The sequence below is a fragment of the Saccoglossus kowalevskii genome, chromosome 16 (assembly GCF_978046115.1).
Source record: "Saccoglossus kowalevskii chromosome 16, keSacKowa6.1, whole genome shotgun sequence".
NCBI lineage: Eukaryota > Metazoa > Hemichordata > Enteropneusta > Harrimaniidae > Saccoglossus > Saccoglossus kowalevskii.
In genome coordinates this window covers 17461461-17533549 of record NC_140656.1, presented here as the reverse complement: position 1 = coordinate 17533549, position 72089 = coordinate 17461461, and the positions used below count along the sequence as shown (strand labels likewise).

Here is a 72089-nt window from a genome sequence, read left to right as displayed (position 1 = left end):
AGGTACCGGTATCCCAAATTCAACAAATTACGTAGACTACAGCAGTTGAGCCTCAGTGTGCAAAATAATGCACGGACAGATAGCATGTCCCGATCAGTAACAGGTGGTACCATCGTGTCACTGATATTTAATCCTACCCGTGTAATGAAAACAATCCCCTTATCTTTTCTCAACAATAAGGTTAGTTAAATTAATTTTTTGGGCAAGAATAAAAAAAAAAAACGCGTGATATAATTTTTGTTGATGATCATCCAGAGTTCATTTTAGGGATCAATAATAAAGGTAAGAATGTATAAAATTATGGCCGAGAGATTTAAAATAAGTTGTGTATTTCATTATCAACACACCGACTTTTTTTTACCAATAAACCATTGCAGGTTTCAACGGCACGTGATATAGGTGCATTGGCGGATTTAGATGGGGGCCGAGGGGGCCGCGGCCCCCCATATTTTTAACAACCAACAGGGCTTCGCGCCATCGGCACTCGCGAACTTGGCCTTAGGCCATCTTATCGGCTCCCCTATTCTAGAATCCTAGATCCGCCCCTGAGGTGTCTGACTACGTCATCAGGTCCGCCATGTTGTTCACTCTAGTTTGTCTACTCGTTCGTTAGTTGTGTTATATAATGCGTACTAATCCAGTCGCACCACGACAGGCATAGCAGGTGAAAATGAAGTACGCCAAACATACAGAGTCAGTGACCAGACGCGTCGTGGCAACTTCCAATGTGCCTGTAAGCGGCAGCTGACGTAATCGAACAGCCTTTTTCTCCCCACCACGAAAGCGTTGTTTGGCCATTATTAAAGTCTTCACCTACGCATGCGTCAGATGGCCATAGCGTAGCGTGTCATTGTTTACAAACAAGCGTCTACCCATGAGCCTTTGCGTTTTAGTGTGTGTTGTTATCGTCGCTTGGGCCCCAATTCCCGCGCGTGCGCAGGTGACAACCCTCCCGCTTTAATACCAACAGTTTCCGAGAACAGGGTTGATGTTTTGAGTTTGAGGATTCTATACGTATGTGCGGCGTGTGTGATTTTTTCGCGGCGCGTGTCGTGGTGATATTACTAAATATATTACAAAATGATATAATATGCACAGATTTGATCACAGAATAGATGTGATCACTTCATCTCACTCGCGGAAATAGTCGGTCAAATTAAATAAGATCGGTCAAACTAATTATTGCAAAACACAGACCAGAAAGTTGGCAATTCTAACAGAAGTCCAATTTAATTTTAGCCTTACTAATTAATGTAGTTAGACTGAGTCGCCAATTTCAGGGAAATTCAGGAGAGCAGACAGCACACCATCAGCCTATTAATTATATATCAAGATGTTGTTGGAAACTCTAAATGAGAACTGTGAATTGAAATTGTAATAAATTGAGCATACAGTAATATGTGTTTCCGCCTACCAGAACAAGTTTATTTGACGTCATTGTTGTAAAATCACCACACCCATCGACAAATGTAAAATTCATTCTGAGATGATACTCTTTCGACAAAAGTCAACAGATTGTTGTTGTCGGCGGCGTTCAGCTAATTTGATATTTTGGACATTTGTTTAATATATAAAGAGGAAAGTGGCTTGACATATTACGCCCTCACCGGAAACGTTCGTGATTGTATAACCGAAGAGGGCGCGATTCACGCGACTAGTACATTACAAATCAGAAGATTGTTGTTGCTTCAAATTTAGTAAATTACACTGCCATCAATTTATTTTCGAATTAAGAGCCGCACAATATGTTCACCTAGCACAACAAAATGCAATAAGTACTCACGCAATGATGATCAACAGCTTGAGATCAAAACGTCTAGGGGCACTCGAATTGATGTATGGGTACCCATGCTCAAACATTGCTTTTAAAAAAACGCCCCTAATTGTGTACATACTGAATGTCTGAACGTCTTGTATGACGGAATACAGATTCACCCTGGAGATAACATGGAGATTGAAAAAAACAATGTTTGTTTGCGCTTATCATTTTGAGAACAATCTACCCTTTTTTATTGCGATATTAATAACTCCAATCACGCAGCGAAACAATATGTGAAAAAGCAGTGTTTGGACACTCGGAATGTACTCTTGGCTGATAAAATCTAGAAATAGTCGTCGAATATTTGGTTTGCGCTTTGCAGGGACACTACATATAGATAACAGCTTGCTTGTTGATTACCCTGTCTAGATTTCCGACTCAACTGGGAAATTGTCATGCTGCTAGACGCCCCTGCTAGACGTTGGACTGTCACATTCTGTACGCCACTTTTAAAGTACGCATTGTGCATAATACGTGGGCCAAAACATCAATAGCGGTAAACGTAAAATATATGTTCATTTCTCGTTCTATTTCGTTTCACTCGAAAGAACTTCACTTCTCTGGCGAACACGCAATTTTCAACGAACTTTTCTACTTACGGAGTATACGAAAATAAAACATTTTATTAACAGGCGCAAATGTAAACTGCCTGTAGCAAAAAAAACAAAAAAAACAAAAAAAAAACAAAAACAAAAACAAACAGCACAATGGACAGTTCGACGCCCAACACAGAGCATATCGCAAAGATGCATAACTGACGGTCGTTCAACTATTTTATTCGGTTTACACTGTATTTTGCTGATCGAACCCGGGGTATTATATAGAGGGGTTAGTTTTTCAGTTTTTGACCGCTGACTGACGTGCAAAATAAGCGAACAGAATAATATATACCTTCTGCATCCGCCCCTGGTGTCATTACATATTCATTTTTTTTCAGAAATGATTTCCACGTCCACAGACAGCCTTCATATTTAAAGCGGGAGGGTCGTCACCTCGAATTGAGTTCCAAGCGACGATAACAACACACGCTAAAACGCAAAGGCTCATGGGTAGACGCTTGTTTGTAAACAATATCACGCTATGGCCATCTTACGCATGCACAGGTGACGACTTCCCCGCTTTAAATTACTCTCGATAGTGCTTTGTTATCTTTATTTAAATTTCCACCATCACGTGACAGATTCCATTTTTTTCAGCCAATTAGAAAGTCCAATATACTACAAAAATCAACCTTCCAATGAATTGGTCGCGGAGCTTAGAAACCGAAAAAAAAGACAAGAGTGTATTGAACGATCTCTTACGTCATGTAAGAACCCAACTCATGACGTCATAGAATTGTGTGTACACACGTCGTATACATCACAGCTTATTTGCATCACGACTTGCTACGACGACAGGGTAGCGTTACAATTGATTGATTAGTTCACGTCTACTTTTCTAGTATATACTAGTATGTGATTGGCATTACAAATACACCCTCAAACAGTATAAACATGAAAACACAAACACAAATACAATACAACATGCTACTGAGGGCGCACTTGGAAGCATTGTAACATATCCTACTAACTTAGTAACCCTGTCGCAACAAATGGTACATTTCATTTTGTAATCCATCTGCCGAAGTACAGCCTGCCAGTGGCAGTAGGGAGAATCAGTAACAGCTGTGCCGTCAACGACACATGAACGTTTATCATTTTAACTAAAGCCTGTTTAACAGTAATGATAATTCAGAGATTTTCAAATTTGTATATCATTCGACAGGGAAAGCCAATTTAAATATAACAAACATAAATAAAACGCAATGTATAACCTTATTCATACTAAAAATCTGTTTGATGAAACGGTATTGCTGAAATACACGGATTATACGGGATTTAAAAGTAGTGTGATTTGGTAAATTTAAATTGTAAACTGTATCGACCTACATGTGAGAATGCATTTCAACGGGACAGACATTTTAATACCCTTTTTTTTTCTAAAACACTGTAATAAATGAAAATTTAATTAAAAACGTGTGGCATAATAACAATGCCGTATTTAGGCTATTTACAAAAAAAATTTGAACACGCCTCATTGCAGCATATTTCAAATAATCATTAACATTTCTCGTTCCCAAAAGACACTAAATCAAATTGTAATTATATATTTAAATAGCTTTGTTATATTATTATAGTCTCGTGTTGTTTATAGTGTCGTAATACCATTTTTCTAACTAAATGTGTTTGTACAAGAGAACGCCATTAACTCACTCAACCTATCGTCTTTACTGATCAAACTCCCGTCAATGCTGAATTTCTTAGTTTGTTATTTAATCCTTCATGTGTCTGGTGCTACAATGAATTAGATTTTTTCTGTGAGATGTTTGCATATATAACACACAGCAATAACAATAATGTGTTTTATTGTACGGTCGCCCGTAGTATACGTCAGCCGGGAGGCGATCCTGGCATCGGATCAATAAATGTTAAGTTTTTATTCTCGAACTCAATTTTGCTTCTCACTTTTCGCCATCCGAAAATCTTGTAAATATGATCAGAACATAAGTCCTGAATTATTTTCACCTCTTCGTACTTGAGATTTTTCCGCCACTTAGATATTGAATCAATGTGCCCGGCATCTGCTTCAGTGTGTGCGTTGCCGTTTAATCCTACGAAGTTGAAAAGATTGGGTATAACTTTATGCGGATACATCGTCATGTCTTCATAGCGTACCAAAATGGAATTTTTCTGTAGCCAGGTGGGACCTGTTGTTATCGCATTGTAGTTAGTCTCTAACCAAACGCAATGTTCTTTTACATACTCTGCTAGTATGGGGTGTAATTGAACAGTTCCGTTTGGAGATATTTCCCGACGCGGAAATGATGCTTTACGCCTCGAGCTCGTCATGCCGCGAGGATCACGAGCTAGGACCACCACTTTAACCTCATCGTTTTTTAACATATCCGCGAACGTGAATATGTCGTTGATCCGGACTACTTTCGAAATTACATGCTGTCGTGATTTACAAATGGTTGTTAATGTTTCTTCACTGATCGGCAGGGGGAGACTCTGTATGCCGTGTGTATTCGGTGGAGTGCGACTGGAGCGTTCATCCCTTGCATAAAATACGGATGGTCTGTAAAATTACAATGATAGATACCGTGGAGGAAATCTCGGAGCATTAATTGAATTCTCTCGAGATTAACGCGTCTGTCATCTTTAGCTTGTCCTCTAGCAACGTGGAATGCATACGTTAACAGCATATGCCCTGGTTCGTACGCATAAAAGAAGTCTGGACGGGTACTAAAATATTTAGCAATAGCTCTTGATCCTGTCTGCATCCTTGCGACTATCAATATACGAATGTGTTCAGTCTCATTTCGAGTCACGTTTTCTTTTTTACTCGGATTCTCGGAATCATGAAGCTTTAAAGGCGACCTACTATGTGTCTCAATCCGAGACGGACGCGCGGTTGCCATGCTTACGGCGGCACGGTCTGAATTCATCTCCAGTTGGTCTGACCTAACATTGTCGTGCACCACGATTTCGTCCTCAATTGGCACATTCTCCAAATCATTATTAGACTTGTAGTCTGTCGCAAAGTTCACGAGACCACAGGAAATCATTGTTGTGAAGGCCAGCATACTGAAAACAATGGTTCGCCTAAAAGCGGTATCTGTCCTCATTTTATTGCAGTGTGAGATGCGAGTACTTGTCAGCTACATGTACATCGTCACGACCATGGTACCAAGAGAGATAAAATGAAAAAAACAAACAAACAATAAATAAAAACAATTGAGTTAAGGAGAACAAAAAATTCAACAAATCAGTCAATCAATCGACCAGTCAAACAGTCAATCGCGGGAAATAAAATGCCGTTATGTAGCATGAACTGGATAATATGGTTACGTAGTCGTTCCTCCATTGTAACTAATAATTTGTACTATGCATAACATAACCTCAAATTTAAATCGGCGGTCACAGTTCTAATTCCTGATAAAATAATAATTGAAACTTTTGATTCTATAGTAAATATTTCTGCCACAAGACTTTCAAGTCATTGAGAGTGTAGCCCTATTCAAAGTAAATGCAACTTACCCCAATACAATAATATCGCACATCAGAAATGGGTGGCACCTACCCTCAACACCACAAGGCCTATAGTGTCAAGCTGCTACATACGAATGGTGTTGTTAGAGTAATTAAAATGACGAACCGCCAATGTAAAAAAGATCATTGTACCTGCAGCTGACTATCGTGTGATAATAGGCGTTTTTTGTCCGTATAACATTTGAGATGTTGCAAGAATGCAAGTGAGCATTTAAGGTGGCAACACTTATAATATGAAAATATCGTTACATGGTAACAGCCGTGTTATTTGTTTTATCATTGGATAGTTGATGCTACATAATTCCTTGACTGGTTACCATGGCCAGTAGTGTAGGAATGTTATGCTGCACTGGGGAATAGAAATAACCAAATAAACAATTTATTTCACTCATATTAAAAAAAAATATTTTGGGGTTATGTTTCTCTTTTGCCATACTGCAATTTGTACGATTGCGTGAAAATAACTTGAGAAAAGAGATGACATCGACTATTGATATACAATTCGTCTCTCAGTTATGGTTGGACGTTTCTTGTTGATTATGGTTTGAACCTGTCACCAATTTCGCTTGCAATACTGATGTCTCGGTGTCCGAAACATTATGGCGGTGACAGTAACAAACAGTGTCATTTGATCGGAGAGAATTAAACGTGTCAAATGTACCACATCTGGCTTGAACCTAAAACATTAATCCCTTTTAATTTAATTCTCAAAACACGTAAAGCGGAAGCAGACAGGTGAACAAACACTAAAATCGTCGCCATTGCTCAATTCAGTGTATCGACACTAACCGGGACGTAAAATACATAGAAAGCATGAGTACGAGTCTAAACGTATATATATTGCGTGTGATGACACAAGAACTATCACACCAACCTACTGAAAACATACGTACCTGATACTAAGGCATCGGTAAATCCAACGTACGAACCAAAATACACCTACGTACCTGGCACCAAGAGAGTTGTATATCCAACGTATGAACCTACCAGGCCCGTAGCCAGCACTTTTGAATAGGGGGTTCGAAAACAACACTAATATATTTGACGTAAAACGTGTGAATTTTATAATATTCAAAAAGTGTCTTTGAGCTCTGTTACAGACATTTTTATATTCTCGGTTTTAAATTCAATTGGTTTACTTTGTGTTACGTTGGTAAGTTATTTCACATAACATCTTTGTACTATTTTTGGGCCATTCCCCACCCACAGACAAACACACCCACACCCTAGATCCACTACGGCAAAATGTTGTACACAAAAAAGACAAGACTGTACATATCTTAGCATTATTGTCTAATCATTTTAAGATAGAATGGCACTCACTAGTTTTTTCGCTCTTTGCAGATGTTAGCGCACATAAGAATGATACGATTTTATGTCGAAATCTGTCTACAGTTATTCATTTTAGTATTAGTCAATTTAGTATTATGTAATTTTATTTCTGTACAGAACCTCAGCCCATCGTAGAAAATGTAATGCGTAGAAAAGTGCATAGCACGTTTTAAATACAACATCCATGTAAACATATGGTACTATTAAAGTTAAGGTAGCGAGACTATTATTTGTGTTGAAAATTATGATTTTCATATTTATTTATTAATTGATGAAATGCACTATAAACTTTCATGTGATAAAGTCAACATAACATAGAATGTCATGTAAGTTGGTTAAAATGTAGATTTTCTGAAGGGAAGCAAGGCAGCCTCAGTAGTGTTTTCCAAAATCAACAACACAGGTTTAATCTGTGTGCCTATAAGTTTCAAAGATAAACTCAAGACAAAGCAATGTTAGGATGTGTTATCAGTAGCTATCTGACACACAAATAGTGTTTCCAAACATTTGAGTGGTTTGTCTCCGCCCCTATTTGTTTCACAGATTAGTCATTTGCATATGAATGTGTCAGACACAAGGTCACACAGCCACTGAAAAAAATCATTGATTTTAGTGTTTTCATCTGCCGATTTTATCCAATTATAGCTATCCCATTCCTTTATTTTTTTGGTTTCCAATAGCCTTACACATTTGGATGTCCCTACACATGTTAAAACAAACTTCGATGGGAAAACAAATTGATTGTGCCGATAAACAAGCTTGAAAATCTTTGCTGTTACTTCATGGACGTTTTCTAGGAGTTTATATTTTTCAAAATACAAGGTCTTTAACAAAAAATAACGTATACTTATTATCGTCGGATTAACACAAAATTTTCACAGCTTTAAGTTGACAGTGAGAGGAACTTGAATGTGTCCAGACAAACTATTTCATGGATTATTTACCAATGTGTTGTGGTTTGAGTTGGAGGCAATGCGACTAAAACAGTAATTGAAATTCAACACACTATTTTTTAAAACGCGTCGCTTAAATAAAACTGACCAGACACATTCAATTTACCAGACTATTGAACAACTAGGAAAAATGAAAAAAATACTTCTTATCGCCAGCATAAATGCGTAATTATTTTTTTTACAGAAAAAGTCATTTTTCACCTTTGATTGAGTAACGCGTCGTAGAATGCAGATACGGGCATGCAAAATACACTTGTAAAAAGTTTGAAGTCTGGCGATTCTAAAAATATATACTTTCCCGGGTCTATTTGTAGTAATTTAGTCACAATTAGAAGATGAAAACAAGTATGCAAATAATAGTCCCGCTACTTTAAGCTGGATTCATATTCATCTCGTCACTTGAAAACTGTTAAAAGATACAGAGCTAGTTGATATATGGCTTGACAGTTTGTGTTGCGACGAAGTAAGCCCAGACTGTTAGTATTTGCATAATTGCATAGGGTTATTGACAAAAGATTAGCCCTTAGATCATTGAAAATGGACATATAAAAACAAAGTGAGTTTAATTTTCTACCATGCTAAATTCAAACGTATCACTGCAAAAACTAAAAATTTATTATTCTAACTGTATTGTGTGTCTGCCTAATTCAACATTATGTTACGCTATGGTGTAATGAAGATCGCGTTCAAGCAGCTGATGTTAAATATTAAAACAACACTGAAACAATAATGTTATGGTAGTCTTGTGCTAGTGTTCGCTCAGTTAGTAAAGTGTGGGGATCGAACGGGATTGACACAACACGACACTGTACTGTACTTTCCTAGTTTGGTTCATTAGTTTTGTATTCTTCAAGTTAATGATGGCATATATACTGTTTTGTTCCAAGTGTATCAGCCAAATGTAGTCAACTTATTGTAGTAGTACGTGTAGCCTGTGTTATTGGACAATAGTGTATAGCTACGGATTCAACAGATCATTAAAAAAATGCCGAAGATTTATCATCACGAGTTGTATAGGTCGAAGAGATCTTTGCAGCCAACAATTTACCCCCACAGTGTTGCTTCAGCACTGAAACTATGCGACGAATTTACTATATTTTAGTGGGTTCATAAAAAGGAGATGTAGTTATTGAAGTCTAAACTTACACTATATGTATATTATTTTACCGCCCTCTAAAAACAGATTTACAATGAACCAAAACATTTACATACTGTAAGAAACTTGGTGGTATGCCATTGGTTAGTGCATTTAATTTGTTTGATGCAATCATTGTGCCAGCTATTTCTTATGGTAGCGATATGGGGGTACAAAAATTCGAAAATCGAGAGGGTACAGACAACATTTTGCAGATATCTACTTAGCGTTAATAGTTGTACTAACAATGTAGCGATGTTGGATGAATGTGGAAGGCTGCCATTATGATGTGGTTATTTTAAGCGTTGTATCTCATATTGGTTAAAATTAGTTGAAGTAAAAAATAGCTGGAACCCCAAAACATGTTATATCATGCTTGAACGATTAGACAAAACCGGCAGACTTACTTGGGATACCCACATAAAAATCGCCTGTTCAAATATGGTTTCGGCATTGTCTGGTTTGAAAAATACTGCAAATATTTACTCAAAGATATTTACTCAAAGAATAAAAACAATTTGTCAGCAAGAATGGCATGCCTCAAATTCACAATCGTCCAGGCTGTGTACTTTAGGAAAAATCAAGGTAGTATTATAACCTGGAAGATTTATTGGCAAGCAATTATAGACTAAAATATATACTGACGGGTTTTCGCTGTTTTGGCCATAAACATAATGTTGAATTAGGTAGACGCACAAAAATATAGTTAGATCAATAAATTTTTAGTTTTTGCAGTGATATGCTTGAATTTAGCATGGTAGAAAATCAAATTCACTTTGTTTTTATATGTCCATTTAAAATTATCTAAGGGTTGATCTTTTGTCAAATAATGCAATATGCATTTTTGCAAATACTGATAATCTGGGCTTACTTCGTCGCTACACAAACTGCCACACCATTTATCAACTAGTTCTGTATCTTTTAAAAGTTTTCAAGCGACGAGATGAATATTAATCCAACTTAACTTAGTACCATATGTTTACATGGATGTTGTATTGTTTTTAAAACGTGCTATGCACTTTTCTACTCATTACATTTTCTACGATGGGCTGAGGCCCTGTACAGAAATAAAATTACATAATACAAAATTGACTAATACTGAAATGAATAATTGTAGACAGATTTCGACATGAAATCGTGTCACTTTTATGTGCGCTAACATCTGCGAAGAGCAAAAAAACTCGTGCGTAGCATTCTACCTTAAAATGTTTGGACAATAATGCTAAGAAACGTATAGTCTTGTCTTTTTTGTGTACAACCTTTTTCCGTAGTGGATCTAGGGTGTGGGTGCGTTTGTCTGTGGGTGGGGAATGGCTCAGGACCCCTTCTCTAAAATCATATGGTAAAATAGTTTAAAGACATTATGTGAAATAACTTACCAACGTAACACAAAGTAAACCAATTTAAAAACGAGAATATAAAAATGTCTGTAACAGAGCTCAAAGACACTTTTTTAATATTATAAATTTCACACGTTTCACGTCAAATATATTATTTTTGTTTTCGAACCCCCTATTCACAAGTGCTGGCTACGGGCCTGCACATGGATGTATAAACTCAGACAGATTGATCAAACAAGATGTATTTTTCTAGGAACACCAACTGGGAATTGCGCTACTAATGTATGTGCTACTGTCTCTCAGGTAATGGTTTATTATGTCAGGAGAAATTCTCTCCATTGCTTCATACCTCATATTGTTGCAATGGTGTTGTATGCTTTTGGGGCATGATACTATGTTTTGCACACACGGTACACTGTTGATAACTGCACATTGGTCGCCAACACATGCCAATAATTCATCTGCTTTACTCACTCCACAGTCTTTGTAATACCCAAGTGTCCTGAGTCATCATCATGCAAAGCCTGCAAAACAATCTTTCTCTACTTCTGGTGCTGCGCGAATGCCATTAACTTCCAGCTACGTGGACAACTAATAACGAAGGCAGCTTTCCTTTGTGCATCATCATTTAATCCAATTGCTAAATCTAACGTTGAAAACTAGCATGCATAGACTAGCTATATGGGAAATCATCTTTGGGAGGTACACATCTTTAATAGTTACACCATCACAATCATTCATTCAGCAACCACACTAGCACCACTCTGTCACATTCTATAACCATCCCTTTAGGCAAAACTATCCTCTTTTCTGCAATCAGGTTGATTTATGCAGTTCCACTGGCTTGCCGAACCTTAGTTGTAATCGCCTCTAATGCTGGTCGTTGCTCTATACGTATACTTTCATACTGCTTTCTGGAACGTAAGGTCAAAGATACAATGCTATCTGTTAAGAAATATCCGTTTACCCTACCTATTTTACCAGTTTCAAATATATTAGTGCAATGACGTTGGGTGTGTTTAGGGGGTACTTTTTCTTTCCCTGGAGGTACACTATCAGACTCCCTTGCGTACATTGCTCCTGTTTCTCCCACTGCGTCTACAAATATGTCTTGTCTTCTCTCTGCTCAGCTCCTGCTTCTGAGTCTGGATTTTTCTGCTGGAGTATGCCATGCCAATTCTGGATCTGCATCTGTCACTATCTGTTATTATCACCCCTCTGCACCAGTTGTATCACAGTGCTGTCACCAATGTGGCGTAAATATGATATGGGACGGGCCTTGTGTGGGGCCACTCCGTATTTGTGAGCTGAGAGCTTATCTTCAGTACAGGTCTGGTATTGTGTTTATCTTATAAGTCATCACTTTTCTCAGATCTGCGCTATAGGGAGCTAGTCACTTAGACTAGGTGGCATAGGGGCATATACAGTTAAATAAATGTAATCAAACTGATTGATCGATGCTGCTACCGTGTCAGACGCCAGACCAACTGGAGTATTTTGAACAGTGAGCTTTAAGAATTTAAGAAGTCACTGGTGTCAGAAGTCAGCATTCCGGTTATTAAAGCTTCGAGTCAGGACGAACTCATGAAGATTTTTAACACTGTAATAACTACAATTGGACATTTAGCACGTAAATTAAAAAAAGTGTCTTATTAAATGATTAAAATTTGTTCTTATTTTGAGTATAGCGGATGTGAATTTTGGTTGTGGAATAAACAACTTTTTATCCAATCTATTCCAATTTAAAATAGGAAGGGGACACGATGTTTAGTTCTCAAATTATGCTGACACAACCACAGTGGCTAGACTGTACTTTCTAATGATTAATGTGTGTAGTGGGATTGCCCACAGTATTAAATATGTGTTCATTGTCATCAACATACTAGTGACCCTGTTTTATAAGTATTGTCTACTACACATATAATTTCACGCCGCAGTTTGCACTTAAACACTTCTTACGTACATGACAACAAGGCAGTGGTAAATCCAACGTGTGAACCTACACACACGTACGTTTTCGACACCATGACAACGATAGTATCCTGTCCTGTCCTTGATTATAGTACAGATGAGTGAATCATGCACAGCTTGCTGGGATTTGAAAAAAACAACAATCGTGATCACCGACCTACGGAGAGTATGTATCAAACGGATACTTGGTTTATACAAACACACGGTTCAGCGCAATCTACCGTGTATTTACCGGTGCCGAGTCTTAACTGCCTTTTAATAATTACGCAATATGTTCACAGCTATATCTGGTATTTTGAACCTGTTACCACCTTCTGCGACATGTTTTGAGTAATTGTTCTATATCACTAAGGACATTACAAAGAAGGCCAAAATAAAAATAAAGACAACAATTTATTAGAAATAAGTTTGCAAGGTTTGCTCGGGGTAAGGAGTAAAAGAAAAATAAATAAAATAACTTAATAAGAAAAATAATTTTCAATTTTAAAAATGAAAAACATAGCCAAACTTGTACAAATTTATCGAGAGCGATGATTTGCAAACAAAAAATCGACTGAAGAGAGATATTGGAACAAGGGTGAATACCATTCATATGTGCAGTCAAATCTGATGGCAGAACAATATATTTGCGTCGTGTTGTAATGCCCATTCTTATAAAGAAAATACAAGCGATGTGATAAACCCGTCGACCGTCGAATGTAAAAATCAAATGACGGTAGACCATGTAATCTTGCCCAACTCTACGTCGGTTAAAATACATGTATTCAGTCCTCCGCTAATCAACACAAATGTTATACTTTCATTCAATTTTCGATGCGTGGATTACTCACATCTATTTGCGTGCAATTAGGCTTGATTTCACAGTCAGCTGGTGCACAAGTGATGATAAAATAAATGCCATGTTTACTATATGGGGGCCGCCATCTTGAATATGACATGAAACTGAATAATGAGACAAGCTGTGAAACGCGTTTTTCAGATTCCTACAAATCAAAAACAAATACCAATCTTTTACAGCATGACGATCTATTGGGATAATATAAAGCCAACCGCTAACAAAATTCGGCCGAATTCGTCGTTATTGTGTGGAAAAATCCCTTGCATACGAACACCTAATTACACGAAGAATATAGAACATGGGGTATTTGAAACCAAAATTGTCATCTTACTGTAGCTGTCGCTGATTGGCTGCAGATTTGGAATGACAATATTTGGTTTCAAATAGCCCAGGGAAGGGTTCTATATTGTGTCATTTCTATAAATTAGTAAACGTTGCGTCATTTATAGTTTTCTCTAGTGGTGGTATTTTGTTTACATCGGTTGCTTGCACACCCAACATTTTTTGCAAATAATTTTTATCAAGAATTGTCTAAAACGATCTCCTGATACGTAACAAGTCTACAACTGCGTTAAAAACGTGATTTAACGAAGATTATTCTGATTGTGTCTCGTCGGTTAATAAACGAATAGCAATAGAATAATAGGTCACGCCTTGTGGGGGATTTATATTGGCTCAATGGGAGAATATACACGTCTTTTCTACATTTTTGAATGGCTTGCGCGTTATGAGCGTATGAGCGAAGTTAACCGAAGTCGGTGCCCACTGTTTCTGCCAATCATGTTGGCTGCAGCAAACGATTTACCGCAAATGAGTGAAAATTCTAGTAATTGACAAAGAGAAACGTACAGTGGTTGTGAGATTTGGAAAGTCGCTGTGATGATATAAAATGAGACATGTATTCGGCGGTTTAAACAATAGCATCACCGTGGATCACGCTTGAGGGCGAATGGCAAGCAGAAATATAGAAAAGAAAAAGACAGCATCAATGCTGAAAGTTGGCCTTGCAATTAGGCCTTTGACACAGGAACGGGCACATTTGATCTTGGTAGAGACTATGGTTGCCATTGGAACAACGGTTTCGGGATTGTTTTTTTTTCTATTCTTTTATTACAGAACATTTTTGTATGAGGTTATTACGAGGATACTGCAAAGTATGCACTCAGACAGTATGCGGTCGCATCGACCTCCGCGCAAACCTTAATAGTATACATCTTTTCCTCCTAAGAATACATCATGGAAATGCCGAAATCCAAAACGTTTAGAACAGATTTAACGAACTTCTTTGCGTGGAGTCCGGTCAACCCCGGGGGGGGGGGGAGCAGCCATGTTTGTATTTTATTATTGGAGCACGCTTACGCGCGTAATCGTTCCATATTTGGAATTCGCGTTTTCTAATATGATAGGATGAAAATACCCAGTGCAATACCGCAAAATTACGACACGCTGTAACTTGTGGCGTTACAGCGACAGATGTATATAATAATATGTATTTATATCCCAACAATTCTCTCGGTATTTTGCATTCCTCCAACTGAAGACCAGCTTCACGCAAAGCTTTCATCTGATTTTTTACTTCAATAATTTCCCTATAGACATGATACTCCCCTCAGAGGTAGTCTCTAAAACAACTTAAACTCAGCAGCTTCTTTTAGGCGAGCCTTACTATTTTTATGCAAAGTCAGAGTTGATCTTGTCCGACAAATTTGGGGTTCATATTGCTACATCCGAACAGAAGTATAACGAACAAGACTTAAGGCCATATAATCAACTTGCAGTGACTATATGCCATATTTAGATATCCTGTCCACTACATCTTTATCCAGCACCCTCTGATACTCACTCGCCATACTGAAAACTGAATACTGTCTGAGTTCAGTCCTGATAAGATTGCTACACAAACGCAACTGGATTAAAACCTGAAAGATAAACAAAGACTCACTTGAAACTGAAACAACTGAAACATAACATGAAGACACAAAACTGTACACCACTGTTATTTAAGTTCATGTATGGTCGTTAGACGTTGTGTATATATCAGCATTAAAGGGCGGTAGTGGTCGCGCTGCGCATGTGCGACATTTGTGTTGATAAACATTGATTTTTCCACAATCCAATGCGCTCTTCTAATGGAAATCACAAGTATGAGGTTTGACCTGGACCCGACTTACATCCGGTGACTTTCTAATCACCTAAATATACCTAATTACAGCTTAGTAACGCCTCAGTTTGTACTCGTTGATTTGCGCAACAGCCAAAGTCGCCATCTTTGTTTATACGAGTCCTATACATCTCGCGCATGCGTGGTGCGACGACTGCGGCCCTTTAACACAAACAGTTTGTAATAACACAAGCACATGTTACAAAAATATATGTCACTTCAATGTGCAACCCAACATATATTATCAAGTTTGACTGAACTTAGCAGGGTCATAGCAGTAACAACAGACACATTCAACTATTAGATGAACGTTGAATTTGAATGCAAACAGCCTAGTCAAACATAACAAAGTCCCTGTTTTTGGACTTCATCCAAACAATCTTTGGCAGTGTAACTGCTGATGACCAACACTCAGGATTAAGTGAAGTATTGTTAATATATAATATTTCCTTCAAAATGAAGATTTTTTCCAGTCTATAGTTTAGCTACACTAAAACAGTAAAGTCATGATTAGCAGAAAGCATTGTCATGCACTCACCTGACATAATATATTTTTTGAATTTTAAACTTACCAAAACCCAAAACCTTAACCTCATTTTGGTTATGTAATTATCATTCAAATTAAATATAGAATTCATGTGATGTGATTATCACCCTCCCCCCATTTCACACATGATTGATATATCCATTAATCATATTATTATCTTCTCTCAAGCCGAATATCAATTTACACGAGGATTACAGCCCCTTTCTTCTACTACAAGGGCACCTTCCATTAAAGTTCAATGCGAGGTGGCCTGGTTAATTATTTGTATTGTGCAAGTGTATCCAGTTTGTGTAACTTGACTTTAACATACTGTAAAGTACTTTATTTTCGCTTGGAATTAATTTTCGCTGAAAGGATGATTCAGTGAAAATAAAACACAGTAAATATACTTTTTGGCCTATATTTTGAATTCAACTCGCCAAAAATCAGTGAAAATAAATTCCATACAACAAAACACCCAAAAAGTATTTTCAGCAAAAATTAATTCCAGCTAAAATAAAGTATTTTACAGTAGATAAAATCTCTACACCTATACAACTTAGTATCTGGACTGTAGCATATATTCATAGATGTAATATTCATTGTTAATTATATAAATTTGTTACATGTAAGGACTAATGTAAAAAGATTTGTTTGCAAATGAATTCACTATTCTGAGCAATTCCATTTGGTTTCAATGTTCAGTAATTAAGTTTTATTGTTAATATACATGTTCAAGTGAGTTCAATGTAGCAAAATTACAATTTAATGAACTATAATTGACAGTATTAGATCAGAACTTGACAGGGGTTGTTTACAACAAGGAAGGCGGACTGAGTTCCGTTGTTTTGGGTAATTGTAAAGTCCACATTACCAAGTGAAACAAATGAATTTGTAACATTACTATTTTAAACCTTCCACACTAAAACTGAGTGAATTGGGTTTGAGATAATACCGATACCAGCATAAACTACATTGAAACTGCTTTCTCACATGGTTTCTTATTATTGACATCTTCCCCACCAAAAAACAAACAAACACAATTGTAGTTTGTTTCATAAAGACACTCTCAACTCTGTCTTATTGTTATCTAAATCACGTTTTAGTTACTGGAAGTAATCAGTATTCATATTGGAGGACGTACATTTAAACTCATTGCATTGTATTGCACACAGACTACGACAGAACGGAAACTTCTAAAACTGTGGCTTGGTAGCTGTACTTATGGAATTCTCATTGGTTATACATAGTTGGGAAAACAGAACTTTTGGGCGAATATAAAACTTAAAAACTAATATCAAAACCACACACTGGGCTGAGAAAAAACTTGAGAAACGGCACAATGACTCGCTCACATAAACAGGAAACGAAATACAGTAGTATCCCATAATATGAATCAGGTGACACAGTCTTTAGCGTATTCAGACACAAGTGGTCATTTGCAAAGATGTGTACAGTGTGGTTCAATGATGATCGTCGCTGATGATTGGTTCACGCAATGCAAGTAGAGTATTTGGGGTCATTTTTTGGGTCACGTTATTTGAAAGTATATGTACTGATTCAATAGCATCAGCTCAGATGGAATTCTGGGTAATACTGAAATCATCTTAACAGGTCTAATAGATGGCTAAATAATTTCAATAATAGAATATTCAATTGCGCTCCAGCTGATGACTGGAAAACATTTCCAAAATTGGAAATTTGAAGGTCAACCATATTGACTAATTAGCTTATTTTAATTTCTCTTGTATTTATTAGTGGTTTGACCAGCCACCTGTTTCAGATGGCCAGCAACAAGTAATGATAGCACCTCCAATTATAATACAAAATACTTTCACTTAGTCTGTTTAGCTAGAAGAAAAACACTCAATTGGTACGGCTAGAAGACAACATTAGACAGTGTTCTCTTTACATGTTCCTCCATGGCTGTCCAAATACTGTCTGCCAGTCAGTATGAAGCTTAGTACACAACTGATTAGTTTCACTATGTCCACATGTACGCCTGGTCTTCATGGACACGCATATAGTATCTAATAGTCGAACAATAGGCTTTGCATATATTAATGACAATATTCAGTCGATCACTCCCCTAATCCATGCGCATTACATAGGGTTCCTCAACTTGCTGATTATAAATAAAGAGTACATAATCGTAAGAACATCATAATGTCATTAGAAATCGATTGTGCATTGTGAGTGATATTTCAACTGTTCTAATCTTGCAAAAATCTCAATTTGATATAATTATTTCTTATTTTAGGAATGAATGAAATACCGAAATTATAGGTGAAATTAACTCGACAAGGTTGGCTCTCTACACGCTCATGAAAAGTGAACGATGGTGGCGCAGTATCTCTGTCATAATATAATTCAACGAGGTCTGGTAGATTAGCATGACACATTACCACGAGTTTAATACACTTATGATTTCAATTATTTTACCGTCACTTTCCATGATTCCTTGCTGCAAATTGCTGACCAAAAAGCGTCAATGTTCACGTTGAGAGGGGTGAGTTATTTAAGGCAGTGAAGCCGTGAAACAGTTGTGGTAATGAGGAAATTATGTTAACCCTCTTTTTTTTCACAAAACCACGCTATAGCATTCTAAGTGACTAATCTTCAGCTTTTTCGGAGACATCCGGAGAATTGTCCGTGTATATAACGCTCACGAAAAGCTAAATGTTATTTAATAATCTTTATTGATATATGAAAAACTGCGCTTGGTGCTTCATCACTACTGACAACATTGTTTCCATCATCTTAAATAAAGAAATACATAGCTTTAACAATCACAACTTATCGACAAATCAGTTCATTAATAACACACAGTAATGATCTTAAAGATGTTTGAATCAAATTGAAGAATGTAGCTCATGTTCATTAAACTTTCAATATTATGGTTTCATGCCATCCGAATACCGAAAACGAAAACAAATGTAACTACCAGACTATATTTCGAGATACAAGCCTAAACAATGACACACGAATTGGTTGACATTTGCAGTTTACATCGGTTCCTATGATTATGAGATAATTCCTCTATAAATCTTAGAATTTGGTTGTGAATATACTGATTTCACCGACGTTTTTGATACTGTTACACATTGTTTTGTTACGAACTGCGCCTGCGTTCAACTTATTTGTAAGTAAATATCAAAATGTTATTATTCATGGATTTTATCTATAAGCACCATTTATCTTATGTGATTCCACGTGGTTTGATTTTTGGCCCCTTTATATTTTGTCATTCATTCATACTAATGACATTACAGATGTTTTGCGTGAAATTGTTTGGGTCTGACCTTCGTATTTGGATTTTATTCCAGGAAATTATTATACCCGATATATCTTTTTGCTCAAATCGCTATCCTATACACCTGTTAGACGGTTGAGGGCGTCACTGCTATTTTTGAAACCACGTACAAGATTGAGTATCAGTTTTATACAATGATATTTCTGCTTATATATTTATGTAAAAGATGCTATAGTATTTTTTGGTTTATAGATATGTATCCTTTTATTCATATGCTTGTTACGGTGTGTGATAGTTACTGTATTTATTTTATTGCAGTATGTTATTGGGCCTTTAGCCTATCGACTCGTGAACTAAATAAACACACAAATAAATATGAATATATACAACTGACAGTCGGTTTCCAGCTTGATTACAATTTACCGTTATATATAATGCGTTGCATATATGCGCAGTAACATGCTCAGTAGAGCAAAATTTGAAATCGGCTTTAACTGTCTTAGGTTAGATGATATTTTTCATTGGATGTCAGTAATACTTTATTTTAATAAACACAGAAACTACAGTTTATAAATCACGTGACACAATATACTACGAATTGTTACCACAACTTCGTATATAATGTCTGACTAAATCGTCATGCCTGAATTTTATTTGTAATTGGTCAAACAAAAATCACGTTACTAACGATGTCATTCCAATTTCCTTCCAATCTAATACTTCACGTTAATATTTTTGGCATTGGAAGTACAAATGTTCGGCTCTTATCCTCGAATTCCCGCTGGTTGCGAACTTTTTCCCATCCGAAGATGTTGTATACGCGATCGGAGCATACATTTTGAATAATCTCAACTTCTCTAAAAGTGAAACGATCGCGCCATTTGAAAACCGAATTACTATATTCAGTATATCCATCCGCAGGTTTTTTGTCCTTCAACCCAACAAATTTATACATAATGGGTACGACTATATCTGGATGCATAGCCATGTCTTCAAAGCGAACTAACATGGAGTTTTCTCGTAGCCAAACAGGACCGGTTGTTATGGCGTTATAGTTATCTTCAAGCCATTTGCAGTGAGCTTCTACATACAGTTTCAGTTTGGGTTGTAATCGTACAATGTTAGACGTGTTTCCAGACGCTGCGTTACCCGGGTATATCATTCTATATCTTGAACTCACCATACCACGTGGATCGCGAGCTAAAAACAACACCTTAACATTATCGTTTTGCAGCCTGGGTATGAATGGGAGGAGATTGGTTAGTCGGACAACCTTCGATATGATGTGCTGCTTCGATAGGCAAATTGACGTGAGTGTTTTCTCAGTTATAGGACTGGGAAGATAGTCTAGATGCCCGCGTATCTTGTGGAATACATGTTCGTTCATTGCTTGTGTGAAGTAAGGATGGTTGGCGAAACTACAATGAAAAATATCATGTAGGAAATCGCGGAGCTTCGTTTGGATTTTGCCGAGGTGGAAGCCTCTGTCGTTTTTGACACCAGTATTAAATACATACCACATTATCATATGCCCTGGTTCGTATGCATAGAAAAAATCCGAACGGCTTCCGAAATATTCAGCAATTGCTTTAGATCCGGTTTGCATTCTGGCTGTTACTAATATACGCACATGTTTTTCTGCAGTGTTAGGAAGGTGCAGAGGTCGCGATCCGTTCTGTTTATCATCTGAGGATGTAGAAACATTCGATGTTTCAATTTCGACGTGATTAATGTGTGTTGAATAATTTAATGTTCTCTGTAAGTTCACCGATTCTCCATTTGTCACTCCAATACCGTTTATTGTAAACTGCTTATGTAATAAACAAGAGTAGGTTCCACTGGATAGAAATATGAATATACCAATTATAACTACGACAATCATCGAAAACACCACGCCGTTTTGAGCAGCAACACTCTTCATCGTACAGCACTATATGGGAGAAAAAAAGGATGGAATGATGTAAAAAGTATATATTTATCTAAATCTGTGTCCCTATTTGTGGATGAATTTGTAAATTGCATTCGTCAAATTAAACAGTCGTTATTTTAGATTAGTGCCAACGGAACCACTGTGTTCATGAAACCATGCATCTTTTAGCTAAAAGAAATAACAAAAATACACAAGCAACAAGAAATTACACGGATAAAGAGAAGTACTTAAAGTACCACAATCATGCTAGATTGACAACTTTAAAACGACGACCGGGCTGCATTACAGATACTGTAAAATACTTAATTTTAGCTGGTATTATTTTTCGCTGAGCAGACATGCTGGCTGTTTTATAAGTAGATTATTTTCACAGATTTTTGATGAGTTGAACGTGAAACAGGCGAAAAGGTATTTTCTATTTATCCTTTCAGCCTTAAATTAGTATTACAAAATACGTCTGTCGTTTATCCTCGGGGCGGAGCTACGTCACGGACGTTCTACGTTGCTAAGACGCGCACCACTGTACCACGTATTTCTATGGGCTTTGTGCGCGCTGCTGTGGAACGACGGTGGAGCCGGTGAAAACTCGAGAAAACAACACAAACTCAACTTAAAAGTAATTCTGAACAACCAAATTCATATATGTTACACACGCAGGGCTAATCTTGTTACACTGCTCAGGGGACTCTCAACAACCATCGCAAAGTACCGTTTTCTGCGAGTTTTTGGTCTTTGTTTTCACCGCGAGGGTTGCCAGGCGGTAGAAAATGCCCGGATGTCCGCCCCCGAGGATAGCAAGCATTTAAGCTAGCCCTTTCAGCCTCGCCAAAATACACGAACTAATCAGTAGCACTCTGTAATGTCAATGTTGATGACATGTCCATAATTATAGCTGTCGTAAATTCAAAAGCAAGACAACGAAGGATTTGTCTAAATTGTCACATAGAAAGACGTACTAGTATTATTTTTATGTAATACGCATACATATAAATAGCGCCCTCTAGTGACAAAATGCTTCTATGTCGCAAATGTAGGAAACGAGCACCGTTAACAATATGACATCATTTTGATCAGTGGTTGTTGACTCTTTTTATTTTAGAAATTCGATATATTTCTAAATAACGAGCGACTGAACAAACAGTTTTGGTTTTGTGTGTCATTGCAGGACCGAATGAATTGAAAAAGTTACTTGCACTGTATAACTAGCAATGGTCAATGTAAAAATGTGAAAACAGCATTTATTATTACAGAAAATCAATCTGTACTTCAAAATTATTCAAACGGTAATAATATATTTAATACACAGTACAGTAGACATTAATTTATTCAACTATCTGTTTAATTATTTATGATTACGGTTAATGTTTTTAAATATTTCTTCGATACACTTAATTGAAAATATACTATAGCAATTGTTCCGGTTGTTAAATGAGATTTTTAGTAAAACTATTCAATCCTGTGAGTGAGTAACTGAAATACAGCCAGTAGTGGACACCTGTTCACCTAATGTGTTAACGGAATAGCATTCTGAACAGATAGACTGTCTTTTTTTCATACTACACGGAGTTGAGGATGTAGGTGAGATTTTCCTACTTCTATACACTTTGAACAAGTTATCTGCTATTCTAAATAGGCGACAAACATGATGCAATTATCCACAATTTTTACTACAATTCCACGAGTTCATGCTCTATAGTGTTACTCGTATATTCTGCATGTTGTCTCTCTCTATCTCGTCGTACGGGGCGCTACTCACAAATGCAGTTAAGGTTCCCAACTGTTGGTGGCGCTGCTACGCATATGTTTGAAGGATCTACTTCATGGCTTAGTATCACCATGGTTCCTCGTGCCCGTTTCTTGTACACGCATCACGGTTGCTACATTTACTGTGGTGTCTGCGTCAACAACGGCTGGAGCAGCTAGCACTGCTTATAGAATCGCGTGAAATTAGAAAGGGCTGCCACCGAAATTAGTTATTGTGTTAAAAACAAGACAGTATAACCCTAATGACCAGACCGAAACGTACGTGCAATGTACACGATTGTTTTTATTTATATCCCATCGTTCTAATGGAGGTTACAGTATTATCAGGCTGTTTTTTTGAAGGATCTCAAACAAGCGCGTGGAGGAAAGTTTTGGGGTTTTCTGCATAGTGCGCATATCGTTTTTCCTCAGCAATTTTCGTTCTCATTGAACCCGGGCGCCCATTACTATTTTGTTACCACGGAGCGTTGAAACATAAATATACAGGCACTGAACGGGCCGATTTAATCGATAGATGAACTTAGATGAACGTATAGTTGATTGTAGATTTTTTGCGTTTCGAATATTATTATATTTTTGTGTGATTTTGCGGCGATTTTTACTCAATATGGACAATTAAATGGCTAATATTATGTTCATTTTACTCTTTAATATAGATGTACAAATTGTCTCGTCCACAAAGGTAGCGACATTTCTATCAGTTCACTATATGTAAGCCGTCGGCCGTCAAATGTTTAATAATAAACTACTGTGTCATAATAAACTACTACGAGAATGCAATCGGTATTGGGAATCAAATTAAAATCAAGTATTTTTTAAATATTGTTGTTTTGATACCCTGATTACGATTTATCATAAATTACAAAATCAGTAGAATTCGTTAAAAGAAGAGTACCACTAATACGCATGTGCAGTAATTAATGCTACCAAAATCAGATTTCTTAATTAAAATGAAACAATCAGTTTTGATCATTTAGATCAATTAAAGTCAAAAGAATGATATATTGACCCAGGAGGCCCAGAAGTGAAATCAGGCGCATATCCTGCTCTACCGGTAGCACCCGCCATATATACTTATTCAAATGATTAACAACGCGTTTTGTCAGACAGATGAGTTGTATTGTTCGCGAATGCCTGGTGTTTAGGCAGTCCAGAGTAGTTGGGGGTTACCGTATACGTTAGTCCTAAAATTAAAAATTTCATTTCCATACACAAACGCGAAATAATTTAATAATAATTTGTGACTGTACACAGCTTTGATTGAATATTGGATTGAGTATTGCAGTTGCGGCTACCAGGATAAACCACAAAGTAATTATTTCAATACGTTACAGTCGGGTTCTTTGGAGTGATTATTTAAATATAAACTAGGTAGGTGTTATATATATGGTTATATATATACCTAATTCCTATATATATACGCAATTTCGCATTCTATGTGTCAATGTGTTCCACTGCAATATTAAAGTTTTTTTTTACCTTAGCGTCAGTTTCACGTAAAATAATTTGCAACGTATTATTTCATAACATAGTGCTTATCATACACTATAAACATAATCAATACAACGACATTGTATAAACTCATAAATATAACCTGTTACACAAAAATAATATTAACATAGTAGGAACACGCGCACTATTGAAAACAAACAAAAACATTCCACTCCTACACACAAATTTCAACCAGACGGCATGGTTGCGCGAATTATCAAAAACATTTCCATATTTACCAGCAATAAATTTTCGCGTACAAGTATATGTCGATTTTCAATCAATCGGCTTTGCTACCCGTATTAGCTGCTGACCGACCGATCGATGGATTTATGTCAAACGGCTGTCACCAACCATAATCATAAATTACCTATTTATGTTTTCATTTCAAGATTAATTATTATTGGTAATTTACATTATTCCTGTTATTTGGTGATTTTCGTTCTCGAACATTAATCTAGAAATGTAATTACTAATTAAAATTGGTCAAATGCGCTTAGTCATTTAACGATGATATTGTGAGGACTTGTTTGTGGCTTATAGCATATCTGATAATAATCTTAATGACCCTGTTAAAGTAATCATCCATCGAAAATATTTGAAACTCCAATACTGAATTATTATTATGCAAATTTAAACTCTAATGAAGAAGTTGGAGATGTTTTTGTTTTTGCGTAATGATTTTGCACTATGTGAGAAAACGATGATTATATTTACTTTTGATATACCAAATAATGTTAAAAGCTTACAGTTTGTCATCTTATGAAAACACAACCAACTAATTTACAAATCATCGATTCATTCATTGTCGAATTTATTTGTCCCTAACCTTTCAGAGTACTTGCCAATTGCCGTGACAAATTGTTTGTATTATTATAAATACCAGAAAATATAATTATTCTTTAATCCATATGCTGCCTCAATACGGAATGTGGTGGAGCATAATGTTTAGAGTGGCCAGTCAGCAATTATCAATTCTCTTTCGCCGTATGTACAATGACATAACTAAAGCATCAAAACATTAAAATAGCACAATATCATACTCGATACGAGATCTTAAATGACAAATTTAAAGAAAAATTACCGTTTAACAGCACAGTTGAAATGCATTCCGCCAAGTTGTCTCAAATGAGCAGCACTGTATGGAAGTGTAGCACAGCTGTTGTCACGAATAAAGAATTAAGCAGTGAACCAAATCACATAAGGATATATATGCATTTAATCCACTGTACCAGTTCGTTGACAGAGATGTAAACATAAAATAGTCAAATGAAATTGTCGTTGTTAAACATAGAATCAAGTAACTTCACAATACTTCGACAGTACTATATATGTGGTATATATGTAGTGCCACAGTTAATGTAACCATAGAGATAGAAGAACTGTGACCTGACATAATGATATTCATTGATCATCAGTGTCGAATTCATATTTGTCGTTTAGTTACCTAGCAACGTAACGTAATCCATATGTATGCTCATGTAAACATTCTGTTTGGAGCAATGGAATTCGTTTTATTATGCTGCGGTCATTGCTGACTAGTTCGTGTTAACATGCGTTTCTGGATTTCATGTCCACTGCAATAAACAACGTGTATGATTCGCCGCTGATATATGAAAGCGAGGCTCGGATTGCAAATAGTCAGCAATGACTGCGCCATAATACCAGTAAAGCGAACCGACATTTGAAGTTAGCGGTTTTCGGATGAATACCACTAGAGGGAATAACAAAATACCCGGTTGTAAACAAAGTGAATAGAGTTGATTTCAACAGAGGCGCACTGAACACATCGATCTGTTCACAACTTGCTGACGTAACATGTCATGCTTTTTGGATTGCTTGTTTGTTCAATAAAAGGATGAATTTTCAACTCACACGACACAGTTACCACCAGATATTATTTCAGAAGTACTTGATTAATATGTAACATGCATTCATACGGTTTTTCACGTTTGAAAGTTTTCCGAACACACTCTGCCATCATCATAACCAGTGTGTGGTATGTGATGTAGTTTAAATGGCGGTGGTTGTCGCGCTGCGCATGTGCGACATTTGTGTTGATAAACATTGATTTTCCCACAATCCAATGCGCTCTTCTAATGGTAATCACAAGTATGAGGTTTGACCTGGGCGCGACTTTTACTAATTACCGCCAGTGACTCGTTCGATACCATCCAATCACCTGGAAAATACCAAATTAAAGGGGAAGTCAAGCTAAACAACATAGTGCTTCCCAAAGAAAGAGCTCCACAAATGTAGGCGAAGACAATTAACAGTTTTTGTATATCACTTTCCTTTCCCTAGATATTCGACTTACATTTTGAAGTTTGAATACGACAACCACCGCCCTTTGATACCGGAAACGACGATGTTACGATATTATGTAATAGATAGCCGTTGTCCAGTCATTATGTTTTTAGTTTTGACATTGTCCAGTCACACATAAATACAAGAATATATCGGCATATGGGTACGTGAATATGAAAGTTGTTTTCGTTGTCCCAAGTGCAGTCAGTGGAGCTGTTCATTGGAAAAAGCAAGAGAAAGTTTTGCGAGGACAGGGGAGGTTTCTAAAGATATTGTGTTTTTTTCTTGAGTGTCAGGGACAATGTTTACGGTTTGAGGGGTAAAGCTTTCAATTTACATTTTGCAGTCTAACTTTCTAGTCAATTTCGTCAGGAGAAGAACATTTTAAAAATACATCATCGTTGGCTGCACCTACAGTCAGCTGGCATCGGTGTCGCTGGGTGTATATGATAGAGGGCAAGTTGTGCAACCAACTTTGCCGAGTTCGCAGTTTTTCACCGATAAAAAAATAACTAAGGCAAAAACTCACGGTTTTTCAGCATTTTTGTAATAAAGACATTATTTTCTATAAATAATCCGCCCAAAACGGGAACATTTTTACTAATTCTTGTGTTTTTCGAAAAACCTGCGATTAGAACTATTTATAATTTGTTTATACAATATTTATATAATTTTTACTTTTAATACTACACACTTTAAGTTTTTTAAAGTGAGATAAAATTATAAACACTTCATGCAGACTGCAAGTCTTGGACCTAAGATGTGTAAAGTATAATGTTACTTCAAAACAGCTAGAAATATTGCTGTATTAAATACAGTAGTAATTTAGTTGCATTGCATTTTATATTGTTGGCCGGGGACAACCAAAGTTGCTGGCGCTATATACAGTCTTTGTAGGCGGCAAGTATATATTCTCCCAATATGAAAAACAAGTTGTATTAATATATGGTTATTTCATTTGGTAATACATGTTACTTAACCGAAATCATTTCAGTCTGGATTGTTGCGTGTTGAATTTATTAATAAACGAATGATGCTGGGATTAACAGCTGTTGTTTAGATCAACATTTATTGTTTTGAAATTACAGGTAAGTTCAACACCTGCATAGTAACTGTAGACAGTGCCAGATGTTAACAGACCCACATTTTATAACAGTTACTTCAAACATTTGCACGGTTTACCCAACAATCTAAATTGGTTCGTAGGATTTGCTTGATTCAAGCTATTCAGACGAGCTAAATTTTCGTCATAAACAGACTGCTGGAGAAATAAGTTCATACTCTGAGGTGGGTAATGTCTATTTCCATGATTTAAAGCATGTAATGTACAGATATAAAAACAGAAACACCGGCGTGCACGATAAGTACACAGGTTCACGCCAATAGTCGATGGAAATACTACTGGACTTTTTAAAACAGATTTGAGAACATGAGGGTCGCAAGTATTTTTCTTAACAAATATCGGAGTGAATTGTCAAGAAAGAGTATATAAACTGCCAGTCGTCAACAGTTATATACGGCTTGTTATAGCAATCTACAAATGTGAAAAGCATGTTATGTTATTTTTTTTATTTTGGCATAGCATGCTGTATGAACTAAATGTCAGTCTGATTTGTTGCGTGTTGAATGTATCAATAATGTTGCTGGGATTAACCACTGTTGTTCATATCAACATTTATTGCTTTGGAATTTCAATTAAGCACATTTATGGTAACTGTAGACAATGTCAGAGATTAACACCACATTTTACAACCATAAGCACGGGTTGCCCAGAAAGATATACAAACAGAAATATCGCCGTGCATGATATATTCAAAGGTTCGCGCCAAGACTTTTTAACAGTTTTGAAAACATGAGGATCGCAATAAACATTGTATTTATTTATTTATTTATTTATTTATTTATTTATTCACAAAGTAAAACAGCATATTCTTAAATTGTGTAAGCGTACACCTTTCCTGTTATTACTAAAATCTCTGGAGAAAACAACTTTGTTAGCTACGGGATTATCAACGGTTTAATGTTTATTACGAATGTATGCTTTTACAATGTGTAATAGAATGATCAGTATTTATTGCCTTGGAAATAATCGTCCAATAAAATGTGTAGCAAGCATTGTTTAACAGTTATGCTCAGTACCTGCTAGGCAACCTCACGCAGTGCCATACGGGAAAGGTAATTTTAAGTGCAGGTGTTTCTAACAATATAATTCGTTCGTTTTTTTTCGTTGACAGCGATCTACTGTGACAGTCAAAGACCATTATCGACATGCATCCGCTGTCATGCATCGACAGGTATCAACTGCGAAATCTGGTAACCATCTACGGCCATCATCTACCCCGCATCTCCGCATAGACATGAGCCACCACAGCTTTTCATAGCCACCATGGCTACCACCAACTGTAAACAATAGATCTGTTTATCTTGGAGACCGTTGCATTGTCAGAGAAATTCGAAAGTTTGTTGGACTTTGGTGGGTGACCAAACATTAGGTATACATTTAAGTTATCGATCAGCAAATGGGGGGGGGGATTTAGTCATTAATTGACATTACTCGACAGATTGCATCAATGATGAGTTCTAAGCGTAATATAAGCGTATGGGTGCTAGTTTTTGTTCGGGGAAGTGGCTTTTGTGCCATTCTCAACGTTAAAGGGCGGTGGTCGTTGCGCAGCGCGTGTTCGAATTTTATGTAAATAAACAATGTATTTTACAAGCGTTGTATACGTCGCTATGAGTCCCATATCAAACAAGACACGGCGCGACGACCACCGCCCTTTAAAGTACAGAACCTGTCCTGCTGCTTTAAATACTATTCATTTGGAACTGAAAACAACGTTTTCATTTACTATATTCACAGTTAAATTGAATGTTGAATAAGGGTTAATTTGGTTTGACATACACATTTACCATTAAAACTACGACGGGTACTTTTTATTTTTCTGACAAATTTTAAGCAATGAGTTTAAAAATATTTGAACATAAACTTCAACAGTGAATTATACTGAAAAAAGTGTTATTTGAAGATTATGGCATCATAACACACAAAAGAATGCTATTAAGTGTTACCTTTAATGTCACCATGTAAGTATAAAATAAACCAGTGCGCATTGTCATTTACGACAAACTGTCTAAAAATACGAGTAAAACTGACATAACTGTATTTGCTGAATAATACCGAAGCACATGTTTGTATATATATATATATATATATATATATATATATATATATATATATATATATATATATATATATATATATATATATTAATAATAATGATAATAATAATAATACTTATTAGCGAGCGACATTACAGTTAATAAACAAAAACCTGATCATACATAGTGTACAATCCAGCCTCATTCGCAGCTGCAATTGTAACAAAGTATTCCATTTCGCGATCGGCCCCCATAAAATTATATTCCATCACACGAGTATCAAACCATTTGATGATGTCACTACCTCCCAGTACGGAACTTATTGTCAATTCATAAATCATAGAAGAATTGCTTTTAAACACGCCGCTCCAGTCAAGATGAACACGGTTATCAAACCATGTATACTGCATGTCCAAACCTGGAAATAATTAGATCAATGTAAAATAAGTATTTGCGGCTCTCTTGTTAAAGAGTTATAATTTACAAGGTTATATCGAGTAAATTATCACGAGATATTACAATAAAATAACGTTACCAGTGAACACTGGTGGCGACGTCTCGACAGTGATATTGGAAACAATTGGATCACTGCAAAATCCACCGTGGTTGACAGCTCTCAACTGAACTTGATACGTTTTATACGACATTAGATTCAAACCAGATATCACACCATTGACCTGTTCCTTAACACCAATCACCTTCCAATCTAAATTGCTGTCGTATACTCCACCATACAACTTGCACTGTAATAAAACAAAATGTGTACTTCACATATGGTGCACTCCCACGCACATACGGTAATTAAATCACACTGCGATAATTGAATTGCACGAAGGTAATGCGTATAGCTATTGAGTTACAGATACATGCATATTGTTTCGTATGTTAATGAGGACAATGCTGCCTACCTCGTAATGCGATATTCCTGCATGATCATGAAAACCATCCCATGCGATGTTTATAAGGTTCGTCTGTGACTGGTGATTGTTTCTTGACTCAAACTCCGATGGTGACATGGCAATGACTCTCAGAGTAGCTGCTTCAGTCATCGGTGGCTCCGTTACTATAGTTACACCACGCGAGTGCATTGTGGTTGATAATCCCACACTATTCTTGCACCTAATAGTGCAATATACTGTCTGCCCATGAGTCAGAATTCCTGTTAGATCCATCTCGGCAAAGTCGATATATTCAGTGGCAGTGAACTGGCTTAATGTGGTGGATTCTGGATTCAAACCTTCAATAGCAGAATATTATATCTAATATGTCCGTTTATTTTAGCGCTATACTACGACCACGCTTTTCGATTTTATCAAATAATTTATCGACATAAGACTATTATTAGATAACTCTGCATAACATATTTGACTGAACATTAGCGTGTCGCAAATGTTTTAATGGTATATAACTATCATAAAAATGCCAACATAACATTACTGATTAGGCTAGGCTCACCTATTGCCCATTCACAAGAATCAACCCCACTCTCAGGGTCACTGACATTCCATTGGTATGAAATAACTGACGTCACTTGATATAATTCATCATCATGGACGTGCTTGTTCTAAAAACAAGTTAAGTAATAAAGTACACATGAATACAGATAAGACGAAATATTATTGCAATGTTACAAACGAGCATACAGTAATTTATTACCATTAGACAACATAGCTCTGGAGCAGTCACATCAACCATGATTGGATCGGAGTAATGTACTGAACGTAGACCTGCAGCATTTCTTGCTACAGCAGTAATATAGATAGGTATACCATGTGCCAATGTTAAATCATCACTGAAAGCAAGAGAGCTACTACCAACTGACACGAATGTCTGGACCTGTGTTCCTCCTGCAATAAAGCCATATGCGAGAATGTATGTTTTAAGGTTACTGATATAATATAATATGATAATAAGGTTAAGTGTTTAGATTGTAATTCACAATACATAAAATCAGAATATGTTATTTACCTTTTGTTGACCCAATAGCCCACATGTATTCAACAACAGGGCTCTCCAAATCAATTATTTCCCAGCTAGCTGTAACCGTGAAGTCTATACTGTTGGTTCGAATATGGCCATGAACACAACTTCCATCATCATCATTGGTCAATGTGAGACGATTGACGTGTATACCATGAACAGCCATCCCTGTAGAAGAATTAGTGTCAGGTATTCTAAACTTATTCTAAACTAAAGTTATTGTTGATACAAAATAGCAATGGTATACTACGTTCGGATTAAATAAACACGTTTGTTGTAAGTATACTTAATACGAAACGTACCATTTCTCCCAAGCGAACCAAGGGTGACAATCGAAGTATCAGACGTTGCAGTGAAGTAATATACATGTTCATACCATTCCAGTAATGATCCGCTGATCTCGTTATTATGACCCGTTCTCTGGTAGAGTTTAAAGACGTGGTGTACACCGGGAATTTGTACATATCCTTCTTGAGACATGAGTGGAGTAGTAGGGTTAGGTAAATGACTGACATAAAATGAAAGTTTGTATTTATCCCCGACTGAAGTTGATATGTTCTGAGACAAACTTCCATAAATCACCACATACGATTTTCCTAGTGAAGTCAAAATTTGCTCTGATTTTATAACATGATATACACCATGTATCTGCCAATAGATGGAAGTACATATTTGATCAAAGTCAATTGAGCAGTTTGTGTCTTCAAATGAAGGATTGCGAAGCAAGTTTGACTCGGATATAAAATGATTCTGGCACTCTGGTGAAGTCGTGTCTATTTTTATGCCATTCGAAATACCAGGAAGGGAATGGTACCCAGCAGCATCAACAGCAACAACCTTTGAATAGTATAGCATGCCTGGCAAAACAAATAATTTGTAATTAATCAGTGAAAACCCAAGTATAATGAATTTTATCGAATAAATATATTATATAGCATTGGGTACAATTAAGGAACAAGATTGTTGACAATTTACCTGATTGAATTGAGTTCTGAATTGTGTCGGATGCTGATAGATGAAGGCCCATATTAGTGCATGTTAAGATGTCTTCGTATCCAGGTGCAGATCCAACACACCATAGATAATGGTGAATAGACGATTCAAGGTCAGAGAATCCATACCATGAAGCAGATACTTTGTTACTATAATTCTGATAATCGGCGTCATGTACTCCAAGACCATCGTATACGACACCAACAGTAGGCGGGGCTGTATCGATCTGATCAAATAATATGTGTTACTCTCTTCCGTAAGTATTAAAAACTGAGTATGTTATGTTTGTTTGTAATTTACATATCTATATCTTACCATCACTCCGTCCGATGTTGCAATAGTACGAAGACCTGCACAGTTGACTGCCATAACATTAGAATAATAAGTCCTCCCCGTCTTAAGAGGTAGGTTATATAACATACTGGTGTTAACATCTGAACTGACAACGTTATCATCGAAAGAGGAAATGTCATCACCTGTTATTATAATTGTAAAAGATGTCATAACCTGTTACAGGTAAATACGTCATTACAGGTTGATTTTTTGTCCATGACTATGGCCAAGCACATCGGTAACTGTTTCTGGGATTTCTGATCAAAAAATTCCTATCACAAGGCAAAATTATTGTTCAAAGTTTTATTAAACCAAGCGCAAAATAGGTGATCATAACGTAATTATACAGAAATGATGACAAGTAACACAATCAGCTAGGCGACGATGGTGCAAACGCTGGATTTAATCGCCACTTTGGACTAAAAAATATTGAAAATAGGTTTTTCTGGAGCACGTAGGTAAAAGTGAGTGGTATGCTATAGTTTAAACTGTTGGAGAAGATGGCTTTAGTGCGGAAATGTTGAAAAGTTAGCAAAATTATTCATTTAACTTTTGGCATTTGCCTTTACAATTGAGGCCAAGGAAGTTTTAGTCATCATTTAGCACTATGTACCTGTAAATGTTCGGTTATATTATTGGCAATTCGAGCAAGGCGTATTAGTTGATAATATGAGATTATTACGAGGATAACGCAAGATATGCACGAAGAGAGTACAGCGAAGTATCGATCACGTACTGCCTGAGTGCATATTTTGTGGTATCCTCGTAATAACTATATTATTATACATATTTTCCTCCCATTGATATATAACGGGAATGCCGAAATAAAAAATATATTTAACGAACCAACTATGTGTGGACTCCGAATCCTTGGGGCTGAAATGATTGCTTTTATTACTAGAGGACAATTACGCGCAATCGTTCCATATTTGCAATTCGCATATCCGAATGAGGTAGGATGCAAATACCCAGTGCAATACCGCAAAATTACGGCACGTTGGCGTTGGCGTTACGTTGACAGATGTATAATAATACATATGATAAGTATATTTGATCCCAGCATCTGAATATTTTATATATTTTTTGAACTAGAAATACAAATTACTATTTTCTTTGGATGATGGACGTGGGACCGTATATGATATGTAAAATTCACACTATTCAGTTTTGGTTTTTCCTAATAAGGAAATTTAACAGCTATTTAATAGTGATTCTTACCTCCTGGGTTTAGACTCAATGAAACCAAAAAATAATCAATATCCTCATTAGAGCCGATAAAGACATCCTTCCAAGATACTCCAATCGTTACCAGAGATGTACTGTAGTCAGTGTCCACTGGAGACCATTCATTTATCACATCCTTTACCTAAAATATACAAATAATAATAAATTATCCAATACATAAATTTTAATGTAGTTTATATATAATAAAAATGACACTTGATATGTACCTTTCTTGAAGATGACATTTTTGGAGGGTTGAATAAGGACGTGATGCCATCAGATTCAAACACAAGATACGTGTTCTGGTCATACCACGCTTTTATATAAAAAACGTATTTTACTTTAGGCGTAAGATATCCTGCAAATAAGTAGAAAATAAATTAGCTGGTATATAAATTACATTTTTCAAAAATTAACACTAATGTTAATACATGCATTTTACCTGTCTTAACGTTAAACACAGCAAATGTGACTAATCCGGCATCATGCCATATTCTATCAACACTCAGATTCAGAAGTCCACTTCCCGGCGCTTCACCCTTGGTACCAACACTCCACTCGTATCGCTGAACAGGTGTACCTATAAAAATGCATGCGATAATTTTACAAAGCAAACATTGATAATATTACCAATCATAGATAAACTAAGTTGCTCATGTGTTTAATAAGCAGAGGCGTTTTTTATATAAATACACTAAACACGTGTCTTTCACATGGTGTGTTTGTATTGTGTTTGATGACAGCATCCGTCCTATGAAGCGCGATAATTATATCTAATTCAAATATTCTTTTAGTATATGGAAAGACAATTCTATAGATAATTCTAAAATCTCCAAAGTAGTCATACAAATAAAAAAAAGTTACATATATATTTACCACACCGGGTCCGCCACCTGGTGGCAGTCATAATGCTACATATAATGGTTATGTTTAACTTTTAACAATTGATATAGTAATACATCATTTACAGCAAATGAAATACCTTCACTTGATATCCTCCAGCGAGCTCCTATTGCGCAGGCCGATGGGGTGAAGTTATAATCTCTGTATGGTTCATCCGCATTTTCACGATAGTCTAAGACATCAACTACTTCTACATGCTGGTACGAATCGTAGTGTTGCGCTGAAACAAGAATGTATTGTATTGGGTGACTTACTTATAAATATAAGTTTGTTGCAATTAACTGTCCGATTCATTTAATAGACGCAGAACCCAAAGCAAACTCACCTGAGACATTTGTACACATTTCAGGAGAATATTGACAAAGTTGATTTTGTGGTGCACACGTGCAATCTCCTTGACATGTCTGCACTGAACACTGTCTTAGTAATGAAAGCAGTCCACTGTTATCATTAGATGGTGTCACAAGGAATGATTCATGTGCTTCATAACTTCGTAACCCAGCCTGAAATGTACAAATAAATACGCTGTTTGTTTGATTGAGCACTAACAAGTTTACTTATGCACATTTAAGTACTATTTATACATTGCATAATACTAGGGTCATGATAGTAAAATGATGAAATAATTTCACGAAATCCACGTCGCATATTTTTCTTAAATTTCTCCTGTGAAAAATACAATGAATAAATAATAACAAGTTTGAAGGATAGCATGTTGGTCAAATATCAACAAAACAAAAACATGTGTATACCCATCACGTTTCCGTGCCACTTTTGAACAAAATCGGTGTTGATGTGTCGTCGGACAAGGTTACCGTTTCGGACTATGTCCCACGAGAATTAAAACACCCCATACTCTACTAAGATACTTACTCCATTCACAGCCCATAATGTACAGTACACGTGTTCATAAGGCAACAAGTCGCGACTAATATCAACAATGGTAGTTTGAACAACACCTTCGTCGTAATGTGTATCGCCGTCCGTGTAGTCGACTTTCACGTATTGATCCTGTGAAATATAAAATAAATATTACTAGTATCAGATTACAGCTGGAATATTAGCTTTATAAAGTATAAAACACAACGAAGATCAAATAAGAAGAATAATGTGAGTCTATATTTACATGTGTTAGGTCCCATGCACCAAACTGAGTACCGACTGCAATATGATAATGACTGATTCCAGAATGGACATCTGCAAATCCAAGCCATGCTAATTTGACATGTGCTGGGACATCACCTTGATCTTGATAATACGTCATCCATCCATCTCTGTGGCGGGAAAGTTCGGCAGCGTGGTCCGTAGACACAGCAAATGTACCAACAGTCGGAGGACTTGAATCGACCTTTGAAATAAAAAATGAGAAATAACATATACTATACTATAATATTAGAAAAACAAACAAACATGACAATTATACATTATTGACATCTCGACTCAAACAGTCGTGACCAATTGTAACATACTTACTAGAACTCCATTGCTTTCACGAGAAGAGCAGAGTCGAGCACCATTACACGCCACTACTCTGACATGGTATGTATTTCCATCGTGTAGTGACATATTAGTAAATGTGTGATGTCCAACTCCTCCAGGAATCTACCATTTTTAAGAAAAATGCACAATGAGTAACACGAGATAATTTTCTGGGCGTTCATATGGGATAATTGTAACATTGTCACTTACCCGAATTGTTGGGGATTCCACTTCGGTTTGCTGGTGAGTGAACACGGACAGAAGTTGTGTTTCTATATTACTTTCTGGGTCATGGAATTCCCAAACCACGCGCAAAGTTGATGACCAAACCTATAAATTTGAAATGTACGTATCATCAATCTTAAGTTCTTTAAAACCATGACAACCATTCTAATAACTTATTTGCGAAAATCCGTGCACGGACAAATACTGATGTGTACCTGTGTTCCCGGCTTTATAGATCCGAATTGACAATCAATTGTTGGTTCTTCGCGAATCTCAGGAGGAGTATCATCAACAATGAAACCATTTGATGTTTTCTCCGTAAACAAACCTGTTTGTTGGAGGGAAACAACAAACAAACAGCAAACGAAGAAGTGTTGCAGTCAACAATTAAATTTAACTACTAAATATAAATAAGTATTGTGTAATCTTATTATTTTCATATACCCACCTAGAAAATTAATTAATATAAATCAATTTAGTTGACGCACCTTCTTTGTTGTAGGCTCGCACAGTAGTGAAAATACGGGTAGATTTTGGCAACAATTGTTGTAACTGTGAAATGAATGCTGTTTCCGTAAGATGTAACTGAGTCGTCGCTAAGACGTCATCACCTCCAGGAGTAGTACCAGCTCTCCATTCATAGTGTGAAAGTTGGGACTGTGGATCATGGAAGTTGTACCAATGTGCAGCCAAACTGGTGCTGTTGAATAATAATAAATGTGTATAGCAATGGTTAGAATAAATGAATTATTACAAAAGGGCAATTCCCAGATTACACAGATAAATGTGTAAAGTAGATCGATAACAATGTAATGAAAGCTTAACTTACCGGGAAGCTTGAAAATGCTGGTCATCACCACTCGCTCCATCATAAACCATACCACCAATTGGGGCTGAATTATCCGGTATAATGCCATCCGATGTGACACTTGTACATAATCCAGCAGCATTACATGCAGTTACTGTTGTGTAATACCGTACACCCGGTTCCAGATTGAGATGACTGGCTTTCATTTCTGTAATTACATTTAATGACAAAACGCATAAATTTATTTCCATTAAATCATATCTGGTAGTTGAACCCAATGTCCGATGTTTGCGATAATTAGTGTACATTGTTATAGACCAGATTCATGTACACACACTTAAGAATAAAAGTCGAACTAGATAACCAAAGTAAAGTGTACTAATTTCCATATACTTCATAATTAACTACCTGCGAGCATGCCGACATCCTGTTTTTCTAAGATATCATCGCAGTTGACACAAGATCCCACTTTCCACGAGTAGCCAACGATTTCGGTATGTGGATCATGAAATCCCTCCCACCATACGGATAAATGATCTATATGAATCTATAGTATGTATACATTAGATAATTTCAATTACGCAACGTAAACACATCCACTAAGTTCTTATATGCTTTTGAGTATGTATGTATCTAGTCGCTGCGCCGATGCAACATGTCAGCATATAAATGGATTTAACCGACAACTACTCAGAAAATGAAACTATTCTGCACTAGATAATAAATATACAAGTGACAATAAATTGTAATTATGAATAGGCATATACCTGATAATCTTCATCGTAAACACTGTCCGGTTCACCATCATATACAACGCCCGCGACTGGCGGTGAACTATCAACTATGATACCCCATGATGTACTGGATGTCGACAATGACGCTCCATTGTAAGCCTACATTGAAAGAATAAACATTAGGTGCACAACAATATACGTAATATTCAGTAGTAGTATATATGTACATAATTGTAATACATTACCTTCACCATTACGTAGTAGATATGTCCGTCAATTAGGAATGTACTGTCATCAGAGTGAACAATTTCTTCCTGATAAGTTACAGTGCATGGAAAGACGTCGGCCAATCCAGGTTCTGAACCGATACACCATTCGTAGTGACTAATCCCTGACAATGCAATGTAATGACGGATATTATGCGACACGTGTATTTAACAGTTATGAACAACTTTTTTTAAAAAACGATGGCATACTTACCACTTTCTATGTCATAAAATACGCCACTCCAGTACGCGGTAAATCCAGATGTGGACACCCAGTAATGGCCACCAACGTGCACGAATTCGTCCGACTTCTCCGGTGGAGTAACATCAATTGTCAGTCCATCTGATACTGATTGGGTTGTTAGTCCGACGAAATCAGTTGCTACCAAAACGTGAGATTTTTGTTAAAGGAGTGTATTCAAACAAAGTGGCTCTATATAGGGCGAAATATTGAGGGAGATTAAGACTGTGCATTACCTCTAACAGTTGCGTAATAAGTCTGACCACTCTGTAGTTGCAAATCGTGTAATACAATCCAATTGGTAATTCCAACATCTACAAAATCTGATAAATCTACACCGCCCGGGGATGTTCCTTAAAAGAATAGAAAAGTTTAGAATATGGCTGCTGTTACTACTGCTGCTCAATAAATACTATGTATCGAATCGATGTGCTAAGAATACATTCTTACCCACTGCAATGTCGTATTTTCGGATACCCGAACTATGGCTTGTCTGACCATGTTCCTCAACATCGTAGAATTTCTCCCAACTTACGATTAACTCGGACGTTGTTGTCTGTGAAACGAGAATATGGTACATGTGTATTTTCAAACACGTCAGTAATAATTATTAGAACATGACAACAGTCGATATATCCCTCTCTGATTTGTTAAACCAATGAATGTCTATTTTTTGTTGTTATTTTACTTACTTGAAAACCTTTTCCATTCCAACCAAACCAAACATTTCCTTCTTTCGGTGGAGTTCTGTCGACAACAATACCATTCGAACAACTCGACATATCTGGTAACAAGTGGTTAACTTTCTCATAATCTTTCAAGGTTTCGTTGGCATGGATACATATGTGGTAGCGATGTCCATGTAGTAATTCCATATTGTCAATATTCACAAAGTTTTCCTTAATATTGAAATACAAACATACGCTTAAATTCCAGTACTTGGGCTTTGATTGTCGTGAGAGACGATTCATAATTATTGAGAAACAATCATAACAAACTTGTTAGAACAATGTCCACACAACTTCATCACAAACAGAACTTGCTACTCACGTTACACCTCCCACAAGCCAATACACCGGGGTCGTCACACGAGTAGGCAGCATATGTTACTTCTACACGCGGTGTGTAATAGGCTCTATGATCGACCAAATCACCTTTCACTACTTTCCAAGAGTATGCATCATACCGCAATGAAGGCCAAACAGCTGATAATTTGCGATTTGATGGCGTATACTCTGCGTCTGATGCTTGCCAGTGTGCGTTTTCTTCCAGGTATACATCCCTAGCAATATTGAAAAAACGAAATTCAGTAAAACCCAAGTTCGGCTCGTCATGTATATTTAACAATACATCTATTTCTTCAATCAATTACTGTACAAGACGTAATTTCAAGAAAAATTCATTCGAATATTTAAAATAATTAATATTATTATACATCAGTCACCATAACGCTATAAGTGACAGCGTGCCATAATTTTGAGTATTTTCATCCTACCATATAAGGAAATGCGAATTCTAAATATGAAATGATTACTTGCGTAAGCGTCCTCTAATAATAAAAACAAACGTGGCTGCCACCAGGGTTTGACCGGACTCCACACAAAAAGAAGTTAGCTGATTCTGTGACTTTCCATGATGTATTCTTGGAAGGGAGGGATACCTCAAAGTTTGCACTCAGACAGTACTTTAAGGTATTCTCGTAATAACCTCATATTATCACCTGACATCATCATTGTCTGTGTATTCTCCGACGGCATCTATGACGATGTTAGGTACGATTAGTTTGGGATTTATGGCATCACAGTCTTTGATATCAGCATACATTGTAGAATACAGTCCAGCTTTATTGTAACCACGCAGTGCAAGTCGTATACATTCAGTGAAATTCAGTTGTTGTGGTAGGCGTGTGGTATACTGCAACTGCAAAGAGAAGTTGTACAACTGAATGAAATAAATACTTTCGATAAAAGGTAAGCATTTGGTATTCCTTTTCATGTACTTTAATAACACACCTCATCAGACTTGTTGTTAGACAAAATGACTTGATTCCAGAGGAAAAGTGCCTCTCCAATTGAAGCTTCGTTTGGTGTTGTTACAACTATTAAATTCCATTCATAGAAATCCATGGACGACCGATCCGACAATTCTTCTTGCATGAAACTGTTCCAACTAAAGCTCAATTCATTTGTTTCACTATTGACAAAATGCAACAATAGTTTAGAAGAACACCTTTAGAACGAATACTTTATCCTAAACATCACCAACTTCAACTATATCATAGTATACAATCAATGACAGGCATATTGATTTATGGCTTTGTTTTCAAATATACATACTCGCTTATACCGGGGTCAAAATGGCCTTGTCTGACACAAGGACATGTAGACTTTAACAGTGCCTCTGACAATCCCCATAGATATGTCAGTCATTGCACTTCATCTCTAGTTTCATTCTTTTACTTGTTTAACATATAATCCATTTTTTATTAGCGTGTTCCGTTTACTTACTTCAGATATAATATTTCTGTAAAACCCATCGGAATTGGGGGTGTAGGTGTCACATAAAATCCGTTACTCGCAATTGGTTGAAAACATCCAGCTGGATGGCAGAATCGAACAACGGAGCGGTAATGGCTTCCTGGTAAAAGCTCGACTACAGGCATCTGGAAGTACATTTCCATATTGACATCAATATAGGGAGTCATAAAGTCCCATGACTCAGATCTGAAAATATATTCAGGGGTAAATGAAAACCACATTCTGTTCTAAATACTGATGTATTTTGATATTCAATCAAACTAAATATCGAAACAGTAATTTAAACAAATACCCGTCAGTTAGTAGTGCAGCCTGGAATCCCCATTCGATTCTAGTAACATACTCAACAGCTGAATCGCCAAGCTTCCAATGAGAAGCAGCTACAGTAGTGGACGCTTGATAATCAGTGTCATAGATACAATTACTCCTTATGTTCATAGTATGGTGAGTATCACCTATAGCAGTTTCTGAAAATTGACGGCATGCATACCATCATATAAATTATAGTTATATTACAAACATGCAAGTTGAAATTCGAACTGACGACCAAGGTAGTGCGCAACTGTGTAAAAAGTGATACATCTAATAGTATCAATTATATCAATTCTGCACAAACGTTTTCTAAATTGGTTTTAATTCAACGCCAGATATATATTCAACGATTGGCTGCCTAATATGGTCGCAATGCGTCAAACACGTCAGACAGTTTGCTGAGTAAAATTTCCCCAGAAATCTGTGCATCATAAACGTTCAGTGATACATGAAAGGGCTGACGTCACCCATTGGTTCCGGCTTTTTTGATAGTGGCTTGTAGAGTTTAATAATATGGGAATATAATGCTCCTTACCATTACTGTATTTGGTACAACCAAGTCCATCATACACATATACATCACTGAGAATATCTCCAACATTCACAACAGTGACACCATCGGAAGAGACTGAGATATTTCCAACTTCAGTAAATGCGTTTATGGTTACAAAATATTTCTGAGGTAAAAAAGTAGTAGTACATACGAGATTAACGTAAATATGTACCTTACAAAATATAGTAATAAATGTATACATGCATTTTTGTACATCACTGAAGGAATACACTATAGAATATATTATTATTATTTGTATTTTACCTGATATGAAATCAAACCGAGGTTCTTGAATATGTATGACGAAACATCAGGTTCAACAACAGTGAATTGTTCAACATCGTCTATTCCAGGAGACGTACCCAGACCGACCTTATACGACACTTCTTGGTTGACATAAGAAAATCCACTCCAAGCACAATGCAGCTCTTTTGCGTTTAATTGGTAATCGATGTCAGAAGAAATCTGTTGGAGTGATTTAAAAAAGTTAAATGTATCAAATATTGATTTCACACTAAAATGTAACAATACATCTTACCCGTAGTTACACTGTTGTGTAAAGTTCACGTTGGTCCGTACAAATCCAATAGTAACAGTGCTCAACACTGCCATCATTCTGAAACGGTGCCTAACACCGAAAAATACCCAATATTATCACTGTTTACCAAGAGCAGACATATTATGGAGGTCCAGCATATACTGACATTTATTTAATAGTATCAAACACAATCAGCGTTTATGTGTTTATTACTTTAAATTCTAAGAGTCGCACTGCCAACTTCACTAAAATGTTTGATATTTACAAAAACACTTACCCCAAACGGTTGTTTATTCGCGGAATCCACAATTTCAATAACATTTCCCCGTGTTGGCAAAGAAACCATATGTCGATACGGGGTGGATGAAACAACGACACTCAAACCGGCAACATTTTCCACTTTTATAGAAACAAAGTAATCATGCTCGCCGTGGAGTTGCCAATCTAAAATACTAGTAGGAATTGCCACACAGGTTGGAGGAATGGAGAGTTCACATACATCTTGATATGAAGTGACTGGTGTAAACTGGAGTAAGTTTGAGCCACCTTCAAAGTCACCTACAAAACATAGCAAATTACATAAACAGGACACAAATTTCAAAAACACACTAGAGTACAATATTGTCATTATACGTGTTTTTTTAAATAGATTACTAACCCACGGCGACCTGAAAATTATTCAGATTATCCATATCCTCCTCATCGTAGAATGCATCTTTCTGCCAACGAGCTACTAGGAAGAGTACTTCGTTTTCTTTGTGGAGTGTTACGCTCAATTCTTCACCATCGAACACCGGTGGCGTAACCTCGACAATAAATGGACCGACAATCTACAATTAAAATATTTATAATTACCTGATGCAATTAGCATACGTGTTGTATTTCTTGATAACATTTGTAACCTTTCACAGTTGACAAGTTAAACAATCACAAATACTTAATATTGTTTTGGTAAACACGTTTGATATATTTAAAGTAGATATCCTGCTCATACTTTTCAAAAATGTAATTTTAAAACCACATTTTAACTAACATTTTATAACAAATGGGCCTCTTAACTCAGTAAAGCTTTCACTGTGTACACGCATAACTTTAATTAAGAGACCCACTTACTATGCAGTTGTTTTTTCCTCCCCAAACACAATCATGATGTTTTACAGTGTTTAGTGGATGGTAACTCATATATTTTCAAAGTTGGAATGCAACTTTGTGTATTGAGTATTGATCACATATCTAATGTAATGTCAACCTACCTCTGTTTTATATAATCCAGCTTTATTTACAGCTCTGATTGCAATATAAAATGTACTACCTTCCCCAAGGTTTGGATGATACGTTATAAATTCGGAATGTCCGTTTGTTGATGTGAATGGTAACACATCTGGATCAAGACTTGAAGATGTACTGCTGATTCCAACGTCATAAGAAAAAATACTGCTTTCATCGTCATAGCCTATCCAGCGCAACGATAGCTGCAAAGGACATAGGGAACATTATACCAGTTACATACATTTGGTTGAATATATACAATTTTATGTGTTCTGTAAAATACTTACATGGTTTTCTTTTCTGATAAAAGCGTGTTCTGGAGATGCCCCGAACAATGAACAATCATAATCTGACATGACGTATGCTCCAACAGGGTTTCCTTGAAATGTTGGGTACATGTTCATATTACTTTCATATCGAGCTGCGCCTCTAATAAAAAAGGTAGTGTAAACAAGCTTACTTAATTTATTCATGCTATAATATCCACAATAGAGAGAATATAATTAGTATTCGTGTAGTAATCTGTCCATAGACAATGTACGATATAACATTAATGTATACGAGTGTATACGTACATGCAAATGTCAGATGTATTTATTAGAATCTGTTTGTAACGTTGCTGGTCCACGAACCAGAGAATATCATCATCATCTTTCAAAAGACCCGGTCTCATAAAAACATCATCGATGATCACTTCCTGAATTACTGGTACAGTGGTATCTATGGTAACCCCATCAGAACACACAGGCTTGGACGGTTCTAAGGCTCTATTATATGCTATGACAGTGCTATGATATTTACCAGGACCGGGTGCTAACCATTCAGCATGCGTAGATCTTGTATCTATCAACTATTTAGAAAGGAGAATAAACCTTATTTTATTTTATATGCACTGCATTTGGTCTAAGTGTTATGGTAATAATTAGTTCAATGAAAACAAAATAAAATATAGAGGTATGTGTCGATATCCCAATATGCGTTTTTTATTTGCCCAAGAATGTGTGAGATACTGCTAGATACGTACGGCGATCAAGTCTAAGTTTTCGGACTGCGTTAAAATGGGGATTAGAAAGACTATTTTTTTCACAAATAACTCTACATACCGGCGGGGCAATTGGAATAGATATATTAACTGCATCTGCTGAAACACAACTTTCTCCAAAGTAATACACGTAGAAGGAAACACCACTTTCTCTGTCAAAGAAACCATCCCATGATGCGTGAATCAGGTATTCTTGCTGATAATCTAAATCAGGCTCTCCGGGAATGTTGTCAATTATGCTGCCCTCATGGGGTGGACTCGTGTCGACTGTCACCTACAAAATCAAAACCATTTGTGAGAATGTTTAGTTGAATCCATGTTGTATGTGAACTAAGAAAATATGATCAGTTTCATTATATAGATATGTTATTATATGTCATACTAGACATAGTTCTAGTCTTGTGTTACCTTAAATTCGCGAGAAGTATGTAACCGTGCCTGGTTGGTAACAGTTATAGTAAACACATAATCGTTGTCATGGATACCAATAGGTATTGCCATTTTGTCTTCATCCAAGGATATCGAATAGTCTCTAAAGAAACATTCACCTTTAGGGATACATGTACACTCAGGAGGGTTGCATTCTGGATGGGCTTCCTGTCAATGAAACGACGAAGAGACACATAACAGATTAATTATAATCCCAAAGCATGACAAGCTTATGATTTGCGAACAAATGTGACCATGGTATGTGACCTATTAAAGATGATATATGAAACAATTGACCATTTTCCGTTCACTGCGAGAATCACGCGTTATGCGTGAAATCGAACGTAAAAACAGGACAAACAAAGGTCATAGCGTCGTAGTGGCATCAAACATCGCGTGGGATTCAACAAATGCAAAAATATTTTGGTGGCATTTCCATGTGCTGTACACATTTGATGATAGACAATTTCGATTAAGTCAGGATATTCGAAAGCAATATTCCTCTGTCGAAGATCGGCCGGTCGATGTGAGCTACAAAATTAAGAAATTCGAGTTCAAAATCAAATCGTTCGATTTTTGCGGCAGACGTTCGACGCGCGTCTTTCATGCTGCTCGCGAGATCTCGCAATTGTACGGAAAATCACCTATTAACACACACGAAACACATTTGACAGACAAAAACAGGATGCGTAGCTGTTTCCTTTCCGGCGAGATATAAGCAGCCAGTTTTGATTACCTTACACTGTGAATTTTAAATCATGAACATTATTATAGCAATTTCCTTACCGATGGTCGCTCCACTGCAACTGTACCATTTCCATGAATTATGGCTTCTTGTCTCATCTCATGTAAAGTCCATTCAATAGTGTACAACCCACTATGATCATCAAAACAATCAAACATAACTCTGTGACAGAAAAGTAAATTGAATATTATCTGAACACAGTGTATGTCTCCTTGGAGCAATCGCAGTAGCATAAAGTGAATAAATTGCATACAAAAATAAAAGCCAACATGTTAGTCACATGGAAGTGACTACACGGAAGTCACATATATCGAATAACAAGTATATCAATGTAAATGATTCAAAATTAATGCGATTCATACTTCATATCAAAGAGATCAACTGAACTGTGAACTGTCAAATAATCCATTCCATTTTTTGCAAGATAGATATCGCCAATAACAGGAGGTGAAGAGTCGATGTGAACAGTTGTATTATCTATCACTGTGTTGTCTAGCACATCAAACGCCTTAACCCAAATTCGAACAGCGTCACCATCTTCTCTTGGAAGATCGAGTAGTGCTTCGTCCTGTGCAAAATATGCAATATACAAAAGACTTAATGCGAAGACATATTGTAGTTGTACCTTATTGAATTATTGTCGATATTGAATGCAACAACGAACATACTATGCATTGTCGCTTTTTACGTAAAAGTAGGTCAATTTAATTATCATGCTACGAAACGTATATATATGACCTTACTGATAAAGCAATGTCCATCCAATTGTTCGGTGGTTGTGTCAGGCTGGATCCTCCATTGTGATCAATAGCGTATGCTATTTGAAATTTCACAATTCCATAGATGTTCAATATCGGTTCACGTGATCTAGTGGTCGGTGGTGTTCCATGCAACTCGTCGTATTCCTCCGCCATATCAGGATTGAAGTCACCAATTGGACCCAGGAGATGTCTGTTGTAATGCTCTTCGTTTTTGAAATGACCTGTCCATTGTATATGGACCTAGAAATCGTATGCGGACAACATTGTACGAATACTATAATATCTTCACAATCAACTCGATGTTAGCAAATTGCCTTTTGAGGCACCTTTTTTTTATACTTTTCTAGTAATTCTAATAATAAATAAATTTCTAGTAATTTTAACTTACCTTTGGACCGCCAGACAAGCTATTATATGTGTCAGTTTGCCATTCATATCCAGTATCACTTATAGCTGAGACAACTCTCAGTGGATTATGATTATATATTCCGGGTTTGTTAATGTTATCAAACATTAGGTAGCGAAGCGCATAATTGGTGTTACCGGCAACATCAAACACAGTGAGATGTACACAATATACCCCTGAAAATGTTTACACACAATACACGCATTAGCATGCACGCGTCAAATGTTTGCACACATATTAAAAAAAACAATAAGTTGCTTGGATAGGCACTATGTGCCAATTTAAAATGAAATGAAACAGACTTGTTAATTGGTAATAATAGCATGAATCATACTTCCTCCAATACAAATATCATTCAGAAAAAAGTGAAGTATTATACAGTATGGTTTATTTTATGTTAACACAATCAGAATACAGTTATGAAAATGTTACATTTACTCTTGTGTTTTGTAACACTACAGAATGCCATCCTGGTAGATTACAGATATAGCTCTATAGTAGTATTTTTACAACGTTAACAGAATGCCGGTGTGACATCCATTATATATCAGATTCGAAAAGTTACATGATGAGTATCACGATTTCATACTTGTATCTGTCACGAATGTACTATACTGGTCCAGATTGGCAGAATTTAGTACTCAATTGTGCATATTTGTATTCCAAACACAACAATCTAGCTAAGTATTACGGGAATTGGGTAACTAATCAGGTCCGTGTATTATTGTATAACACAACTGTGCTTAATTTCATTGAAATTATTGAATGCACAGATATATTCTTACATACATACATGAAATGAAATTTAACAAACAGGGCCTACATTTGACAAACATGAGTTGAGTCAAACATAAGTACGTAAATATTAAATAATCTACTTATATGAAAAACGTATTTGACAGCATTGCATGTGATTACATAATCACAGCATTTACACTGGGCTAAAAGTGACAACTTGTATTTATCACGCACCTGTGCTGGTCAGTGTGAATGAGCATTGCCCAGTATCTGATGTACACTCTAAATCCGTGTCATGTAAGCATCTCAAAGGGCTGCCTTCAGTCTTCATTACTTTAATGTCAGTCTTAATAATACCAGACAGTTCATCATTCCAGCCAGACCATCGAACGTAAATATTCGGCTGTGAATTGAAAAACAAAACAAAATATTGTTAAATATGTTGTATAGTTAAACGGACATACTACTGAAATTGTTCTTGGCAACATGACATAATTAAACAAAATATATACTTACATTGTCAGTAATTGCCTGCCCGCGTTCCAACATGTTGTCACTGCAAGCACCTCCAACAGAGCAATGATATGGTTTTTCAAAGTCAAAAACAAATGTAGCACCTGAATGCGACGTGCCATGGTAATATTCTTCTGGACCATTAAAAAAGGGGAAATTCCTTTCCAACTGAATGAAGCCACCAGTGTTAATTCTGATCTCTATCTCTAACCTGCAGCGCAACATAAAAAATATTGATCAATATCACCCTGAACAGCGTAGGACATGAATATGATGTATATACATATAGGGAGAGTCACCTAAAACATGACTATCCTCAATACAATATTAGCTCTCGATTGAGTGATTTTGAAAATTTACATTTTTGGTTCTCTATATCAAATGCATATTGTTTGCGTAGAGAAGCTCGTGAAAATGCAAGGCAGTTAGTTATTGAAATTTGACCAACCAGCTGACAATTGGGTGAATGAATACGTCTTACTTTTACTTACCGATCGTTATGTTGTAGTTTTGGAATGGCGTGGGACCAGTTATCGCTGTAGAACGTGTTTACCAATGGATTACTTTCGGACCATGTTTCTGTGAACGCTTCGCGACTTGCAGCTATGATTCGGGTAAATAAATTATTTAAAATTCATACATTACATTACTGGTATTCAAGTCAACTCACATTTCATAGCACTCTGGGTCATGTGATCTATGTCCATGTGAGAATGTGTGGATTATCAGATATAATGCCAAACTTTTGGCCACGAGCGCAAAGCCCGTTTTTGTCTTAAAAAACGGCAAAGCTACATGTATGCTACATGATGTATGACAGCTTGTCATAAACGAGTACAGCGTTGCTTGTTGAGTATGTACCAAACTTGATTGGTGTCTTGAACATCACTGCACATGTCAAGCTACTCTGGCCTCAGGTATACAGTTATTGTGCTTAGAAATAACGCAATCATATTTCAACTTACTTCGACTGTGAGTGAACGATGCCTCTAACCCCGTTAGTCCTATTTCAATTTCGTCTACATACGATGGTCTATCCGATGAGAAATACTCAGATCCGTCAAAACGAACATTCCAATTTATCCTAATGTTATTCATATCTGGATCATTAACGAAAACTGTTTCCCCAAGCTTGCAATCGGCTTCTATTTGATTTCTCTCAATATCTCCATCAAGTCTTTGTAATTTGACAAGACAAATGTCGACCGATGCTGGCTGATTTACTGGTTTAAATAAGAGCAATCGATGTATATTTAATTTACATCAGTATAACATGCTTTGTTTAAGGTAAAGGTGCAGGTTGGGAGACATTATTTTTAATTGGCTCTAATTACTGTAATTACACGAATAAAATATAACTTTTACCCATCAAGTTATATATCATTTGGAAAGAGTTTCTTATGGTTTACAATGATGTACTATGATACCGTATTAAGTGGTGTGGATTTGGGGTTACAATCATGTATTTTTAGGTGAAAGTGCACTTAAAACTATTTAACTTGTGAATGCATACCCTGATGTTGATTTTAAAACACTTATTTAAAACTTATGTTTACCAGGAATATAGTGGATTATTTATTAGTTTAATTTACATCAGTATAACAAGCTTTGTTTAAGGTAGAGGTGCTGGTTGGGGGGGGGGACATTATTTTTAATTGGCTCTAATTACTGTAATTACATGAATAAAATATAATTTTTACCCATCAAGTTATATATCATTTGGAAAGAGTTTCTTATGGTTTACAATAATGTACTGTGATACCGTGGTATGGTGGATAAGTGGTGTGGATTTGGGGTTACAATCATGCATGTTTAGGTGAAAGTGCACCTAAAACTATTTAACTTTTGAATGCATACCCTGATTTTGATTTAAAAACACTTATTTAAAACTTATGTTTAACAGGAACATAGTGGATTATTTATTAGTGTTTCCATTGAAAAGTTGTTACACAGTACTCTTTGAAACACTCACATTTTATAAATCGTTCACAATTAACAGAGCCGCTAATTGGCAGCTCTATTGTTTCTGTTCCAATGAAGACAGTGAAACCAAACCACTTACTTAGACCTGAATAATCACCCCGAAAATGTCATTGAAAACAGATGAACCGTCTAGAAGTTAAATAGTTTTAAAGTTGAAATTTTGGAAAAAAGTGATAAAACGAGCCATTTACTTCATATGTACACCGACATTTATTGATGCTAAATCGTCAGGTAAAAAATAAAATAAAAATATTTACAATTCGAAGGAAACCGACGAAAAATCGCCCGCGAAGTCACAGCTTTGCGTGAAACCTGTCATGGCGTCGTGTTAGCATTTTCACTTAGGGAGGGGCAAAATAGATTACGTAAAGCCGATAAGATATTCATGCAGTAATATAAACATAGCGATCGCCATTGGGTGGATTGAGTCTAAATTTACCTTCCCTCAAACCGTTAAAAAACTATGAGTGGCCCCCTGAAATAGACCGTGTGAAGTTAGACAACCCGGTTGAAATGGGCCCTAATATTTTGATACACAACGGCTATTCGCAGATTTTACTACTCAATCATCCAAACACCGATGAAACAAATTCGAAATGAAGTCGCATTGTAAATCGAGGCAGGTTTTATTCAACTACACACGAGACGGGTCTAGGAAAATTAAACGAATCCCGGCCTCTGGAAATACCTAATTCATCTTTAGTACCAGAGGTCACCGAGCACGGCCATACAACGTACTTTGTATTTTGACACTGAAAATTTAGTTATCGAAGACAGCAACAGCAGTGTTGTTTGTCCATTGCATCGCAATGCTATCAGCATGGTGATCGTTACAGCGAAACGAAAAAAATATTTACTTCAGTGTTAAAATGCCTTTGGTGTCAAAAATGTGTGGAAACATTTTTTAGTTTTGCCCACAATGCGAAAAAGCTTGAAATCCATGCACCAAGAAAACAAAAGAAATTGTGGCCTTGTTTTGCGCGCCACGGACCTTCCTCCTTCATGAAAAAAAAATTAAAAAATAAAAATATTTAACAGTATACCACTGGAAGCAGCCTGCCTAGAAGTTGTTGACATGTTGTGAGATAAGAGTGAAAAAGTTTACTTATCATTTACAACTGTATGTTTTTTGTTTCATTCCGCTTGTATGCTGGAAGCGTCTACGTCGTGTCTATTTTTTTGTAGTTTGCGATCTAGTTGATCGCACTTGAGGTTAGTAAACAGAGAGCCAGGACAGGAAGCCACACACCGCTGCTCCGTAACCGGGGCCAGTAATTCATTTACATTTAACATCAACAGTGACTTGTCAATCAAGGAGCAACGTATACAAACTTTCGGGACTTTTAATCATATACGCGTGTCTCGGTTCCATGTATTTTGAGTATGTTCCAACATTGACAAAGCCTTGAAATTTTAACACTATCTAGCCAAGACTGTGAGAAAAAGCAAAACAAAAATCACTCTGAGTGCCCACGAACCTGCATCTCCACCTTAAATCTGATTGGCTACTAAGTATTGACAGCTAAACAGAAAAATGTGTAATAATAGTGGTATCGATGATGTGTTTGGAATTGTTTTATGCTAGCTGATGCAGCATTCATAGACATTGGAACTATTTGCAAAACTAATTCCAAGAGAGAAATTTTAGATTCACATTTACAACTCGCAAGGTATTGTGCACAGTAGATATTTTATCTGGTAATATGATTTCATTAATTATTCATCAAAAATTTCACTTACACATTTACTACTAAGTGGATATTGTGATCTCATATATGTAAATTTAGTGCATTGATGTAAACACAATAATTACAGGAGTATGATGTGATGTTTTTTGGTGACTTAATCCTCGTTATATTTGGCCTACATTTTCTGATCATTGAGCGCACACTAACGCGCTTTCCTAAAATAAAAAGTGGCCTTGGTAACGACGAAGCGACATCACATAGGTTGTCTTGTATTAACTTCTGAATATAAAATTAGGCTTAGGTTTCTGTAACAAATTATTCAATTACTCTTACCTTGCAGGCATTCGGGGCCAGAAAATCCATCATCGCAATCGCAGTGATCTGTTATCAAGTAATGTTTCCCAGGAAAACAAAATATTGGCGTCGTACTTATTTCTAGAATTAGAATAGAATTAGAACTGAATTAATATTAGTATGATTATTGTTGTAGATTCTTGGAAACACATATACCAACTTTAAAGTAGATTCTTGAATGTTTTAATCCGACAATCAAAATATCATGACATTGACAACAACATGACATGAAACAGTTCCCGTCGTGCATTAGTAAACAAAACCGTTTTAAATACAAACTTGACCGTTGTATAACGCTTCTAAAAATGTAAATATTATATGTATTCCACGACTTTTACTGTGTATGTGAATTTTCAATATCGTTGTTAAAGACATGTCCGCGAATAAGCCATTTTGAAACCGATCTGCAAACAAAGTGATCTCTGAAGATCCCTTAATTGAATTTTATTAAATTGGCTGTCATCTTGCATCGGATCACAGAACAGCTCACGGGTATTGGTGTCCCAAAATAAATGATTTATGTGTGAAATTTGAACAAGATGGACGTGGATCTGTCCGAGGTACAGGTACGGCCAGGTGGACGCTTAAACATGAATTATATATATATACGTTTTCAGACTTCGTACAAAAGTGGACTGATAATGATGATTTAACACCAGTAGAGTAAAACATATAATTTACCTTGACAGGATGACGATGAACAGCTGCCACTACATTCTGCTTTATAATATTCAGTCCTGTACTCTACGTGATAGATAGTCCTAGTAGATGTCCTTGAATAAATAATAAAATAGCTATCAACAATAGAGCCACCGTGGTAATGTATGCGTAAATACTAATACGTAGTAGACGATCATTTCCCGGCGTTTTAGTTGTTCAGCTTCCTGAGGGAAGTTCCAATACATATAAGTATATAACATTTGGAGACTCACATGTAAGGTTTTTTTTATGGATTGTTTATTGTTGTGTAGTATTAGAACTTTTGAATATGGTACCAGGACTGACGTGCTTACAGGTTTTACAGCGGGTTACATTACATGGTGTGAAGCCAGTAGAATCTGGAGTAGTGGATGATTGGAATCTGGCAGTTAACAGGTTGGCTCGAATGTTTTTGTTCCGTTTGAAAGCAATTATAGGAAGAGAATCTTTTTGCAGCGGGCTGATTTGTGCAGGATAGTTTTTATAAAGAATCCGATGGATATCTGAAAGGCCTCTATTATATATGACAACAAGAGGTATACGAGTGTTAGTGGACTTGAATTTTTTTGTGTAGAAGTGAATACCGGTCTTTTCCTCTGGCTGTAGCTATAGATTGTCCAACACACTATTGACTAAAGTACAGACCAACAAGAAAAAAAAACACAAAGCACCACAAGAGTAATTAAATTAATAATTCACTCAAACACAATTACAAGGTGAACCCAATGTCACAACCAAATACTGACTGATCACCCTCTACTGTAACCAACAGCAGACAGTTTGTGTTCCACTCTTGCTCCAATGGGGGTCGGCAAGGGCTATTTTCGTAAGATGTAATTAATTGTTTTTATTTTCGTAATAATATAATTTACATAAATAAAAAAGAATTTCGTAGACATGGGCAAGGTGTCAAATGTAATCAGCTATTTTATCCTTTCGTAATTGGTAATAATATTGTTCTTTTTGTAAGCGTATAAAGCATTTCCGTATAAAATGACGCAATTTCCAATCTTGATTCTTAAACACAAATAAAAATGGGAAATGTAATTAGGAATTTGCTTTATCTGTAAAGTGTAAACATCTATTTTTTTACTGTAAATGGAACTTCCATTTTTTCCTCGTAAAAACGTAAAATGCCGTCAATTGTACCTTGTTACATGAATAACAAACAGGAAAATAACCCAAAATCACTACACTAAATTACCCGGGCAGGGCCCAGTGCTAAGCTAATTTAATCACCAAAATTAAATTATGCCGACAGACCCGAGTTGCTAAGATAACTTAATCATATACTGAATTGACCTGACGAGACCTAGTTGCCATGTCAACGAGAATGAATATCTACGTGCAATAGCTGTACCATTGTTTGGACAAAGTAATGAACAAAGACAAATCACATAAATTATAAAGTTAAGAGGCAATAATAATTCATGCAAAGATTGCAATCGATAATGTCCGGGCTCAACAGTTTACCTACCAGTAATGCCAAACTTTAATTAGGTTGAACAAGTTAGTCCACCAATGCACTGCAATAGCAGTATCTCTGTCTGACGTCTCTTTTGTTTCCAGTCTTCAGCTGGATGGCTGACAAATCTCCGAACTGGTGCAATGCTGCCAGGCTCGATCAAGATGAGAGAGAGAGAGACCCATTTTACGCTCAACCCTGTACACCCCAAAAAGCAACCGCCTGGTCCCGTAATTTGTAATAATTGGTGACACACATAATAGCCACCAAATGTGATGAGAATTACACTCTAAAGATACTTAAGTGTGTATATGTATGAAAAAAGTATATCACACAAAAACACAGGTGCGATCATAGCCACACCACATTACAATCATGACAAAGGTTCCCGCAAGTCCACCATACAGTAGTTTCGAGCCGCCTACAAGTAAGGGCGCCATACCAAACATTTGTACACATGAACTCACACCGGCCTGGGTTACAATGCCAGGGGCAGATCCAGCAAAATGTAATGGGTGGGGTGGGGTGGGTGGTCCAGGCCTTTAGGTCGAAGACATGGGACCATGCAATTTGGACGATGCTATGCGTAATCCAGATGCATTTTCATGCGTTTGGGGGGGGGGGGGCATGGCCCCTGCCCCTAGATCCCCCACTGTACAATGCAAATCAATGCACTATGTATGAGCAGATACTCTTAATGACCAATCAAAAATAAAGGTAGACAAATGAAAAAATGATAGTTTCAAGTTAAACATTATAAACCAGAAATAATTTCTTGCTCTGACGAGTCGAGTATTAGAAAAGACAGAATGATTGACTTGATGTTGGACAACGTGATGTCTACATAGTAGTACGAGTTATTAGGTATGATAATATTGAAGCATCAGTGAGACGACGATTCTGTGTATTACAAAAAATGACTAATTAGTATACGGTTTAATCCAGACATTCATAGCATGATGTTCTAATTATATAGTATACTAACCCTCGTAACTCTAGTAAACACAGAATTTCATTACAGTGTACTTAACAATAAACAATAAAGAAAATAGTTTACCTGTAACGCGTGCAATCAAATACGGCATAGCAACTGGTGGTATATTGTGATACATATGTTTCAGTGTACGATGTATCGTAGCTCACACTTCGCTCAAGATCACAAGTGATTGCTCTGAATAGAAAAGTACAACAATCGTATGCACTGTAATTACAGTCTTCAATATCACAATCTCGAAATTATCTAATAATAGATGATTTCCCGTTTACTGTGAGATCTCGCGTATTGCGTGGAAGTCACGGATCGAACACCTGTCGCAAAAATCTAATGGTTTGATATTTAACTACAATTTCCCTTTTCTTGTTGCGTCGAGTTACACTTATTATCAACATTGGCCATCATTAAATGTGTATAGGACTTACTTTCGTGTTTATCGAATCCCACGTTTGTTTACGAGAGATCTTGCAGTAAACGGGAGCATATATATATAGTCATTGTGTATTTTTGATTATATATAAGGATTGAGCGTGATTTATTTTGTATATACAAACTATTTAGTAGTAAATTTGCCACTCACAGACTTATGTCTAGATGACCAACAACTATTGCTATCCCAAGAAACAGCTTTCCATAAAATGACATCATTATTGATGACTATCTGAAACAAAAAGATAAAGATTCTCTTTCCATGGTAAAGTTATCGCATTAACTTTAGACGACCCAGGTGGCTGACAGACATATATTATATAGAAGTTACATATTGATCTAGCTACATATTGGTCTTTTGTAGCTGAAAGGTATTACAAATAATTTTATTTGCGACAGAATTATATCGACGAGTCTTTGGAAACGAAATAGAAAACACATTCAGCTACCTTAGCTCTAAAATTATATGCACTAAAAGGAGCACCACTTATTTCTATTGAAAGTAAATTACATTTTAATTTGTTTATATTTAACAATTGCATTATAATACTATCAAATATAAGCACGCCCATCAATCCCATACCATGTGCAGTTTCTCTAGGGTCGAGCACTGTCAACCAACAAACGCCTAGGCCAAAAAGAGCTCAACCTATCAATAGAATACTCAAACCGTGATTCCCATCAGAGCGTGTGGCTCTAATTAATACAATACTCGAGCGATAATTACATACAAACAATAACAAAATCTCGAAAGATGATTTTACAAGTTCATATACTCAAAAATAAAAACACAGGGAACACAAACTAAAAAAAATAGTTGCACAAACTATGTCGTAAATATTACTGTTTTGTACCGTACATGTTTTTAAAATACTTATTAAGTGTTATATTTTTCACTTTATTTTGCTCGTAAATTATCCTTCATGTGAATAAAATAATAAATCTTGAACCAATAAGATAATTTGGGAGTGATCTACTCCTTGTAGTCACATTGCCTGACCGGGTCGCCTAAAATATTGCATATTACTAAAGCTCACGACCTAGTAAGGCATTTATAACATGATGAAGTGATGACATCATTGATAAATGAATGAGCTCATTTATTTATAAGACCTATCAACTTCTAAATGTAATATATTAATCTGCTTTTCCTTTGACCAATAAATTGGCTGTAAATTACTTAACTTTGGCTGTAAATTACTTACTGTATTTTGCATCAGTATGCATAGTAACGCGGTTTTTATATCAAGTGGGTTCAATTGGATTAAGTATGAGGCCACTCAACTAGGGCAACCCCACTTTTGTGACGATAAGCTAGCCAAAGCATTGTGACAGCTCACACATGCATTTGGTTTCGTAAAGTGTATACAGTTAATGCAGCTGTCTTTTTTGCCGATGAAGACTTGGCTCCTTGCTAACTTGGTTCATGGTATTGTTTTTTGGTTATTACTTTTTACGTGCACATGTATCTTTATGAATAAAATAAAATAATTTTTATAGGTTTATTAATTTATCAGTCTATACTTGGCCATTTCAAATAAGTAATGAGCTAGGCATAGCCAATGAGCTTAAAACAGCTCAGCTTGCAAACTATTCTAAATGTAATGTTACACTTTGCTCGTCCAGTTGTTTCTTTCTTTTTTGTCGCTGTCAGTCGCCCTGGAATGTCATATATAAAATGAAATATGCCAAACGTTGGTACAGGGTCATATATTTTACTGTAGAACAATAGGAGCGAGAGACCAACGTTCCATGCATAAAAATAAATTATATTATTATACATCTGTCATCGTAATGCCATAAGTTACAGCGTGCCGTAATTTTGCGGTATTTTACGGGGTATTATCCTACCATATAAGGAAATGCGAATTATAAATATGGAATGATTACGCGCGTAAGCGTCCTTTAATAATAAAAACAAACATGCCTGCCCACGGAGTTTTACTGGACTCTACACAAAGAAGTGATTCTGTTCTAAACATTTTGGAGTACGGCATTCCCATGATGTATCCTTGGAAAGAAAAGATGTATAATAATAATTTTATTACGAGAATATCTAAAAGTATGCACTCAGACAGTACGCCGTCGCATCGACCTCCATTGGGCGTCGGTCGATTGTTCCGCTTTACTGTCTTCGTGCATACTTTGAGGTATCCTCGTAATAATCTAAGATTCTCAGTAAACAATATCCATATAAACTTTGACAAAACCATAGAGTGACTTAAACATTTCCCCCACAATAATCTGCTCCGCTAAAAGAGTATTTTTCGGGTGTTGCCATGGTAATGATAGGACAAACATTGTTTCCACCTAACTAGAGTACAGGTGTGACCATATCAAGTTTGAACAAACGCACGACGAGACTTCTATAGTCGTTTATTAAAATTGCTTTTGAAACCAATGAAGTCAAGTGTAAATAAAGATTTAGGCGCGTTGCCGTTGTTATGTCAAATCAATATGACAATTTTTTGTTTGCTTCAAATTCGACCTCTTTTCTAGTGCAGCTGTCAAGTTTGACCACCCTCCAATCACAGAATGATTAAGAAGTCGTTCCTTGTGAAAAGTTACTCTGGGGTCAAATTTCTTGGCAATGAAAAAGATATAAAAAAAACAAATAATAACTTAGGGCTCCCACGCTGAGTAGATAGATATATGTCCATTAATTTTACAACAGAAGATATATTTGGCACGAAGGCATTAAAAAATATGTGTTTGGCTGTTGCAGATGACAACAATGGAGCAGGATTTGTTTTAGATATAGCGGCCCAACCCGAGTGAAGGTGTGACCTGCCTGCCAGATTTGAATGAAATCGTCCTAGCAAAAAGAATAAAAACAAAACAAAAGCGAGTCGAAGCGAGTTGTTTCCAACTGTGTAACAACGTAAAATTAGTTGAATTATAGCTGATGTAATGAGTTGATGCATAGACCCTCTAACAGAGTCTATGGTTGATGAGATTATTAGCTAAGATGATGAGTAAATTGTGTGAGGAGTCATATTCACTAAAGGACTATAGTGACGTCAATTGATCACGCATTGTCATTCACAGTTTGAGATATTGAACATATCATTGACAGTTATCGTACACGTCACTAAAATAAAGTAATTAGTGATTAACTCAATGAATATAATACACTTCATTTACTATTGTTTTTTTCTCAAATCAACCGGACTGGTCTATTTGAAAATATAGACGATTATGTGTTGAATATAATTTCAGAACAAGCGCGATTCCTTTGGCAGTTTTGATATCAAGCAACATATGCACTGACGATAGCACTATACAGGAATAATCTGAACCAGCGCGTAAAATAAATCACCAGTATACAAAAACATTGTAAAATTTCTAAATTTCACTCACCTATATTATACCTTGTATACGCCAACGCGATGTTGGTAGCCGAGGTGCTTGTTCTGGTGTCTGAATTATTGTCATTTGCTATAAATAGGTAACCCGTATGGTCACGTGATATTATCGAATCGTTTGAACGAAACATAATCTGTTTATGGGCACCGAGTGGTTATAATATGTAGAGTAGACTGTGTGATATGTTATATTGTATCTTGTTTGAACAAAGCTTGTGATATTTTTATTGTGTTTGTTACAGCTTCGAATGACTTTTATGAGGTTGCAGGACATGGGTGGTAACAACAGCCACATTCAGTTCCCACATATATTTCTACACCATATATTTATAATATTTACTCAGCGAAACACCCACGTCCCATCTCATTGTCCGTTCATTTTCTATGGGAAAACTTATTGGTCTTGAATAGTTATTATAGCTTTTCCCTATTGTACCCACCCACGCTGACTACCTTATCTTTTAAAGACTGTTTCAAATATATCGATGACTTCTTGGTTGCCTGTTTATTGTTCTTTTCATTTTTTTTAATTTTGTCCTACCCTTGCCCGTTGCTAGGTATGTTACGCAAGCGCAAATTGAATTACATCGCGTCCGCCGGGAATCAGGAATTACATGCGGTTTATATATCACAGACATCTTTTAGATGACTCCTGCAACTACCAGAAATACTCGAATGAATGAATGAATGAATGAATATAATTTTTCCAACCAATTACTTTTTCTGTGAGAAAAAAATGCTACAGTGGAACCGCCTATAGAACTAAAGATACTGTAACTAAACGAATATATATCTCATTGTTATATTCAGGAATGATGGACATAAAACATATATTCATACGGTCTAGTCATTCGTTTTTTGTTTACTTTCACTTAGTTTTGAAACTTGGTATTCATTGCCCAATATTGGCCCACCTCCCAAAATCACAGAACTGTTAAAAAGACTAAAGCTACCCCGAGTTAAAGGTCAAATCAGTTTTTAAATTATTGTATTGAGCAAGGCTGACACTTGCACAAGTCGTACCGGGCGTCAGTGCGCAAACTAATCGTAAACTGGCCCGTCGTGACTGCGTGCCATACGAGAATTTTGAAATGTTCAAAATTTGGGGTACGACAAAATTTAGCGACCTGGTCGTGAACTATGCGCAAACTGTTCGTGATTCGTTGGGACGATGCGTGCCAGTACGTGGCAGTGCGCGCCATGCCACGACTGTCACAAGTAGTTCACGACATGTTCACGGATTGGTGCCTTCCCAGTGACACGGCCACGTGTACTTCACGCATTAATGACACGAGCAGTTCACGACTAGTTAACGCACTTGACGAACAGTTTGTGCATGGCATGAGCAGTTCACGACGAGTTCACGACTACTGCGCGATAGTGGCGCTCGCGTTGCAGGGGTATATATAGGGCTTGCTGGACACTGCTCGCCATTCCGGAGATCGCCATCTATGAGGCAACTTATATCACAGAGACAACATGCCTAAAACAAGCAAATAACACCGAATAAACGGCAAGGTAAATACTACGTCAAATTATAGTAAACACGTACTGCGTGCGTGACTCGAACCGGCGCTCGCGTACGGCACCAAATCGCCTAGCTTCACGCCACTACACGTCTTCCCCTCGGCCACCGGGCATCCCCCACCGTCCGAATTGCGCAGACTCGTCGTGCCAATGCGGGAAGTGCTTAAATTATGCGTGAACTCGTCGTGCTAGTGTGTGTGCACTGATGGGCACGCATTCGTGAACTCGTCGTGAACTATGCGTGAACTCTTTGTGAACTATGCGTGAACTAGTCGTGAACCGTGCGAGAGACTTGCCATGACAAATTCGTGGCCAAAAGTCGTGCAAACTTCATCCATGCTTTTATATTCACAATAATATACTTAGCGCGTAGTTGTCGCCAGTCAGGCGTCATTATTTTGTTTTAAGTATTTTATTAAAGTCGGATTTTCACTTTTATGCTTTAGACTTGTCCAAAATTAACAATCACAATATAATACTTGTCTACCTACTAATAAATTCCTGCGTTTTTAGACTAGTTGTCGCCAGTCAGGCGTCGTTCTTTGACATGTCTACCACTTATATAATTGCGTATCATGATTTATACCAGTTGTCGCCAATCAGGTGCTGCTACTTTTTTGAGAGAGCTGTTTTTTTGCACAGATATATTTGCAATTATATTATTTGCAATCCAACAAAATAAGCGTATATACTTTCTAATATACTAACGTATGTCTAGATCAGTTAAGCGTCGCTCGTTTGTGTGTAAGTATTTTACTTAAATGCAAGAAAAGTCAGAATTTCAGCTTATTATGCACTAGACTTGCTTAATATTCGCTCCAACAATACAATATTGCCTCGTATATAATGTGACATAAATTGTAAGTGAAAAGTACAGAGCCCTGGCTGTGTGAATGAAAAGTGCACATGTTTGGATACTTTGTAACAACCCATTGCACATGTTTATTTTTAGACTGATACAGTCACTGGATTGTGTTGTCAGCAGAATTTGAGATACATACATACTGTCTCTCCCTGTGGCATAATGTATGGCATGGTGATTGTGAAATACCTTGGAATGTGCTTAGCTCAGTGTTGTTGGAAATGAAAATAGATATGACATCATTGATCCGAGTCTTCTACTTTAAATTGGTGAAGCTTGGATAAAAAGTGTGTTATTCCACTACCAAAATTGGCATCCTATTTACACTGATTTGTCTGCTATTTCGAGATAGCCAATCACTTCCTTTAGATACATTTACATAAAGTATTTAAGTTGAGACAGAAGGGAAAATCTTTAGTCAGAAAGGTGACCTGACTTGATCCTGTAACATCTTGTGATGATATACAGGGGTACATATGCAGACGTGCTGTGCAGTAATCCCTGCTGATCAACAGGAACCACTGACGCCCACTACCTGAACTACTCCCGTTGTACCGGTGCTACCAGTAGCAGCAGATAGCAGTGCAGTTGCCGATACTCCCTGGATACAGAGCATGAGTTTAAATTGTAGTGCAGCTGCTTCGACAGTGTGCCAGATACGAAGGAATGCAACCAGGTCCATTGCTGTTCACCGGAGGGTGAAGTGTTGCCTGCAGCATTGATCAAGTCTTTTAATTTTATTTGTGTACTGTATACCCCACTCCCTGCTGGTTCCAGTGACCAGCATCCCTGTTATTTGTTTATTGAAGTACAGGAAACCGTATATATTGTGTATTGTTGATTTGTTATAATCGTTACTGGTATATTACTTTCTCTACACAGTCTCAGTTGTGGTGATATACATTCACCAAACGATCCCCACACCGTGACAGCGGACAAGCTGAGAGGGAGGAGACTTATAAGACAAGCACGCTACCAGAGACAAAAATTATTAGAACGGCATTAAAGACAAGCTCCCCGCTTCTTAATACGGCATAGCCCCACAAAGGCCCCCCGCATTTAACATCACATTGGTGGCAGCAGTGGGGTACAACTGATGCAGAGAAGGGGAACCAGAGAAAGCAGATCATAGCGACTCCAGTTACAGATCCAGATATGGCAGAGCTGATACAGAGCAAAAAGATGATCAGCAAATTTTTGTTGATACATTAGGAGAAATAGAGTTTGCACAGGCAGCAGCTGCTGATACTGCAGATACTGCAGTTCCAGTGGAGACTGAAAGAAGGGGGTTGTGCAGCCAGAGGGTAAGGCAGAGGAGCTGCTACCACAGGTGACACGAACCTCTGGCTATGGTACCCAAGAAATGAGTAAAGCTGACCTGTTGACTGGCAGTAGAGTTACAGCGGAAAAACAGAATAAGCCAGCAGTAGCAGAGAAAACAGATATACCATGGGGGCTGGATACAGCCACATCACGGTACTGATCAGCATTGGCTTGGGTACCCCCTGGCACAATCAACTGGCAGGCGACTGACAAACCCCACCTCAGACTTATTTGAGGGAATAAAGGAGGATCCAGAGCCAGGCGTTAGACCAAAGCTTCGCAGAGAAAAGAAAGGAGAGGAGGCTTTCCGTCAGAAGGGCATGTATCCTGTAACAAAGCCTAACATTATTCCAGAAAAATTTAATGGGAAAACACCATGGAGAGATTACAAAGCCTATTTTGAGCAATATGCACTTGCAAATAATTGGGATATGGCACATAAGTCCAAGTATTTGGCAGTGAGTTTGTCCGGTTTGGCGCAGAAAGTGCTGACCCAAGAAGCAGATGGTGGGGAAATATCATACCAAAAGTTAGTCACCAGATTAGACAGGAGATTTGGTCCCGGTGGGCAAGCAGATACCTATGCGGCAGAACTGCGGTTTAGGCAGCGCAAGAAAGGTGAAAGTTTACAGGAAATGGGTGAAGCTATACGCGAATTAACAGAGATGGCCTACCCAGGTATGGACCCTACTTCCCAAGAAAGGCTGGGCAGGCAGTATTTCAAAAATGCAATCGCTGAGAAAGAAATAAGAGACGGTATATTTAGAGCAAATCCAAAAACATTTGACCAGGCGATACAGGCTGCATTGGAGACTGAGTCACACGTGTTGGCTGAAAAACAAAGACTTGCTGAGCAGTACCCCAAATTTAGCAGAGTGCTGAATGCTGATTGTGACTCAGAGGTGACAGAGCTGAATGAAGAAATAAAAGAAATGGGGGTAGGACAATTTCAACCAAGCCCAATAGCAGAGCAGCCATGCAGTGGGCGACAAGATAGAAGAGCAGAAAGATGGAGCCTGATAGGAATTGAGTGTTACAGATGTGGTGCCCCCGGCATATTAAGAGAAACTGCGCTACCCCTCCAAGCAGATATGCTAGTAATGCATCAAAACTAACCCCATGGACCAGGGCTGGGTCGGAAATGCAGGCCCAGGCAACCCCAACAAGCAGTAAAAATGGTGCAGAGAAGGAGGGCGTAGGTTACGCAGAAAGGAAAAAAGGAACTAGAGGAACCAGATAGAATAAGATGAACTATCTGGCATGCTTCGAGTCAACGCTGCTCAATAATTATTTTTCCATACACTTTTAAAGTTAGCCAGTATCAATTGGCGCAAATATTTTTGCAACATCAATCGTTACAAGTGTTAAAGAACTGTTTTTTTGGCGATCCGCTCCGCTAGGATTGCCCTTAAAATCACTTTTGTGTGTTTGCTTGTGTCTGTGTTTGTTTGTGTGATTTCCAGTGTTTTTACGTATTAATTTTTCTGTGATTTTTTTTGGCTTGGCCGATTTCGCTCACCCTAGTTATTAGGTAAAATCTGTGAAAAGATTTGGCCCACCGTTGCCATAACAATAGCCAAAAGAAACTGATTTTTGGATAGCTTCCCGCCAAATGTATCTTTTCATACAAATTTAGGATACAACACCACATTCTACTTAGCTTGAGTGTGTGCACAAAGTTACTATTTGAACCTTTGATATCTTTTTTCATTACCGAGATATTTTACACCAAAGTTGGGGTGACTGTTCACCAGGAATGGCTTTTTGACCCTTCTGTGATTTTTTTTGGCTGGGTCGATTTGGTTCAAGTCACACCTTTACTCTAGTTAGGTTGTCAAATCTGATAACAAATTCTGACCCACCACGCCAAATGTGTCTCGCCCTACATTTTTTCGAATAAAAAGCACGGATGTAGCTCATTCTACTCAGCTTGAGAGTGAGCATAATTTACTGTTTTTTTCCTATTTGTCTATTATCATTAGCGAGAAAATTTACCTCAAACATGGGGTAACTTACCACCAGCAACGGCTTTTAACTTCTCTGTATTTTTTTTGGCTTGGCTGATTTTGTTCTTACCTGACAGGCAGATTGTACCGTCAATAATTGGAATACTTTCGCCCCAAATTTAATACCTCCTACCAGCCTGGTAATTGAGTGTTCAAATGATAATGCTTTTCATTTTGGCTACGTTGCACTGTATCAACGTAATCCCAACGCAATTTTGAACTTTGAATGAACTGTAAATGCTGCCTTCAATCAATCAACTGTCGCAAAACGATACAGTGTAACAATGTCAGCGCCCGTTATCTCTTGTCAGTGCGCAACGTAGCCAAAATAGAAAGCATGATCATTTGAACACTGCTATTACAAGACTGGTAGGATGTTGCCATGGCAGTGGTATTAGTGACGGTACGACCTGCCTGTCAAGTATGAACAAAATCAGCCAAGCCAAACAAATTACAGAGATGTTACCCCAAATTTGAGGTCAAATTTCTAGGTAATGAAAAAAGACATAAAAAACACTGTTACATTTTTGCCCACACTCAACCTGAGTAGAATTAGCTATATCCGTGCTTTTTAATCCTAGAATAATAGGGTGAGATACATTTGGCGCGAAGGTATTCAACAAATCAGTTTTTAGCTGTTGCTATGGAAACGGTGGGCCATAATTTGTTTTCAGATTTTACAACCTGACCAGAGTGAAGGTGTGACTTTCCTGCCAAGCTTGAACCAAATCAGCCCAGCCAAAAAATCACAGAAGAGTTAAAAAGCCATTCCTGGTGAACAGTTACCCCAACTTTGGGGTCAAATTTCTCGGTAATGAAAAAAGAAACCAAAATGCAAATGTGTGCCCACATTCAAACAGTAGAATGAGCTATGTCTGAGGTGTTTTATCCTGAATTTGTAGGAGGGGATACATTTGGCGCGAATCAGTTTTTTGCTATTGCTATGGCAATGGTGGGCCATTGTTTTTCCTAGATTTAACCTACTAACTAGGGTGAAGGTGTGACCTGCCTGACAAGTTTGAGCGAAATCGGCCAAGCCAAAAATAATCACAGAAGAATCAATATGTGAAAACACTGGAAATCACACACACAAAAGTGATTTTAAGGGTAATCCTAGCGGAGCGGATCGCCAAAAAAAAACATTAACAAGAAAACAATCGCGCGCACACACATACACACACACACACCCTTGTGACACTCCCATTTACAATATTGAGATTGTTGAAAATAAACAAGACATATATCTCATTTATCCAATAAATGGCCCTTACAAAAATAAATATGACTGTGTTCCATATAAGTTGACATATTCCAACAAGAAAACATGCAAAACATCGTATTAGGGGGAAATGAAATGAAACAATATATAATCAATCGAAACATTACAATAATTTACTATATCTCTGAGAAATTATTTACCATAATATACATTTCATTCTGTCTTCAATGTCAGAAGATTTTATTCGCAGTTCAAGACCCAATCATACACAAGAAACAGAACAACATTGAATCCCTCCAAAGAATAACCCCATCTTTCCCCATTTACCTTGTGGACGTCAATGCCTTGTTGATGGCTGAGATGCTTGTCCCGATATTTGCCTGCCACGACCGATGTCTTATGTGTAAGTAACGTGTAACAACACGTGATACCAGCTTGGCAAATGGGCGAACACGATTTCTTATGGTCATCACGTGGTTATGTCCTGTAGATTGGAATGTGTGGTATACTATATCTTGTTCAAACAAAGCTTGTAATTGTTTATTGGTTTTTTAACAACATTTGAGTTCGGCCGGCCTACTCTTGTTCATTCCGTACTGCTGGCTGACAAGTGAGGTGTCGGCTCATACGGTCCAACACATTCAGAATGCTTATTTGGCAAGCCTTTGTTGTGATTGCTGCTGCATCCACAGTCCTAGGAAATCTCATTCAGTTTCCTCATGGTGTTATATACTCTTACAACTACGATGCAGCCACGACTCTTCATAACGCCGGACGCATACAAATGAAGGCGAAGGTGAGAAAAACAGTATTTCTGTCACATCGTTGTTCATCTGTTATTCGTCTCAAATGTCCCAAACCTTGGCCTTTATTTCAATAGGACGTAGAGGCTAAATAGGACAACACTTTTTATTTTTTTTGGTACTACGTCATGCATTTTGGTCTTGTACTCACATCTGATACACCAATGCGCCATTGTTTAGTGTTTGGTTCCACTACCCCCCCCCCCCGTGCACGCGTCTAGTAAGGCGTGTTTTCCAATGATTTTTATTTTCCTATAAGTGAAAAATATAACGCGTTACTGCAGTGTTCCAAATGCAAAAAGCACATCACGTGTGTGGCATGGAAACAGAATTGCTGGGCAGTGTAAATAAACATACATGTAATTCATTTGGAATGGTCGCATTAGTATTTTAGTGCAAAACATATTAAATTATTAATTTCCCAATTGCATGAAAGTATTCCAGATGTGTTTTCATAAAATCTATGTAGCTTGTAATTCATCCGAGTGTGTCGAGTCGGCTAGCTAGCTTTTCCTCGCGGCTCTCGCTGCCAATGATAGAAATGGAGGCCGAGAAAAGTCACGGCACGGTCTTGATTCCGCTGAAAAATAAAAGCAGCAGACGATGGCGAACACGAGTTACTATTACCCTTACCACTGGAGGAAATAGTGACGTCCGAAAAAAGTATATTTCTCTTTCAAATTTCATCACTGTTTCCGACAAAACGGTATCATATGATGCCAAATCACTGTTCTCTGTGCAAATAATTAACGATGGGATATTACATATAAACATTTTCCTCAATTTCAAACCCAGCATGAGAAAGCGTGTACGTCCTTATGTTATGTATGATAGTGATTCCGATTCCGATTAATTGTGTCTGATAGTCTAATTCTGAAAGAAAATCCTACCAATCGATTGGTAAATTTCCACTGTAAATCTGTTAATAAAAGTTTTGAATGGTTTTCATCCCGTCTAAATGTAAATTCTTTCGCAACGTACGTATCGCCTGATTTTAGCCAATGTCTCCAGTGGCATTAAATACAATATAAGCTCCGCAATAATGAAAATTTTGAATATTGAACTACTTATTCAAGTATGCATGAACAATATTTAATATTTTGAACGCGTCTATTTCGAAATTAACCGATTGTCACATACCAATTTCCAATATGTTCAATTCAAAGGCGTTAATACAATGTCAACAACAGCCATGTCATGGGCGTGTTATATCAATCACCTTGTCACAACTTCCTCGTCATTTGAGACCTGGCGTACAAAACCAAGTTCTAATTTAGCTTTAACGCGTTATATGATCAGTTGTGTGTATGATAAAATGGTTATTCGACACCAACAAGAAAATACCGTGTTTTCTCTTGGGAGGTGGGGCATCCGGGCATTGTCACCGCGTGGCAACCATCACGAGAAAAACAAAGGGCGAAAACTTTAAGAAAACTAACTTTGATCTACTTGCTGAGAATCTCCTGAACAGTGTGACAAGATTACCCCTACATATGCAACATATATACATTCGGTTGCTCTGGATTACTTCAAAATTATATAATCAGTTGGCATGACTACATGACACTCTTTATAACAACAAACCACCAAGTAAATCGAGTGAGTCGTAAATCGTTGATGGTTTCACCACATAGTGATAAATTACACATTCCACTGCAGTAATAAACGTCTTCATGCATGAAACATGCGACAATTCTACTGGCACTTTTAGAACAAATACAGCCTTCTATATAATGTTTAACTTTCATAAACCTTAGATATGATTAGAAATTTGGAGATATTCCGATTTAGATATGTTGGAATACTTCAACATTCGACTCATAATAAAAACCATTTACGAATTTAATGCATGCAATTTTGGACAACGTTTTATAATCAAATAAACAATTGGAAACTTAGTGAAGATGTGAATAAATCATAACAGTCTTTATACATTTCGTTGCTTGCACGATTCAAATATGCTCGAGGAATGGCGTTTCTGTGGGGGGGGGGGTTCCATGTCAAGTAAACTTCCCAATAATTTTCGACATTATAGTTACAATTGAATTATAGCCCTCTCATCTGCAATGTATAAATTTTACTACATCAAACTATATAGTTGTCGACCAGTTACCATAAAGTGGTCTGAGAATTTTGAAACCAACCGTGTTTGAGTTCTAACCTGCATTGTGATATAAAATGAACAGTTCAGGGTCACACAGAACATGATATTCTCCGTATATCACATGTCAAATCACACTGAATCATTGTTTACTGTAGAACAATGGGAGAAGGTAAACACGTCCCATGTAGAACAATAAATCATATTTTAAGTAAACATATAACACCACTGAGTGTGTCGTGACCAGTACTACCAGATATTGGGGCAACTAACATTTTGTCCACACTAATATATGTAAGCTAGTGCTAATTCCACTGCAAACACCAGTAAAACAATTTATAATGCGCAACTTCCTTGTGTGTCGGTACTACCATATTTTTCAAATTTAGACAACTTTACAATACAACTTTTCAATGGGACACAACACCACACCCCATCTATATTAATTTAACCCACGCTATATATATATATCAATAACAATCTACGAAATAAATTGTTGCATTTCTATCGGCAACATAAGGCTGTATTTACTGTTTAGAAAACTTTTCAGCAATATCAGTCTTGAGCATAAATGCAATTGATATGACAATAATATCTAACATGACATGAGCGGAGCTACTATGTGTGTTAATTAATTGATACTTATGCAAAGTTATTCAGTTGATTAATTTAATAAAATATTATTTAGATACTTAAAACGATAAAACTACATAGTATTAAAAACTATTATTATACATCTGTCACCGTAACGCCTTAAGTTACAGCGTGCCGTAATTTTGTTGTATTTTACAAGGTATTTCCATCCTACCATATAAGGAAATGCGAATTCCAAATATGAAATGATTACGCGCGTAAGCGTCCTTTATTAAATAAAAACAAACATGGCTGCCACCAGGGTTTGACCGGACTCCACACAAAGAAGTTAGATGATTCTGTGCTGAACTTTTTGGATTTCGGCAATACCATGATGTATCCTTGGAAAGAAAAAATGTAATAATAAGGTTATCAGATACCTCAAAGTATGCACTCAGACAATACACCGTCGCATCGACCTCTGCTGCGCGCCAGTCGATACTCCTTCTGTACTGTCTTCGTGCATACTTTGAGTTATCCTCGTAATAACATCATTTTAACATTCATTTATCTAAACAAATATTGTGCATGCAAAATAGCTAAGTATAAAAATAATATCATGCACTATTTATATGATTAGCGAGTGACATATGTCGAGCAGCATGGACAATCGCCGTGCATTAAACAAGCAAGACATAACCTCGCCGTATTTATGGATTGATTCGACAATCAATATTGATATGTGGTCAATCACAGTTACGTAGTTACCTGACTTGAACTGTACATAGAACGTTCCCCGTCAGCCATTTTTCTTTACATTGTGTAACCTTTGATCAAGGCTTTCCAAAAATCTGCCAGAGATGGCGCTATTCACTAAAGCTACGTCATTTTATTTAGTTTACGTGGAGATAAGTGCGTTGTTCGATACCTCTATATGACCTCTAAAACGGCCTATACAGGTTTATTTTCCGTGAGCGGTGAGATCGATTAGATACCGGCTGATATGTTCTGGCGCGTGTGACTTGTATGCTCCGGGCTCGCGTATTACATCAACGAACCCGATACATTTAATATTCCACTGTGTGTGAGCCGTCAGTTCAGTATTGGACGTGCCTACCTACGCCTTCACATCAACAGACTTCCCCACCAAAGAAAACATCGTTCTAGATATTTTTGTTAGAAGTCTAGTTATTAAAACCAACTTAGTGATTCTCGGACTAACAGAAAGCTTCATTGCGAGACTTAAATACACGAATTGTCGATATATATCTTTTTTTCCATTGACTATGAATTATGACATGTTTTTTCCCATAATGATCACGTATTTTGTGCACAATATTTACAGGACTCACTGAAGGCCTTCAACAATATTAAACCTTCCTGAAAATGTATATCTATAAAAGCTTTTACTCGTACTTTTCTTTAGATATAAAGTCCACTCCGCGATAACATGTCTCAGCGTGCCCGCCTTATAATTTTATTCCGGGTAGGACTGAAAATCCCTGTAGTGTCCTCGTAGGAGGGCGCTATTCTATACATAAATAAACATGCGCTTATAATTATTGTTTCAACAAATCCATACCATTCATTTTTATGATT

At 36.9% G+C, this 72089-nt stretch overlaps 3 protein-coding genes and 1 long non-coding RNA gene across 4 annotated transcripts; all 4 read right to left on the bottom strand.

Annotated features, from left to right (window-relative positions):
* Positions 1-4248: 4248 nt before the first annotated feature.
* On the bottom strand, positions 4249-4761 carry LOC102806669 (carbohydrate sulfotransferase 3-like). The gene has a single exon (XM_006817859.1). The coding sequence runs from the start codon at positions 4759-4761 to the stop codon at positions 4249-4251; it is 513 nt and encodes a 170-aa protein (XP_006817922.1).
* Positions 4762-20140: 15379 nt separating this feature from the next.
* On the bottom strand, positions 20141-21340 carry LOC102806556 (carbohydrate sulfotransferase 3-like). The gene has a single exon (XM_006817858.3). It carries the CDS (start codon positions 21338-21340, stop codon positions 20141-20143), a length of 1200 nt encoding a protein of 399 aa, XP_006817921.1.
* An 8888-nt stretch (positions 21341-30228) lies between these two features.
* On the bottom strand, positions 30229-53499 carry LOC144354078 (uncharacterized). The gene is made up of 52 exons (XM_078010196.2): positions 53463-53499; positions 53104-53205; positions 50065-50322; positions 49591-49702; positions 49103-49310; positions 48821-48989; positions 47831-48024; positions 47407-47682; positions 47044-47249; positions 46723-46843; positions 45916-46104; positions 45569-45781; positions 45041-45315; positions 44753-44894; positions 44450-44668; positions 43855-44026; positions 43474-43754; positions 42923-43123; positions 42641-42782; positions 42086-42260; positions 41764-41979; positions 41269-41449; positions 40977-41176; positions 40307-40538; positions 39949-40155; positions 39707-39812; positions 39493-39609; positions 39230-39397; positions 38995-39140; positions 38783-38908; positions 38424-38562; positions 38037-38223; positions 37696-37907; positions 37423-37535; positions 37193-37312; positions 36977-37105; positions 36630-36851; positions 36377-36514; positions 35814-36006; positions 35569-35723; positions 35043-35166; positions 34828-34958; positions 34595-34742; positions 33359-33519; positions 33026-33269; positions 32353-32907; positions 32039-32218; positions 31727-31917; positions 31526-31634; positions 30979-31307; positions 30606-30813; positions 30229-30488 (listed from the first exon to the last, which is right to left on the bottom strand). Exons 1-52 carry the CDS (start codon positions 53497-53499, stop codon positions 30229-30231), a joined length of 9639 nt encoding a protein of 3212 aa, XP_077866322.2.
* Positions 53500-70569: 17070 nt separating this feature from the next.
* LOC144354066 (uncharacterized) lies at positions 70570-71306 on the bottom strand. Its single transcript, XR_013420936.1, has 2 exons — positions 71259-71306; positions 70570-70891 (listed from the first exon to the last, which is right to left on the bottom strand). It is a non-coding gene; the product is annotated as an uncharacterized LOC144354066 (long non-coding RNA).
* Positions 71307-72089: the final 783 nt, after the last annotated feature.

Excerpts from the sequence above, each read along its gene's own strand:
- LOC102806556 (XM_006817858.3), bottom strand. The coding sequence starts at position 21,340 with ATGAAGAGTGTTGCTGCTCAAAACGGCGTGGTGTTTTCGATGATTGTC.
- LOC144354078 (XM_078010196.2), bottom strand. The coding sequence starts at position 53,499 with ATGTCTTTAACAACGATATTGAAAATTCACATACACA. Across the intron at positions 45,782-45,915 it reads ATACTTCTCGCGAATTTAAG|GTGACAGTCGACACGAGTCC; the intron begins GTAACACAAGAC and ends TTGATTTTGTAG. Across the intron at positions 38,909-38,994 it reads TCTACTACGTAATGGTGAAG|GCTTACAATGGAGCGTCATT; the intron begins GTAATGTATTAC and ends CTTTCAATGTAG.
- LOC102806669 (XM_006817859.1), bottom strand. The coding sequence starts at position 4,761 with ATGTTAAAAAACGATGAGGTTAAAGTGGTGGTCCTAGCTCGTGATCCT.